The sequence below is a fragment of the Mesocricetus auratus genome, unplaced genomic scaffold (genome assembly GCF_017639785.1).
Source record: "Mesocricetus auratus isolate SY011 unplaced genomic scaffold, BCM_Maur_2.0 Super-Scaffold_100042, whole genome shotgun sequence".
NCBI classification, from domain to species: Eukaryota; Metazoa; Chordata; class Mammalia; order Rodentia; family Cricetidae; genus Mesocricetus; species Mesocricetus auratus.
In genome coordinates, this window is record NW_024429219.1 from 1 (window position 1) to 67615 (window position 67615).

General features: G+C 42.0%; 2 pseudogenes; one reads left to right on the forward strand and one right to left on the reverse strand.

Moving 5' to 3' along the window:
- Positions 1-6722: 6722 nt before the first annotated feature.
- On the reverse strand, positions 6723-18628 carry LOC101839902 (annotated as a pseudogene).
- Positions 17433-21832, forward strand: LOC121135757 (annotated as a pseudogene).
- The last annotated feature ends 45783 nt before the right edge of the window (positions 21833-67615 follow it).

Consider the following 67615-nt stretch of genomic DNA (forward strand, 5'->3'; position numbering starts at 1 on the left):
AGTAACAATTATTGTCAACCGGAAGAGCAAGACACTTGATCTCTTTATTAACTTTAGGAAGAGTTGTGGGGCCACAACATCTTGTGCCCAGACAGCTTCTAGCCAGTCTGTGGAACATCAGTGAGTTTTGCTCTCTTAAGCTGACAAACCTAAAACCCACTTGGGACTGGGTGGAGGGATTCTGTTTCCTGCCAGGAGTTTCCAAGGAAAGACAGGAATGGGCAAACTTTCTAAAGTAATTTCCCCATGACTGCCCAGCCAGACTGTGTTAAGTGTTTGGAGGCTAGAGAGGAGCCTCCTGGAGGGAAGTCACTTTTCCTGTGGCCTCAGAAATTAGTGTTTGGGCAGAAAGGTGAAACACTGACCTCATCAGTGATTTGAAGTCCACACTACCAATCATCCAGAAGGAACCACAGCCTCTCTTAGGGCCATTTACTTCATCCAGTCAGGTTCAGGAGACTATACCTGGATAAGAACTGCCCTGAATCCATAGCCTTGGGTCCTCACTGCAGGAGAGCAAAGGGACATCTCATATCTACGTCTATCACTGCAGGAGAGCAAGGGGACATCTCATAACTTCTTCTATCACTCTCGCCTGAGTTTTGGACACAGAGTCTCACTTGGTTGACTGCACTCTCCAACTGGTTAGATTGGATAGAGGCATCTAGATGAGCTCCAGGGATTTGCCTGCCTCTCTGCCACTTCATCCCTCTAGTGCCAGGGTTATAGATGAACCCATTCATACTAATTTCTTACGTGGGTTCTGAGACTACAAACTCAACTCCTCAGGTGTGACTGTGAGACATCTCCCTAGTGTCTCTATAGTATCTATTGAAACAAAGTCTCACTGAACCTGGTGTTCACCAATTGGCTGGACAGGCTGTCCCATCCCCCATCCCCTAGAGTGTTAATCTTACTTCTTTCCCTTTACTTTCCTTTTTCTATTCACAGTGCTGTACAGGAGGGAAATGGTTTTCATTTTAAAGATGGACATGGATGTCAGGGTACCACTCAGATTGATCTGATCACATAAAGCATTTGCTTTTTGTATTTTAGATAAAGTAATACATGAAAAAATCAGCCAAAGCAACCAAAAGTTATAAGCAGTAAAGACTTTTCATGGACATGACCCCCATGACACTTGCACAGTGGTTTATTCTCATAGCAGAATTTCACGTTTTTCTGACCATGTTTTTAAGATGCTGTGGTAAAGGATATGGGACATAATGGTATAATTAATTTTGTCAGATGAGACTAAGATAATCTACTCAAGGCCAACATATATGATCTTTTCACATTTTTTTTTAGTGTGACCTGCACCTGCTCTTTCCTCCAGTCTCTTCTAGTCCTGAACAATGCCAGGGAGTGCATCTTAGGAGGGGCATGGGGAATCTATCCCAGTTTTCTAGCTCTGAGGTTCAACCAGGGGCAGGAAATACCTGTTGCATACCCACTGATCTTTCCACTAACTACTTAAAAATGAATGGAAGAGCTGATGTCTGTGAGGTGGGTGGGGTAGGTTGATGACTGGCTACCAGGGGGCAGGGAGAGAGCACAGTGCTGTCACAAGAGGGTGGTGGCTTAAAATAAGATATCCCAAATGGGACATAATGCAAGAAGTGTGAACCTGGAAACAGAAAACATGGCAGTCGTTTTACTGGAGGTGAGTGGGTTCCCACTAGAAGAAGCAAAGGAGAGGGAAATGTCTAAGCATTTGAGACATTCTCTAACCTAAAGAAGGCTTGAGAAATGAGAAAACCCCTGATGCTCCAACCCTTGCTTTCTCTACTCTTTCTAATCAGGCTGGATTGTTGAGATAGCATCGGTTTAAGGCACTCACCTAGGGGAAATGACCTGTCACCTGTTGCTTGGTCAAAGTCATCCTATGAGTAGTCCTGCAGTGGAAACCATTGGTCAGCACCAAGGGGCAAAAGACAGTATGCAGGGAGACCCAATCCTATCAGCCTAAGTTGGGGGCACACTGCAGGGGAAGCTGTCGCTGTGCTAGCATTGCTCTTCCATGCAGTGGTGTACAGCCTGGTTTTGCCCATCCTCCAGAGTCTTGGTCCCCTCACAGATGTGTAAAGCAGCATAGGGCTTCCAGGGTACCCAGTTCTTAGCTTAGAAACATCAACACTGTCTCCCTCCACTCCTTTCTGTAGCTGGCCCTAATGCTCCCCTCTACTCTTTAAGACATTCCCCTTGCACTACTCAGTATTGCTATAATGTGATCTGCATCCATTTATCAAACAGCACCTGTATTTCTGTGTGATCAAATCACTGGCCCAGTGGTCCAATCAAGTGGATACAGACTAGCCATCTCTGAAAACCTCTCAGAGGGCAGAAGGACAGATGGTCTTCAAGAACAGGTCTTTGTGTGAAAGTCCAAGCCTAAGATAGAAAATCAGCAATTTTTTTTGAGAACTCTGAGTAGTCTGGGTATCTGTGTGAACCAGATTAGATTTGTTTCTGTGGGACTGGTTACAGAGCAGAGTTCAAGAGACAGGGAGTTGTTGGCCCAAAGGAAACAGCTCCAAGAAATGGGTACATGTGATATAATCATAAAGACAGTCACAAAGTTACCACAGCTTGTTTCCTGGAGCTAAAAGCATCTTCAGTGTGAAAAGACAACGAAGTTACTGGGGTAAATGCTAGGTTGTGACATTTGATATCAAAACTTAAAGGACCCAAAATTTATTTATCTGTGTTTCTTGCTAAGTTGGTCTCTAGACAGTTTCATATGTACAGGGGTATCTAGGAAATCCATTTGGTCCCAAAAAGGGTTTTGTTCCAAAAAGTGTTTTGACCCACCAAAGACCCTAAAATTCTGTAATTAGGCATTCCTTTTGAAGCACATGTTGACTATTCTTGGTTGTCAACTTGGCTACATGTAGAATTAGATAAAACCCAGATTGCTGGTCACACCCATGAGGGATTTTTATTTCTTAATTAAATACTTTAATTTAGATCTTATCTGGATCTTTGAGGTGGGAAGACCTCCATTAATCTTGACCAGACATTCTGCTGGCATCCTATATAAAGGACATGGAAAAAGGAGGCACTCTCTATGTCTGCTAAACCTGTTGCTCACCTAGCAAGTCCATTCTTTTACTGGTATTATAGCCTGCTTCTTCGGGATCGCAGTATATATTGAAAACCAGCTGAGACATCCAGCCTTATGTACTGAAGAACTATAGGAATCTTGGACTTTCCATTGAAAGACAGTTATTGTTGTTCTAGCTGGATTACAGCCTGTAAGTCATTCTAATAAATTCCCTTTTTATCATACACACACACACACACACACACACACACACACACACACACGTGTTGTGTGCAGGTCTTGTTTAGGCACCCATATTGTACTAAGAGAGAGAGATTCAGTGTCCTACAAGGATGAACTTCTCAATAGATTGTGCAAATCCATGTGGTCATCCCTAAACACATGTACATACAGGCCTCACTCGATGGACTCAGCAGGTAGTATTTATGTGTACACGTGGGCACATATGTATAATAATTGAAGGATAAGAGGTCTTGAGACTGAGAGGGAATAAGGAAGACAAGGGAGGCAGTTGAGGTTGTAGAAATGATGGAACTATAGTTGTCATGCTTGAAATTAAAAAAATAAACACAAAAGGTTCCATTGTGCATATATAATCACACTTTTTTTCATTTTCCCATTTTATACCACTTAGGTTGTTCCACAATTGAGCTGTCTTTAACAGTACTCAGTGCTGCCATAGATACTGATGTGTGGTTATCTCTGTGGTGTGTTGACCTGGAGTTTTGGATGAATATGCATGTACATAGCAAGTTGTGTACTTCCACCATACTGTGACATAGTAAACGTTTCCATTCCCAAAGGAAGAACAAGAGGACAGTATGGAAACACTGAACCAAAACTGGGAAATTCAGGCATATTGTCATTCTATATGCTATAGCTGGGTTACATGGCTTATTTTTAGTTTCACAAGTGAATGGCTACAATGGTTTTTTCTTCACTCTGCAGACTGTCTCCACTCAGTTAGTTGCTTCTAATACTGTACAGAGCTTTTGAATTTCATAAAAATCTATCTGTTAATTGTTGGCATCATTTCCAGAGTAAGTAGAGCCCTATCAGAAACTCCTTACCTGGATCTTTTAGTACTTTCTTTACTTTTTCTTTCACCAGTTTCAGTTCTTAAACCAAGGTGATACAGTTTGAATTGATATTTATAGATTGAAAGACAGGGGTATAACTTTATTTTTCTACACACGGACACCCAGCTTTTGCAGCATCTTTGGTTGAAGATGCTATGTTTTCTCTGAATATGTATTTTTTGTACCTATGTCAAAAGTCACATGGTTATACCTGTGTGAGTTTGAGTTGTGGAATATCAGTTGATGTGTTATATTTGTTTAACTGTGAGGCTATATTACACTGCCTGTCTAAAACACCTAATTGGTCTAATGGCCAATAGCTAGGCAGGAGAGGGATGTACTGGCTGCCAGGCAGTGATAACAAATAGAAGGAGAAAAAGAGAAGAGGGAGGCATTTGGAAAAAGGAGGAGAGAGGACAGCCAGGGCCAGCCACCCAGCTACACAGCAAGCCATGAAGTAATAAATAAAGGAAGGTATACAGAATACGGAAAGACAAAAGCCCAGAGCAAAAGGCAGATGGGATAATTTAAGTTAACAAAATCTGGCTAGGGCTGGATAGGTGGTTCAGTAGTTAAGACGACCCAGGTTCAATTCCCAGCACCTATATAGCAGCTAAAGATCTGTCTGTAACTCCAAGATCTAAAACTCTCACACAGCCATTCATGCAGGCAAAGCACCAATGCACATAAAATAAAAATGAAAAAAAGTATAAAAAAAGAATAAAAGAAAAGCTGACTAGAAATAAGCCAAGTTAAGGCCAGATATTCTTAAGAAAGAATAAGTCTCTATGTAATTATTTGGGAGCTGGCTGGTGTATCCTCGAAAGAGTAAAGAAGAAAAAAACACAACAACTACAGGTTTGTGTCTAGGTCCTCTATTCCATTGATCTGTATATCTGATTTTATGCTGATACCATGTTTTTGGTTTTGGTGGGGATATTATAGTTGGTGTTGTTACTATGCCATTCCAATATAATTTCAAATCAGGTTGGTGATACCCCCTAACTGTTGTTCTTTTTCTCAGAATTACTCTATAGCTATCTGGAATCTCTTTCCTTCCATGGGAATGTTAAGATTTTTTTCTATTGCTTTGAAGAATGACACTGAAATTTTGACAGAGATTGTAGTGAATCTATAGGTTGGTTTTGTCAGTATTAACATTTTCACCATATTAACTATTCCAACTCTTGAGTATGATCAATCCTTTCATCTTCTGTTTCCTTCAGTTTCTTTCTCTCTTTTACAATTTTCATTGTAGAGTTCTTTGTTTTTTTTTTTGGATAGCTTAAATCCAAAGCATTTATCTCACTGACCCTGTAGCTGCCTTTCCCACTAGATTGACTGGCCAGAGAGGCCCTGGTGTCCACCTGTCTCCCTTTCCCTCCAGTTCTGTAATTACAGATGTGCACCACTGAACTTGGGTTTGATATGGACACGTGATTGACAAGCACTTTATCCACCACCCCAAATCCATCTTCCCAACCTGATATTCACATTTTTAGAAAAGATTAATTTTATTTTTATTTGTGTGTGTAGATGTGTGTTTGTATGGAACTGTGCACATGTGAGTGCAGTACCTGAGGAGGCCAGAAGAGGGCCTTGGATCACCCAGAGTTAGAATCACAGGCTGTTGTGAATGGCCTGGAATGGATGCTGGGATTCAAACTCTGGTTGTCTAGAACAGCACTGTGTGAACTTAGCCCCTGAGCCTATTTTTCAACTCATTTTCACCATTTTTGTTGTTGGTGTTTGTTTGTTTGTTTTTGTTTTTCAAGACAGGGTTTCTCTGTGTAGCTTTGTAAACCAGGCTGGCCTTGAACTCACAGAGATTGGCCTGCCTCTACCTCCCGAGTGTTGGGATTAAAGTCATGTGCCACCACTGCCTGGCCCTCCTTTTATATATATATATATATATATATATATATATATATATATATATTTTTTTTTTTTTTTTTGGTTTTTACGAGACAGGGTTTCTCTGTATTGTTTTCGAGGCTGTCGGTCCAGCCCAGCCTCGAACTCACAGAGATCCGCCTGCCTCTGCCTCCCGAGTGCTGGGATTAAAGGCGTGCGCCACCACCGCCCGGCTATAATTATTTTTTAATGGCTGAAGAATTTAGGAGAATGATGTTATAGCTTCATAAATGAAAATTATGTGTAATTCAAAATTTAGTGCTCATCAAATTTTATGAACACATAGTCTCTTGATCATAGCTGCTTTTGCCTGCATGTGTTGTTGAGTGGCTATGCTGCCCACTCTACCGATTTCCAAGCCCAAGATACCCACCTTCTGGCCCTTTTCATACTGATCCTAGACATTCTGGTTCCTGTGTTTCTTTACTGCTGACATTGTGTTCCATGGGGTGAGACCCATACTGCTCCTATAACCTCTTCACTCAGTTCCCCACTCATGCCCAAACCTCTTGACTTCATTCTCTTCTATACCTTCAGAACCCCATGCTTCACACACACTGACCTTTTTCTTTCTTGGGGTTACAGAGATGATGGAGACCTTACTTTGATATAGATAGATAGATAGATAGATAGATAGATAGATAGATAGATAGATAATACGTATATGTATATATGAAACAATCTTATTTTACATATCAATCCCAGTTTCCTCTCCCTCCAATCTTCTCATGTCCCCACTAAACCCCTCTCCCTGCTCCCCGCCTCCATCCACATCCCAGGGAAAATATGGGCTTCCATGGGGATCATCAAAATCTGTTACATCATTTGGGGCAGGGCCTAGGCCCTTCCCCATGTATCTAGCCTGAGAGAGTAACCCTCCATGGGTTCTCAAAGTCCATTTATGATTCCACTGTTAGAGGTTCCATAGACTGCCCTGAACTCCTAACTGAAATCCATGTTCAGGGGGCTTGGTTAGGTTCTATGCTGGTTCCCCAGCTGTCAGACTGGGGTCCTTGAACTCCCACTTATTCAGGAGACTTGACTTTCACAGCCTCTTTATTCTCTTGCTTCTATTTTAATTTGCATGTCTTACTTCTAACTTCTTCTAGGTCTCTTGTTAACAAGACAGGCAAGTGAAGAATTGGCATGCTTTTCTTAGTAACCTTGGTTGGACATCTATGACTCTGATCTTGAGCAAGCTGTAACATTTTAAGCTTATGTTCTACTTAGTCTGGTTTGAATCTGCTTTGAGGAAAAAGTGAGATAATCGTGTGTGATTAATCTGAGTCAAAAGGAACAAAGCAGGTTTTTAAGCATCTACAGTCCTCATGGGACAAATAGATCTAGTTATGAAGCATGCCCTAGTATATATTCTATATATCAAAGTATACAGCTAAATTAAAAGTCATCTATCTACACACATATATATGTATCCATAAAATTGAGATGCAATCATGAAATTAACGTATGTACATCACACACACACTATAATGGAGGTACTAGGGAGACATCAAGCTGCTTTAGCAAAAGCAATCAACTTTCCACAGTCAATGGTCCTGCAGGCCTTGTCTGCACAGGATTAACCGTTTCCAGAGTTTCTCTTGTCCTGTCATGTTCTGCTGCAGCTTCAGCCCCAAATAAACACACAGACACAGTATTAGTTATACAACTATTGGCTGATGGCTAGGGCTTTTTATTGGCTAGCTCTCTCTTAATTATTAACCCTAACTACTAATCTATGTATTTATACATGGCCTTATCTTACCAGAGAATGTCTGGAGCATCTGTTCTTCCCTATGTCTGCTTGCAGTCTCTCTCTGCCTACCTTTCCCAGAGTTCCCCTCATATCTAATAATCCTGCCTATCTTCCTGCCTGCACTGGCCAAACAGGGTTTTATATATCAACCAATAAGAAAAGCATACATACAGAAGGACATCCCCCAACAATTAACCTCCATCAGATAACCATTCCTCCAGTGGATTGACATCTGAACACTAGTGTCACCTGCTATAAATCTCAAAGCTGCTGGAAATTTACATATATTATTTAGAAGAAAACTGGTGTGTTTGACTTGAGGGAATCAATGAAAGTGGAACTGAGGTGTCCAGCATGGACAGAGATGGTGAACACTGGGGGAGGGGCTGATGGTGGTAATCCCCTGAAAAGACTCAGTGCCCCTGGCCAATACACAAGTTAATTAAAATGATGATAAATATCAAACCACAGGCAATAAGAAGGGTGGTTGCTGTGATGTTGGATCCCATGCACATGTTGACTCTGCAAAGCACCTTAGCCACCCAGCTGCCCTCGAGCTCCTTCAGGTCCTGCTTCTGCCTCTCCAACTCCTGCTTCACCTTGGCCAGGTAGCACCTGTAGGCTTCCTGGCGCTCACTGCTGTCACTACTAAGGAACACAGAGGCATGAAGGAAGAGGTCATTGCTGTAGAAGGAGCCATTACACTCCTGCTCCAGGCCCCTCACCAGGACCATGAGCTCTGCCAGCTGTCCCTGCTGCTCTTCCCCAGAAGCCCTGTTATTAAAGGCACAGTACCTCCTCCCACACTCCTGGACCAGGCTGTGCAGGCTGTGGTTGTCAGTGTGGGTCACAAACTCATGCAAGGTCTCATTTGCCAGGTCTTCCTTATGGGTGAAGAGGACGATCATGTGCCTCATGACTCCCGCCCCAAAGGTCTCCTTCACCCTCCTCATGGCAGTGGTATCCTGGGCTGTGAAGCATCCCGGCTGGGTTACGTACATGGGGTCCTGGCACACACAGCAGGTAGCAGTCTCCAATGTCCTTTTCTTGGTTCTGGGCCTTTGACTCAAAGATGGGTGGCGTGTCTACCACTAGGAAACTCCTTCCCTTCCATGTGCCCATCTCTGCCTGGCTGGTCCTGGTCACTGACTGGGCTCCAAGTCTGGACTCGAACGCTTGTCAGCAGAGGATGCTGTTCCCTGTGGCACTTTTCCCACAGCCAGATTTGCCCACCAGGAGTATCCTCAACTGGTAGGCTTCCCGGTTCCCTGTGGATGAGAGAAAGTTTGTGCGTCAGTTATCAATTCTTCAGACTGTTATTTCGTGGTCCATGAAGATATCTCCTCATTCCCAGAAAATGGGTGTCACTCAAATGTTCCCAACTGTTTGCCTATAATTTTAGGTGGTTCTTGTCTTTTACTAAGTCCCTGTTGGGAACCCATCCTAGAACACACAGACACGGGGTGGGATTGCCACTGGAGGGAGAGGCTCTGTTCCATCTGGACCACAACAATTATGTCATTTCTGAAGAGAAGTTCCCTGTTCTCGCCCCTGGAGAATGCTCAGGGCAGATCCCGGGTAAACTGTTTGTGAAATAAGTGTGAGTTTAGAAGACGGCAGAGATGAGAAGTCATGAATGACAAAATAGAGTCACAGCTTTTACCCACAGTGTTCCAGACACACTGTGTAAATGTGCTCAGCATATGTCCCCCAGAGGTTATTTCTGGTGGAAGAGCTGCAGCCACTCACACTAAGAGCCAGCTGGGTAGCCTAGGATGCAAAGTGGGCACTGGGAAATGAGATGAGTGATGGTGCCAGTTAAGTCTGGGAAATGATATGGAGTGGGCTGCTGAAAAAGGGTGGAAGAGAAGATGGTTAGGATCACTTAGAGGTAGACATACTAGAAAGGCCATCTATTTGCCAGGTGTGCTGGAGGAACCCCAGGAAGCCAAGAGCTCAAATCTCCAGCATAGAAGGACTGAGGATATGGTACTGGCTTGTGAGTCCAAATGAATACTAAGTGCACTATAGACTCCTAAGAATCTGTCATTTGGGGGAAGCTGAGGGTAGTGGAGTGTCCATCCAGCAGGTGTGAGCTCAGGGCTCAATTCTCAGGATCACAGAAAAAAAATCTATTAAAATCTGTTTTACTCCTTTTAATCTGTGTCTCCCTTGGTGTTCTGGGATGTTTTGTAAGAAATAGTAACTTTAGGGGTTCTTTCCTTTTTTCTTTCTTTTTTTTTTGTACAGTTGAGAAGAGATAATGGGAGAAAGAGAAACTATGTCACTGTTGAGTTCCAGGCCCTTTGAACTCTTGTTGCATGTTGGAGTCACATTTCCCCTCATTGTGTGGAGTAGAGTGTCATAATGGAGTATGTGTTTGTGTGTGTGCATGCGCGCCTGCATTCATGTAAGCATGTGTGTGTTTGCAAGCATGTGTGTGTGTCTCTGTGTGCGTGTGTGCACAGGTGGGGTACACACATGTGGGCACATGTGTCTGCATATGTACATTTGTCTACATGAAAACAACAGAGGCTTGGACACAAGAGATTAGGAGACATGGGGAACAAACAGCAGTGGCCTGTTTGTTCTTGATCTTAACTGGTTGTCTGACCCTATTTTGGCCCAAAACAGGTGGGATAAGGAACAGTGACTCACATTCTTAATTAATTTAGGACCTTGGAGTTTTCTTGTCTTTGGCTATAGTTCCATATGTGCACTTCTTAAGGCCTTCCATTCTTTTCTGGAAGCAAAACAGGAAAGGAAGTAAAGTCAGGTCTGGTGGGAACTGGTAATACACTTTGACTCAGGTAATTCAGGATAACTCTCCTGGCATGACCATTTCCATAGCTAACTCTCCCACCTATGTTTTACTTTCAAACACCTAAGTAACTGGATGGAGTGAGGCAGAGTCATCCCAGTACAGTGTGCCATTGACTTTCCTCGCTCATGGGAAAGCAGAGGTTTTACTACAGGTGAACTGATAATCTCCACCAAGATAGAAGTATAAATATGGGAAGCATTCTTCTATGAGCAAGAACTGGACTTTAAAAACTGAACCAAAGTAGATGTGAACCTTCCAGGATAGAGGAAATAATTGCTGGGCTGTAAATAAAATTGGTTTGTTCAAAGCACCAGGCAGTTCCAGCATGGGGAAATGTTCTTGAGGAAAACAGGCAAATAAAACATGCTCTCCCTGGGTGGATGGAATGGAGGATGGCAACTCCTCAAGAACTGAGAGGAAGGAGGACAGGAGGACTGACACGCCTTCCTCCCCACACCTGGAGGAGTGGGAAAGAGACAGTGATACCATGATGGAAAGAGTCAACACTCATGACAAGATACAATTCCCATGGAAGATTTGACCAAGCATCTTCCCTGCTTGGGTTTGAGGTTCTGCTCTACCAGATAATCATGGTTTTTATTATTTTAGTACATTCAACCAGAGACTGGAGCAACCGTGGCATAAATATCCTGTTCAAAGTGGTGTAATGCTGTGTCACTGGTTTGGCTGTGATGAAAAGGGCAGCATTCTGTAGGGAGGGCTTAGCCTGTGACTCTAGTCATCCCTTCGTGAATGCTTAGCTCATGTTAGAAGGTGGTTTTTAAAAGCTTATCATTTTAGAACATATTTGGACTTTCATTTGTACATAAAAAATGTAGAATTAAAAAAGATAAATCATAAAAATAAATTTAAAAAACATAGAGTGAAAACAAGTAGCTACCATTTGCAATGAGGAAACATAAATGATTTGCTGTTCTACTATAGTTTCACCACCAGATTAAAAATTAAAACAATACAGATGTAATTCATGATTGTTGATTTTTTTTTCTCTCAATCTCCTGTCTCATTCTCCATTCTAGCCTTCACAGCAATAAGTATTTTGTTGTTTTTGTGTCTGAGTATTTGCATATGCATTTAGATATTTAGAAAATTCTCAGTCCTGTTTTTACATGTTAAATTTCTACATAAATGTCATGTTGCAACAGCTAGTTTTTTTTTTATTCAGGGACATCCAAGTTGTTCTGTAATCATTTCTTTTTACAACAAAGAGTAAGATAATCCTCATAGGTACCTCTTGGCACTCCTGTTCATCACTGGTACACTTTTTCTGCTAAGCTATATATGGCCAGGTTTAACTCTTGAGTGGGTCCAGTCAGCTCTTGCTTACCCCAGTATCCCAGGAGAACCTCCAAATCACCATAAATGGTACACTGAATTTTTTATCACACTTAAGAACATAGGGCTGGCCATTTTGAATTTAAGACATGGCATGGTTTGTGTGCTACTTATAGTGCTTCTGTTATTTTGTCTTTCACAATTATATTTTGCAAAGAAAATGGCTTTTCTTGGACTTCTTTGTAAGAACCCATCAATTCTTTTCACATATCAGAATGTCTATAGGCACCTCCTCTCCCCTCCTCTATCCCCTCTCTCTTTCTCTTTCCTGTTCTGCTTGTCCGCCTCCTCATCCCCCTCTTCTTCCCTGCCCCGTTTTTTTTCTCCCCCTTATTCCCTTGCACCCAGAGAAGAGCAGCCCTCTCAAAGTCATCTCTTATGTACTGTTCTTGTCACTGTAAGCTACATCCTGGTTCTTAGGAAATTCATCAAGTCATGGAGTACTGTTTGCACTAATTGTTCAAGATCTGAATGTGAAGGATACAGTGTCAGTTTCAATGAACCTGAACTTCCCCACTGTGACTCTCCTCTGCAGACACTCATCATGTTCAGGATTTTTCCATGACCTTTTTTTCTTGTGTTCCCTATGCTGTTATTTACAGGCCACTTTAAAGTCACATGACCTGCCCACAGTCACACATTTGCGTTACAGCTAACTCTCCCCAATGGCTCCTTTTGTCTGTGTTATCTCTTAGATTTCTCAGCCAGTGTGGAGTTGGGGGAGATCATTCCTAACAAATTAATAAGCCTCCCTTCCTGGAACCCTATGTGTGATGCTGCTATCCCATGCTTTGGACATAAACTAGTATTGACTGCTGGAAGTCTCTCCAAAACCAACACAGAATTGCACTTCTATATCTAAGTTCATGTTTCCACAAAATACCACCATGTCCTCTCAAAAGAACTTCTCAAAGATAAGACCATATGGGGTGTCTGTTCTATTTTGAAGGATTTCAGTTAGAGTCTGACTTGATTCTTACTGTGTCACTTGAATGTGTGCAATGTGGCTGCCACAACCAAACTCAGCAACATTAACAGGGAAGGTTGTGAATCAGTTTCTGAAAAATCAGACAGACTACAGGATGCACATGTCCCACTCAGGGATAAGAAAAAATGCCCAAATGCCCAGAGGTGAGACAGACAGCATGAGATACAGACACTCACATGAATCACAGACCAGACAGGAGAAGAGACTGACAACAGCCTAGGAAAAGACAGGGGAGGGGAGGGACTTGTGATGGACAAGAAGAGATGTGGCTGTCAGTCTGCAGAGCACACAGCAGTGGACATATTGAGAATGAACATATATTTCTTCTCCATAAAGGAAAATTCTGCTAATTTTCCACAGTGTAGATGCAGAGGCCATGGGAGACGGGCAGGCAGTGTGTGAGTGGCAGCAAATGATAAGGGTCAGGTGTCACTCATGGAAAAGGCAGAAGCAAATACACAAAATGAACATTCTTGTCCTAAACCAGACAAGCTGATTTATCACATTTTATTTCACCAAGCAGTGAGAATGCAGGGAGTTACTTTATGAGAGATAGTCTTTTTGTCTTCCTGATTCTTAAGCAGCAGGCAAATCAAGAACTGCCCGAGCTTGGCTTTGAGGCCCAAAACACCAGTAAAACGCTGAGGATGCTCGCCTGCATCTGCAATCCCAGCAATACACACAGTGAAGGAAGCAGTCAGTGGAGACAGAAGAATGGGTCAGAAGATATCAGGCCAGCTAGCACATGGTGTAGCAGAAACAAGAAACAAGAGGCTGTTTGCACCAAGTGTAATGGTAGACATTGCTTCAGAAATTTGTCCTATGACATCCACGAGTGTCCTTGGCACCAGTGTGTGCCTGTACTCTCTCACACAGCTGAAAATAAACACAAACATTTTCAGTGATATCCGTTCCACCCATCCGGTCCTCCCTGTTCCTGTACTGGAGTCACAGGGCAGGTTAGTGATCAAGAGTCTAGGAAATGGCACCCTCTCCTGTAAGGTTCAGCTGCCAATGAGGGTTCACGTAAGTCTTGATCTCAAGGATGTTGATTTACCACAGTATTGGGGTGTGTTATGGAAGAGGTATGGGCTACCTTAACTGTGAAGAACAGAGTGGTTTTCAGACAGGGTAATAAGGTGGAGTTCACTGACTGGTCTTCTAGAGAAGGACTGGATCATGAGGGAGGTAACATAGAAATTCTACTCTGGCCTGTAGAGCCTTAATATCCCATCCTGATGTCCTTGACATGAGGCCCGTCTGGTCTGTGTGGATTTTGATGGGTCTGGGGTAAAATGGAGAGGTGTGCCTCACCTGCTGGGGAACTTGGGAAAGCCTGTGGACACTGGGACAGTTTCCCATCTGTCAAAGACAAGAGCATTCAATTAGCTTTGTTAACCTCAGGGTTTCAGAAGACAAGGGAAATGGGTTGGAAAGCCCCAGCATTCTCATGGGCCTCAGGATGATAGCATGTCAATGTCAGGGATCTGTCCCACCATATGCTGCCCAGGGGATCCAATGTGCTAGAGCTCTTATGAGGGCCCACAGGGATGATGAAAATGTCTAAAGGAAGCTTTAGTTAGACAAATTTTATTTTTTATGTCAGAATACATACAGTTAAAAATGAGACTCATCACCTTCGAGCCTTTGCAAAGCTGATGCCATGTTTCCTGTACTGTGAGCTCTGAGCAGAGTTCTAAGTATTCAACTTTTAAATTATTTCCTTTATAGTTAATACATCTAAGACCAGGGCTATCTGCTATCCTGGTACCCAATGACCATCTTTCTGTAGACCAGCAGAAAGATCAGGGAGGCCACATCCAGGAAGATAGTTATGCCCCTCCAGCCATTCCTGTAGGATTTCTGCCATTCCCATAGCCCAGGTAGCAGCCTTGTGTTGAGGAATAATCCTATGATATAAGGAGAATCACAGGGGTTAAGGGTTTGTTAATTAACTGTAGCAAATCAAAACAGCCAGTTCCACTCCATAGGCTGAGGGAAGTATTAAGAAACTGATGAATATCTGGATCATGAATCCCTCCTGTACCATTAGATGAGCCATCAATAAAATAAGTAGCTGCCTGTGGAACGTGAGGAGGTTAGACAATTTTGTAATCACAAATTCAGTTCATGTGAGAAAAACTCATAGTTTTCCAGCTGGATAATGGTTTCCTATCTTCCACAGAGATCTGGAAATGGAATTTGGAAATCCATAGAGTTCGGTAACACTCTTAAAACTGTTAGTTAAGGATACTACTACACAGCAAGTATCAAACCCATGTAATTGTTGACATCCAGTCCTCCCCTGATTTACTAATTGAGCAAGAGGAGTAAGGTAAGAAAACAGTATTTTATGGCCCTTATGGTGTACATTAATCCCTTCCAAAGTTTATCCTTGTGTGATGTAATACCTGTAGGAGACAATTTAGTGGGGAAAATAAGGGAGTTCAAAGGAAGTGAAAGATCCACACACTACACAGATGCCTCTTTTAGTCTAGATTCTTTTCTTGCTTCACAAGGTAATCTGAGAGGACTATCCAAAGCCGTCCCTCCTTCTAGAGTTTAAATAGATTGCTTATATTGAAAATAGCAAGCCCAGCTCATGAGCCCATGGTGGATTTAGGAGCCAAATTTCCTTTCCCTGCTAGGCCCAGGCTTGCCTAGGTTAGAAATTTAGTTTTTTCATGGGTTCTCTTCAGGAAGTGAAGAGAATTCAAGATCAGATTGATTATCAAATTGCTCACCCCATGCTTCAGGGTCAGTTTTAGTCACTGGTGGAGTGTGATTAAAGGAGGCTCCTGTAAAGGAGCTGAGGCAGTTGCCAGCAGCATAGACAATGGAGGCCATGGTTTTACTTTTGATTTTACCTTGACGGGGAAAAATCTCCCTTTACAAAAAACACAAACACAGAAAGATTTTAAAGTTTGGTCATCTAGTTGATATTCATTTAAGGAATTATCTATCTCTTCCTCATGATTGATATCCTCTGTGTCATCCTTAAGCACTTGGATAACAGTCCAAATTAAAATTCAGTCCAAAATTGAACAAGGTATTTCCTCCATGTCTGTGTGCGTTTTCAATATTCTTTCAGATTCTGTCCCATTCTTCTTCATCTAAAGTCCCTTCTTCTGGAAACCAAATACTATAATCACAAACAAATTACAAGAAATTTAATAGTTGTGATGTTAGTATGTGTTCTCCTTCTTTCATTAAAAAAAGATGCACAAGTTAAACAAAAAGCAAAGCCATCCATGGTTTCTGCCGCTGTATTCTCACTGACCTCCTTCTGAGTGGGTTCATCACCACTTATCTCATAGACAACTCCAGGTCCAAGTTTCAGGCACCATTTGTCATATATCTAGACCTAGGAGACAGGAGCAAATAAATTAGGTGGGGTAGAGGGTGGTTTTATTTCTATTGTTTTAGAAACCTCCAGATTTAATTCCAAGGTGTTTGTACCACTTTCTGGCCACAAACGGAATATAAGGGTTCCATTTCCCCCATAACCACACTAGCATTTGATGTCATTTTGTATTCCTGATAGCCATTCTGACTAGGATTATAATACTCTTTAAGTAAAAGAAAGTGCATGGCACTTGGCTTTTGTGGTTGTGGGGACAGTTTGAGGGTGCTCTTGAGAAGCAGTCATATTTGTATGGAAGCCTGAATAAGCAGCATGCATGGCCAGTAGTGTAAAGAGAAGCTTTTTTCTTGAGAGAAACCTTCCCGCCAGCCTGGTTCTAGAGCCGCATCAGTCCCAAATAAACACACAGGAGACTATATTAATTATGAAGCTGATGGCCTTGCTTGTTTCTTACTGGCTAGCTCTGACTTAAGTAATTACCCCATAATTGTTAATCTAAATATGTCTCTTACCGGAGAAGTTTCCGGGCTTCCTACCCCATGGCGTTACATCTCGACTCTCTGTGTTTCTCCTTCCCAGAGTCCTTCTGGACTCCTAGTCCCACATATCTAGATTCCTATTGGCCAGCAGTGTTTTATTGACATATACACAGGACTTCCTCCACACAGTAGGGTGAGGAGCTCTGTCCTATGTGTAGAGTGTGAGGGCAAGGAGGTGTGAGGGAGCAGGATTCAAAGCCTGACTCAGGTTGACCTCAACCATGAACCCTCTGTAGCTGATCTATGCCTGTCAAGTTTTCAGAGACTGCTGGGATGTTATCTTCTCTCACCTTTTCAACAGCCTGGGATATTCTACCCTATGTGCTCTGGAAGACAGAAAGGAACATTTTTGTCCAAAGTGACATAGCAAGGACTCATTTTTTTTGTTTTCTAGTTCTCTCCAGAAATGATTTTATTCTTCTTTATAGTCAAATAAGACATACACACACACACACACACACACACACACACACACACACACACTATTTTTGAGGGTGAGTGTTCTCATTTGTGTAAATGTGCATAGGTGCTTGCAGATAAGTGTGAACATGTTTGTGTATTGTGTAAATGTGGAGGACAGAGGACAACCTTGTGTATCACCTTAGGCACCATGCACTGTTTTTTTGGTTTTACGAGACAGGGTTTCTCTGTATTGTTTTGAGGCTGTCGGTCCAGCCCAGCCTCAAACTCACAGAGATCCGCTTGCCTCTGCCTCCCGAGTATTGAGATTAAAGGTGTGCGCCACCACCGCCCAGCACCATGCACTTTTTTTAATGAGACAAGATCCAGTCTTGGCCTGGAACTCACCCTGTAGACAAGACTACCTGTGCTCTAGGGATCTTCCTGACTCTGCTCCCATAGTGCTGGGATTCCAAGAGTACACCACCATGCTTGGATTTTTAATTTTTTCATGGGTTCTGGACATTGAGCTAGAACCCTCATTCTTTCAAGGCAAGTTGTTTAGCATCTGAGATGTCACACTAGACCCCTTATCACATTTTCTTTTTAATTGTTGATGGTTTCCAGGCTAATTATTTTATTGTAAATAATGCAACAATAAACACAAATGGTCAAAAATTTATTTTGTGTGTTAATTGGAAAGTTAATGCAAAAATAATATCCTCTCCTCTGTGAAGAACAACAGTTCTTACAGCCTCCTCCCATAGACAACTACTCCCCAGACTCCTATAAACATAGATAATTTGTCCTGTTCTGAACTTCAGATAATGAGCCATACAGATGTCAGTTTTGTGTCTGGCTTCTTCCATTAAGCATGCTTTTGAGTTTCACACATGTTAAAAAAATATACTCACATATTTTATTATGTGAGTATTAGGCTAAGGGGCATTTTATAATCAGATTGTCACAGCCCTTGCCTTAGTCCATGACCTCATACTATAATACTCACTTTTGAAGAATGAGTTCCAGTAGAAGTTCAATTTAGCATAGTCATTCTTCTGGAAAACCTAGGCTTCCTGTATTCCTTCTAGTTCTTTCCTTCTTCCCATGGTTTCTACTTGGGTGTCTGGGTTCTGCCTGAGAATAGAGGCCTGCTCAATCAGAGGGATGGGGCTTTCTAGAGCAGTTCACATCTGTATCCAACTGCAGGAGGAGACCCTGGATCCATTTTTATTTTTCTTGTCTCACATGTCCAAAGAAGAGACAGCCTCAGATTCCAGGACCACATCAGGATGTAGAGATGCCGGAACTGAGGGTCCTCCTCATGGGGAAGTGTGGTGTTGGGAAAAGTGCAGCAGGGAACAGCATTCTGGGGAAGCGGCCCTTTAAGACTCAGTACAGTGAGCAGCAGGTCACCAAGGTCTTTTCATCCCGCAGCAGGATCTGGAATGGGAAGAAAGTTCTGGTCATTGATTCTCCAGAGATCTCATCGTGGAAGCCTGATGCATCTGAAGTCAAGGAGCACGTCTCTCTGGGCCCCCATGCCTTCCTGCTGGTGACACCACTGAACTCTTTGATAAAGAGTGATGACAATATGTTCAACCCTGTCAAAAATATTTTTGGAGAAAAATTCACCAAGTTCCCAATTATTCTCTTTACCAGGAAAGAAGATTTAGAGGATCAGGCTCTAGATGAATTTATAAGTAAAAACAGCAATCTCCAGGAGCTCGTCTTGAAATTTGAAAAAAGATATACTGCTTTCAACTATCGGGTGATTGTGGAGGAGGAGTGGAGGCAGGTGAACAAACTCCTGGGCCAAGTTGAGAGCATGGTGCAGTGCAACGGCAACAAGCCTTGTATTTTCAGGGAGAAAGGTAAGGCTAAGCATAGGAAATGGCTTTGTATCCAGAGCTTGGGATGTAAGGCATGATCTAGAACTCTCTGAAGGAAGGGCAGAGGGTGAGCAAAGGACCATGTTGGGGATGTAGCTCAGTACAGTGTTTACCCAGCATGCACTAGGGTATCTGATCCCCAGCAGGTCATCAGCTGGGCGTGGTGGTATTTTCCTGTAGTCCCAACACTTGGGAAGTAGAGTCAGGAGGACCAGAAGTTCAAGTTTATTGGCTAAGTAGTGAGTTCAAGGCCAACCTGGTTTAAATAAGACCCTGTCTCAAAAACCATACTTTGGTCTCTTCTTTAAATTTTCCTAAAGTTGTGTGTTTTTTAATGTATACTCTCATGGCTGGTTTTTAATTCCTTCCTGACCCCTATCCCACCTCTCCACCATGGAGACCTCTCCCAGTCTTCTTGCTGTTTCAGTCTGCTGTTGCTTCTGTTCACTTGTTGGCTTTTCTGTTCTCTTACCTCAGAACTTTCTCTGGATTATTTATTCTTCCCTGATCTGGATATGGGAAACAATAAGAATGTGTAAGTAGAGTTTAGAAGATGATTTACTTGCTTAACTAGCATGAAAATCTGAGTTTGGTCCCCAGAACTCATGTCAAAAAAGCCAGGCATGGTGGATCTCTAAGACTTGCTGGCCAGCTTTTCTTACTAATCATGTTCCAGGTTAGTGAGAGACTCTGTCTCTAAAACCAGGGGTAGACTGTGGCTGAGGAATGACAGTAGTGCTTGTCCTCTGGCCTCTCTGTGCATATAGAGGAGCATGCCTCTTAGCAGGAGATGAGAACGGTCCTGATGGAAACAGGGCTTCAAATGGCAGAAAGGTTGGATCAGATTTCAGAGAGACTTGGCAACTGAGTCTTTCCTAAATACAGAAGTAGGGATTGGAACACATGACATGAGTGCTGGAGCATGCGTGTGTGAGTGTGTGCTTAAATGTGTGTATGTGATGCACGCATGCATATGTTGGTTCAGATCATTGATTTATTTTCACCCTTTAAGCATAGCTATGAGACCGAGTTTAGCATGAGTGGCTCACTAGTTGTCCTGGAAGGGAGACCAAGATGGGCTTTCCTCCCTCTTTGGTTTGAAGTAGACACTAGTGACTTGATAAGGGGTTCGTTCATGATGGAGAACCATTGAGGAGGGACACAGTGCAAAGTAGAAAGGCATCAGGAACACCTGAAAGTAAATATAATCAGATCTTTGCACCTACAAGTACTATTTACATGGAACCTTCTCTTCTATCACTGACACCACAAAGAACAGTATTAGTGGCATTTATTTTAATCAGGAAGTTCCTTTGGCTCATTATTGAAAGACACAGTAAGATTAATCAGGCTTTTAATGAATTTTAGTATGAGATAACCAACACAACTGGTAATATGTTGATAGAAACTGCGATTTCCCCCACCCTGAAAATCTAATTGTATAGAGTAGATTTTCAAATACTTCAAAGACATTTTTGCTATGGGTATTAGGAGTTAACAATAGGGAGACTTAGTTACACTAGGAACAGAAGATAGAAATGAAATGTGTGGACTAGATCCAGCAAAGATAAGAGGCAAAGATAAGGCCACTGTTTCTCATAGGTAACAGTGATTAAGGAGAGGTCCTGGAAAAGGGAGCAGAGTTGATTCAGGGACAGGAGGTATGCTATGTTCATGATGAGCAATGGGCAGAGGATTGTCCAAGTCCCTCTGCTGAGTACATAGACCACATAAACTGGGCAAGCCAGTCTCCTGTGTGGGGTAGACCTGTTGGGTGGTGCCTGGCGAGCTTAGTGATAAAACTAGTGCTGTGAATAACTTGGAAAGATGAGTTCTGCATCATCCCACAGTCATGAGTCCATCCCATTTTTCCTCTGCAACAGAACTCCTAAACATCATACTCCTAGGAAGGATTGGGACTGGAAGAGTGCAACTGGAAACACGATCTTGGGGAAACCTGCCTTCCTGTCTCAACTAGGAGCTCAGCCCATCACCAGTAGAAGCCAGAGTGACAGGATGACAGTGGACGGGCAGGATATTGTGGTTGTGGACACTCCATCATTCAGCCAGATGCCTGGTATTCAAAAGGATCCTTCCAGGTTAAAGGAGGAGGTCAAATACTGCTTGTCTCTCTGTGAAGAAGGAATGAAGGTTTTTGTTCTGGTGCTTCAGCTGGGGCAGTTCACCCAAGATGATGAGGCAGCAGTGGAGCAACTGGAGGCCATGTTTCAAGAAAAAATTATGAGATATATGATTGTGCTGTTTACACGGAAGGAAGATCTAGGGGATGGAGACCTTGGTGATTATACTAGAAACACAAAGAACAAAGCCCTTAAAAGCATAATTAAAAAGTGCAAGGAGCCAGTTTGTGCTTTTAATAACAAAGAAACTGGTCAAAACTGGGAGGCCCAGGTGAAAGAGCTGTTGAAAATAGCCAATAGTCTCAGAAAATACTATGATGAGCATTCACACTCATGGGTGGATTTTGGCCATCCATTCAAAACAATAGGCCAACAAATTGCTAGGATGTTTAAACAATGAACTCAAGTGAGTAATTAAAAGGTCTGGGACACAGGGATGCCATCAGACAGAGGTGGGTGGGATGATGGAATGGCATGACTGGTGGGATCATTCCCTTCAAAGAAAGTTCATGATTTTGAAGGTCAATCCTAATCCTAACCCTAACCCTAAACCCTAAACCCTAACCCTCTAACCCTAACCCTCTAACCCTAAACCCTAAACCTAACCCTAACCCCTAACCCCTAATCCTAACCCTAACCTCTAACCCCTAACCCTCTAACCCTCTAACCCCTAACCCTCTAACCCTAACCCCTAACCCTAACCCTCTAACCCTAACCCTAAACCCTAAAGCTAACCCTAAACCCTAACCCTAACCCTGAATCTGTAACCCTAACCCCTCACCCTCACCCCTACTCCTAACCCTGAATCCCTAACCTGAACCTGAACTCAAACCCTAAACCCCCTAACCCTGACCCCTAACCTGAACCCGAATCCAATCCCAACCCTAACCCCCTAACCATGACCCTGACCCTAACCACCCTGACCCTTACCCTGACCCCGTCGCAGACCCCGACCCCAACCCCGACCTCGACCCCAACCCACTTTGTGTTTACTTACCTTTTTGGGATCATATCTCTTTCTCAATACTGAGATCTTCAAAGAGGTCACTGCAGAGGAATGTTTCAGGGCATTCTACTTGTCTTGTAACCTTTCTGGTTGTGTCTTCTGTTTACATACTCACAATTCACATATTTCCCTCCTTCACTGTCTTGGCATGTCTTCTATGAAGAAAAATATAATCAAATTACAAAAATCAAAAATAGTCAAATTCACATGCAGCAGCACAAGCTCCTCTTTGTATTGATTTTATTTGGGGTGTCAGGTGGAACAAGTTCTACAATGGCTGCTTTTACACTAGCATTAATTGGGGAAGACAGCACAGATGAACATACGAACTCTGTGTTACTTCATCAAATGTACCTGAGCAGAGGACAGGGAAGGGAAGGACATGAGGAGGGGGGGGAAAGAAGGCAGAGGACAAGGGGCCAGAGAGGGAAACGACCCAGGGAAGCTTAGGAGGAAACGACAGAAGGAAGTAGGGGACGGAAGAGGCAGGGGGAAAGGAGACAGGAGGAGTGAAGGATTAATGCCAGTTACAGGTGCGGGGACGGCAGGAATTTGAGAATAAGATAAGGCAAATTATTCAAAAAACATACCAGCTTCAAATGCCAGTTAGCCAGCACATTAAGAGTTGCATGGCAAAGCCAACTTCATCTTCCAAATTAGTTTAATACTACAAACTTACAAAAAAAAGAATGCTGCAGAACCCCTGAGGAACAAGAACAGCCTGGGTGTGGGTGGAGGACCTCTGAGGCCCCTTTACCCCTGGGTGCATCTGTGGTAAAGTACACATGTCCTTGGTTCAGCCCAGGAATACATGAACTAGCAAATAAACTTCAGTATGTGGATTTGCCACATATACAGGACATTTTAATACCTCATACAAAACTTTCAAAATCTGAAACTACAATGCTGTGATCTCTGCCAACATAATTGAATGAAATAGATGAAACAGATTCTTTTCATTGAAACCAAGGTCTAAAATATTGAGAGGGATAAAGACAGGGTCAAGCAGTTAAGACAAATCCCTTCCCAGAATCAAGGTGAGTTTTTTAACAACATTCTATAATTTCTGTTAGAAATAAATACATGAAGACTAAAGGATTTACCATTCTAAGAACATGCACATATCTAAAGACACACTGGATAACAAAATAAAAATTAACAAAAATCATTAAACATTTCCAATCCTATAACCCAGATGTTGAGGCTGATAAAAGCTTACCTACAGTTTTTCTGTATCATGATCTGCTTCATATAACAAAAAGCGAGCATGTAGGTCTGAAGTCAGAGAAATCAATACTTCCCAGTTGGTGGTATCATTTGAGATGATTAAGGAAATGATGCCCTGCTGGAGGTAATATGTCACTGGGGGTATGGTTTTATAATTGACATCTGCATACCATTTCCAGTTCCCACTGTCTGGTTCATTCTGCAGGTTGAGGATGTGAGATCTTAGCATCCTGCTATATCTGCCATATCTGACACCTGTTGCCTTGCTGTTTTCATGGTGATCCTGTATGACTCTGGAACCAAGAGTCAGATTAAATTCTTTCATGAGGTGATGTAGACATTATGCTATATCACAACAGAAGAGGCACAAATAAACATCCATAAAGTTCTATATCTGAATTAGTGATTTCCTGTCATTGAAGAGGAAATCTAAAAGGGTTACTTGTTAAGAGAAGCTTTTTCTTTGAGAGAAGCCTTCCCGCCAGCCTGGTTCTAGAGCCCCATCAGTCCCAAATAAACACACATGAGGCTATATTAATTATGAAGCTGTTGGCCTTGTTTGTTTCTTACTGGCTAGCTCTGACTTAACTAACTACCCCATAATTGTTAATCTAAGTATTTCTCTTACCGGAGAATAGTTCCGGGCTTCCTACCCCATGGTGGTACATCTTGACTCTCCGTGTTCCTCCTTCCCAGAGTCCTCCTGGACTCCTAGTCCCACCTATCTAGATTCCTATTGGCTCAACAGTGCTTTATTGACATAATCACAGGACTTCCTCCACAGTTACTTTATCATTTAAATTTGTAGGATTTTTTCCATATGAGTTTAAAGTGCAAACAAAATAAAGACGGGCATTATACTGCTTAAACAGATAGTTGACACTGTGAAACTATTTTCTCTGGAATGCTCGTGTACCTAAAACGTGTTGGCTAAAGATCTTACAAAATCGTTTATAGCCAGACTTTCTTCTGTACAAGTTTTTTCGGATTCTCAAAGACTATTGTGATAAGAACAGGCTTTAACACAATGATTGAACACTAAAAGTTTTACTCTTGAATACCACCACAAAGTGTAAAACCTTACCACACTGACTACATTTATAGTTTCTCTGCAGCATGATTTTTTTCTCATAATTTCAAAGACTACAATGGTGTACAAAGGCTTTACCACATTACTTTCATAGAATTCCTCTCCATTACGTGTTGTTTTATACATTAAGAGAATACTGTGATGTGAAAGGCTTTACCACTTTGACTACATTCATAGGGTTTCTGTCCTGTATGTGTTACTTTATGTGTTTGGAGATTACTGTCCTGTGTAAAGCCTTTAGCACATTGATTACATTCATAGTGGTTTTCACCAGTAAGGGTAATGTTAAGAATTTGGATATAACTCTGTTGTAAAAAGGCTTTCCCACATTCATTCCATTCATAAGTTTTCTCTACATTATGGATTCTTTCATGCCTTTTAAGATGATTATGATAGCCGGGAGGTGGTGACGCACGCCTTTAATCCCAGCACTCGGGAGGCAGAGGCAGGAGGATCTCTGTGAGTTCGAGGCCGGGCTGGACCGATAGCCTCCAAAACAATACAGAGAAACTCTGTCTGTAAAAACCAAATATAAATATATATATATATAATACTCATATAGCATCTTTTGTATATATGAGATTTTTTCACATGTTTGAAGAGAACAGAAAAAACTCATATATTTTGCTATAGTATGAGTCATACTACATTTGTAAAGTGAACCAGGACAAACAAAAGTATATACATATTCCTAGTATGATAAGGCTTTTCTGAAGTGTGAGTTTGTTGATATAGTTCCAATGAAGCTGGAAAAGCAATTACTTATAACTTGCATCACATTCAACAAATATACTCAAAGGGGGGGCTGCTACATATCTTCTAATTGTTCTGAGAGAGAGAGAGAAAGGGAGAGAGCTTTGTTGCTTTTTTAGATATCCCTATGTTCTTATGGTTTGTATCAAGAGTGACATATAATATACTTAATAAAGGAAGAGTAACAAATAAAAGGTGTCCACATTACATTCACACCATTTAACTTTCTATTCCTCGTAGACATATGGTATAGATAATAAGTTTCTGCACAACAGCCACCCTTGTCTCTTGAGTCCTCCTCTCACTAAAATTAGCAAAGTCAAAAGTATGTGAATAACACAAGCTTTACTATGAACTATTTGCTTATTAGAGGATTTTGGACATGTATTTTTGACTTATTCAATGAGCATACCTTATGTAACATGAGTGTTATGAAACTAAATGGATTGGAAGGTACACAACATAGCTATCATGAGGCTATGGTTAAAATGGTGATACCTATTAAGGCATGGTTTCCTTGTCTGTTCTCTTAAATTTATGCCTTGTGAACACAATTCACCTACTTGACACTGAGGTATATAGTTTTTTGAGAATTTAATAATCATCAATGCACTTTAATTATACTTACTTTATTTAAAACTTCCAGACACCTTGAAATTTGTTCTGAGGCATATTTGTATTAGCTTGTACATTAAAATTACCTTCTGTGTAGCATAAAATATAGTACCAGAAAATATATGATATATTATTGGAAATTGTGCAACATTTAAGTTATTGCTTTCAGTGAACCTTATAAACATGCCTGATTCATTCACATCATCCTTGCTCAGTTTCAAATGTAAGTACAGAAGAGCATCAATAACCAAGAGACAGTTGCCCCCTTATTTTAAAATGGGAAGGAAAATTCATAGTCTTACCTATAGCAGTGAGGTTCCTATAGTCTCCACCATCACATCTTTATGGAGATTCTTCTGGGAAGGATCCAGCAAAGCCCACTCTTCCTGAATGAAGTCAAAATGAACATCAACACAGTTCACTGTTCTAAAATATACCATAAATGTATGAAAAGAAAATTATACTGACAATACAGCTAATGTAACAATCACCAAGTCACTTAAAAAGAAAAATGAATAGGAGGGTCACCTCTGTTATTTCTGAATTCCTTAAATGGGATATCACCATGTTAAAGTAATGTCTGTTAGTAGACATACCTGTGGTACCCGATGAATCAAGACTTGCAGTTGGCATCGTGGTTTTGGAAGCCTCATTCAAGTTGTTCTGAGCATATGGTAATCAACTGGCTAAAGTATAAATACTGAGAAAAGTAAAATGCCCTGACCATAGGGAAAGCACTGCAGTCCACTGAGGCTGGAGACCCCAGCAGCTATGAAAGACTAAGTTCATTATTAAAAGTGTATCAGAGTCTTCTTTCCACAGAGCCAAATGAACTCACATCCCAGCCTCAACATCCTCAACAAACTACTATCACACCATATGGCATAAATCATGATTCCTGGTGCTTTATGTTTATCATTTGTTTGTTCATAATGGTAACAAAAATAAGAAGGCTTAGAAGAAACATTAGATGCTAATTATTAAGATTATTGGACTCTGAGTTCTTTTCATTAATAAAATAAGAAAAACCTCTACCATGGCCAAGAACCACATTCTCCTACTTGACACTGGCCAAGTTAGGATGATGCTATGCAATGATTGGCTTAGCTCAGTGTCCTACAGCTCCAACCCTACACCATTAACAACATTTTTGTTTGGGATTGATTGTATTTCCTTTTTTTTTTTTTTCTGAATGTGTTTTCAACTTGTTACATACAAAACATGGAGAAAATATAAATATCCTGTCATCTGTATTGTCACAATTATTTTGCTTAATAATTGTATGTTTTAGTCCCTGAGATTTATTTTCCATCATTTATTTATTAGTAATTTTAATATATAGTGTATGATTTCTCCTTTTCTTGTTGGGGCCCAAAGTTGAAGATTGCTATGCAACTGTTAATAATTCTTATATGTGGTCCCCATTGGCACTGTGTATTGCCTCAAGGGGGTCTTCCTCTAATAAAATTTCCTGTAAGCTCTGTCTACAGGGAGTGTTTGTCCCTTACCTGCTGTGGTTTGTACCCACCAGGCAAGGTACCTCTCGCACAGTATTATAACTTTGATACCTTTTCATTCTGTTCATTAATTTTACTAATTTTTTTCATTTATTTTATATACTGAACAGTTTCCCCTCCCTCCTCTTCTCCCACTCCCTCCCCTCACCTCCCATGTAGCCCCATCCACTCCTCCTCCACCCACTTAAAGAAAGGGGCCGGCCTCTCATAGGAGTCAACAAACCATAGCATCAAGTTGAGGCAGGACCAAGTTCCTTCCCCTGCATCAAAGCTGGAGGAGGCAAACCATCATGATTTGTGATCCCACTTCGTGGAGCCCCACAAGCAGACCAAGATACACAATTTTCACACATGCAGAGGGCCTACTTCAGTCCTATGCCTAGCTCTCAGTCCAGGGTCCATGAGTTCCCATGAGCTCTGGTGAGCTGTCTCCATGGGTTCCCCTGTTGTGACCTTGATGCTCCTGGGTACTCCTCCATGTCTTCAGCTGGACTCCCAGAGCTCAACCCAGTGCTTAGCTGTGGATCTCTGCATCTGCTTTCATCAGTTATTGGATGAAGGCTCTCTGATGACAACTAGTCACCGATCTGATTATAGGGGATGGCCATTTCAGGGTACATATCCACTATTATTAGGAATCTTAGCTGGGGTAATCCTTGTGGATTCCTGGGTGTTTCCCTAGCAACAGGTTCCTCCCTATCCCCAAAATGCCCCCATCTAGATATACCTTTAATTACTCTGCCATTCCTTCCACCACCAACCAAGCAAACAAGACACTACTTGTTGCCATCTTACCCACCCACCCCAACTGCCCCCAGTTTACCCAGAAATTCTCTTCTACTACACCCAGCATAACAAAGAGTGAGAAAAAGAATTTTCCCATCAAATAGAACTAAGAAGCAAGCCAGTGTAGCTACCTAAATATCTAACAAAATAGGCTTCAAACTAAAACTAATTTAAAGAACATTTCATATTCAAAGAAGAAATCGATCAAAATGAAGTCTCAATTGTTAACATTTATGCACCAAATAAACACATCAAACTCCATATATTTATAGCAGGAAACTTCAACATCCCACTGTCACCAGTGGACAGGTCTGCTATATAGAAATTTCAGAGAAATAAGCAAAATAATAGATGCTATGACCTAAAGATACTTAACGGATATTTACAGAAAAGTTCACCCCAAAACAAAAGAATATACCTTCTTCTCAGCACATCATGGGATCTTCTCTAAAATTATCCACTTGGTCACAAAGCAAATCTGAAAAGATAGAAAAAAATTGGAATAACCCCACCAATCTTACCAGATCACAACACAACTCTCAAATGAATTACCAATGGGTTAGGGAAGAAATAAAAATAGAAATTAAAGACTTCCTAAAATTCAATGAAAATGAATCCATGGCATATCCAAACTTAGGGAACACCATGAAAGCAGTGCTAAGAAGAAAGTTCATAGCACTAAGTGCTTACATAAAGAATTTGGAGAAATCTCACACGAGTGACTTAACAGCACACCTAAAAGCTCTAGAAAATAAGAAACAAGCTCACATCCAGGAGGAGTAGACAGCAGGAAATAATCAAATTCCAGGCTGAAATCAGTAAAATAGAAATAAATAACAATACCAAGAATCAGTGATATCAACAAGATATCCAAACCAACTAAAAGGCAGAGAGAAGATATAGAAATTAACAAAATTAGAAATAAGAAGGGGGATAAAACAACAGACACTGAAGAAATCCAGACAATCTTTAGGTCATGTTTCAAAAACCTGTACTCCCCAAAATTGGAAAATCTAAAAGAAATGGACAATTATCTTGATAGGTAGCACATACCAAAATTAAACCTATAATCCCTAAAGAAATAGCAGTCATTAAAATTCTCAAAAAAAAAAAAAAAAGCCCAGGGCTGAATGGTTTCAATGCAATGTAGAATTATACCAAAATTTGTTTTACACAATAGAAACAGAAGGAACATTGCCAAATTCTTTTTAGGAGGCTGCAGTTACCATGATACACAAACCACACAAAGACTCAACTGGGAAAGAGAATTACACACCTATCTTCCTCATGAACATTGTTAAAAAAAATACTCAATAAAATACTGGCAAACCAAATCCAAGAGCACATGAAAAAAATCATCCACCCTGATAAAGTAGGTTTCATCGCAGAGATGCATGGATGGTTCAACATATGAAAATCTGTCATAGAAACAAACTGAAAGAAAAAAAAAACATGATCATCTCATTAGATGTCAAAAAAAGACATCTTTTTTTAGACATGTAAAAACAGCTTAATCGTGAACCCCACTACACCCAAGGCTGTATCTGATAACCAGACCTCAGTGGTATCGCTCACTCTAGATCCACAGACAAGGTCTTAGAGCCACATGACATCCACTGGACAGTATATAAACAAAGACCAAAGCTCTACTATAGACATGTGAAGAGACATCACCTTGATCAACCCTAGGGATACAGCATCTCCCCCAGGATAATGACCCATGAATCAGAGACTTCTGTTAGAGACTGAACCTGAACATCAGCTAAAATACATTGCACAGATGAGCAGCCCTGGTGGGATAGGCTTAAGACTATATTTGGGAATTCAGAGTGTGAACCTTGTGTGATGACCCTTGGCATACTAAAATGTAATACTAACTAGGCATATCTACCTTCTTACTCACAAAAGTCAGGAACACTTTTCTATGAGTGATGATTGCCTTGAGTATACATCAGGATGAGGAAAGGAAAACTTTTCAAAATAAATGCAAGAGAACAGATTTCCAAAGAACCAATATATGATTTCTATTATACACCTAAAAAAACTTGTTTTGCTCTAATTACTTTGAGTCAAAAGAAATTTTGAAAACTAATTTGTCTATTTTTTTATGTGTATGTTTGTATGTTGGAGCGAAAGTCTTCCATTTGTGTACAGGTGACACACCAGAAAAGAATCTATCAGATCCCCTGAAACTAGAGTAGCAGGTAGTTATGAGTCTCTTAATTTGGGTTCTGGAATCTGAACTCAGGTCATCACCAAGAAGAATATGTGCTGAGTCACCTGCCAAGCCCACTAATACTTTTTATCCACAACACTAAAAGTCTCACAGATTAACAACACGTAAATAAAGTATATAAATGATCCTAGGGAACATGATGCACCAATATTAAGATGTTGTTTATGGTCAATTTGCACCATACATTGAATATAATCCAAAACAATGCCAAACAATTTATAAAAGGACAGCTGATACCAAAGCTGCATGCAAAGTTGAAACACTCAGAATACTCAATGCAAACACATATATATATATACACAACAGCACACACATTGATACAATATGACTTCTATATTTAACAGGGAACCTACAATACTCAAGAATGTGTACAATATTTGTAAAAGAATAGAGGATTGCTGCATCTGCTGCATAGCCTGTATCAGAGAATGTGGCCAGGGTGTCGGTATTGATGACACAGAGATCAGTCTGTTGCCTTAAGAAAACTTTATGCTCCCCAAGAAGGCTCAAGAGAACTTCCCAAGAAATGTTTCCCTGCAGAAAAGCTTCTGCCACACACACCTTTTCTCCTCCTGGCTGGTGGTTATATCCCTGACACCAGAGTCAGCAGCAGGGGGCAGGAAGAGGCAGCTAGCCATTGGAAAGATCAAAGTTAGGGTGTTTACAGTAAACATGTTTTCAGTAAACATTGTCTCACAGCTGCCTGCTCCCAGGCTGATGGGGAAGTGGGTCTCCAAGGTCTGTTGTTCCCACAGAGGATGGAGAGAAAAAGCCAAGAACAAAAGCAGGAAAATCACCTTTTAACCAAAATACCAAAGGAAACTCAGCCAAACACAGCTACCTATGATTCTATGTGTACAGAAATTAAATAAACACAGATTTCACAACTCCAACAAAATTAATTAAAAGTGACCCTTAAACTGTTAATTTTCTAATCCTCCAGCTACTGATATTTCTTGCAGAGAGGCCCCATGCTCTACGGCCCTCCCAGCAAATGTAGGTGATCTCTTCCAGAGCCTTCTATGGCCCTATAGCATCTACTGCCCCTTGTGGTTTCAGGCAAACCCAGCCTCAATGATGTCCAATCAAATAATAATGTGAAAAATAATTTACTGTTTCCTGCCACATGGATGATGTTACAAGATGTGGCATCTTCCCTATTCACCTGCAAAATACTATACTACCTGAAATACCTCTACAGCTCAGAAACTCCTTTTGTGCCCTGGAACTGAACTTCACTGAAACACAGCATGGTGACTATCAGTAGCAGAAAGTTGAAAGCATTCTAATCCTGTATTTCTAAAGGATGATGCCCATACACTCCTTTCTATCAGTTTTTAAACTATCTGTAACATTTGTAAGACAAACCAAAAAGTGGAATGTAATATCCAGAACTTCGAGAAACCAGACTTTGTTTTCCAATCAGTCTTCCCACTGCACAACAAAAGCAATGCCTGTGTGTGCACATGGACAGTTATATTACTGGCTCATAGTCTTCCCATGCCAGGATGGTAGAACCTCCTTCTCCCAAGGGAATCCACACTCAACAAAGCTCAGAGGCCTAGGTCCACTGCCTAGGTCAACACAGGGACCAACAGAACCTCAATCTGGCTCATGGTCCATCCCAGTCCAAGCAGTCATGATTCTGATAGCTTAGCCAAACTGCTTTTCCTGATCTGGATACAGTGGCCCACACACTCACCATGGCATGCCTTGGGTCTACTGTGGTTCCACAGCAGAACATGAGGAGAATCCTGGAAAGAACCTGTAAGCTACCTCTCACTGGTGCTCCTGATGGCTAAGCCTTCCAAAAGTTTCTCATTAGTTAGTACAACATTGCTGAGCTTCAGGACATTAGCAGTTACCCTACTAGGTGAGCAGAAATCAAGTGACTCAAGCCACAGAAGCCCTCCTAGCTTTGCCCTCCACACTACAGTCAGAGAGGTTACTTATCTGGGAAATTCATAGTTCAGTAAAATCCTCCACTCTCCCAGAGCACTTCCCGTTCCTCTTACAAGGCACAGGGTCCTATGTGTGCACATTCAACTAGATAATCAATGTCCAGCATAGCCAACCCTTTGCTTCAAAGCTGGGAGATTCTGCAACCAAACACATTCAAACAACCTCTGTTGTTAACCAAAAAGAGGTCATGGATGAGAACACAAGGAAGGGGCTATGGGAGGCCTTGGAGGCAGAAAAGAAACAGTAGAAATAATGTAATTATAATCCCAAAAAATTATGTTAAAAAGTTGAAACAGGAGTTATGGTTATGTGCTCCAGAGACTAAGGATTTGTATTAGAGCAAAACAAGTACTATTCACACTATTTCTCTCAGGGTTATCATTTTAAACCTGGAAAATACAGTTATGTTAGGCAGGGCAGCACCTTTTTATCCAGTTCTTCTATTTAGGGGTTGAAATGGTGTAACTACAGTAATTTGTTGTCATGAAAAGTTCTGTTTTTTATCTATATTCTTGATTGCCTGATCCGTGAAAATGAGAAATGAACAGTCATGACATTTATGGAACACCTAAATGATTACCTGACTACACATAGCTAAAGCCAACCACTGTCATGGCAGGAAATCTTTCTTCCTTCTTCTTGTCCCTCCCTTTTTGTGCTGTGACTACACCTACTTTACAGTTGGTGAGTGAATGAAATTCTCACAGTTTATCAGTTCATTTGTAAATTCACAATAAAATCTAGAAAACTTGGAGGATATTCATTTACTGTTTATTTTTTCTTCCCAGACACTGGTGAAGGCCCAGCCTGGAAGGAGTTGCATGACTGTCTTTCCAGCACTGGACAGCAGAAGTAAGATTAGGTGTTCAAAGCAATTATCAATAACATCTTGTAAAGCAAGCCTGAGCTATAGGAGACATTGATCAAAACCAGTGGTTCTCAACCTTTCTAATTCTGTGACCCTTTAATACATTTCCTCATGATGTGGTGACCCCTAACAATAAAATTATTTTCAATGCTACTTAATAACTATTATTTTTCTGGTATTACTTATAATATAAATACCTGTGTTTTCCGGTGATCTTAGGTCACTCCTGTGATAGGGTCATTTGATTCCCCCAAAGGGAGCTGTGACCTCACAGGTTAAGAAGCACTTCTCTAAACTGATACATATAAATAGATAAAGAAATGAATAAGTGGCACTTAAGAAAAAAATGGAATGAAATTCTTAAAGCAGAAAACAATGAAAAAAATTTAAAAAGGGATTATGGCAGTAATGCATTTAAAGAAAATGAAAATTTTAAAATGTTATCAATAATTTACTTTTTTAAAGAGATTTTAAAAAATTGAAAGAAAACGTACCTATACTGACTTTGAAACAGAGTAGGTATTTTCCTGGTAGGGATAATGACACTAATAAGACATTGCGTGACTTTGTCACGTGTAACATGAGTGCTGTAAGCTGAAGCATGGAGTTACAGCCAATAGCCTGTGTCTCAAAACTCTGAGTTGACTTAACTATGTCAACCAGAATTGTACATATCTGCATAAGAGAGTTGGCTAATTGAAAATTGAATATTTAGTAGTTCAAGCTATCCTCACTAAACTGTACACCCACCAATTCTGCCTGTCTTCATTCACATAGAAGGAATTAATACAAGCAGGGAAATTATACAGAAAGTCACTCACCCTGCCCCATCAGGCCCTTTTTTATAATGGAGAACACTGCAGCTCACTGCCTTAAACTCCACTCTCTGATATAGTTATTGTCTAGACTGTTTCTCCCTGCAATGTACACAGTGCACTGTTCCTCCTTTTCTGTCTGAAGGGAGAAGTCATGTTCCACACACAATTCCTTTTCCTGTTACTGCAATGGACAGTCAACTATGTTACTCAAACTGGTAATTTTAGAACTCTGTGATGTTATAGACTTGTAATCCAAGAATTTAGGGTGTTTAGTCAGGAGGATAACAAGAGCAATGCCCTGTGTGACCTCAGACAGGGTTCAAGTCCACATCAATTAATATAGGAGACTTTGTCTCGAAACTAATTTTCAAAAAGACTGGAGAAGCCACTGTTCTAGAATTATTATAAGTTTATTGCACACTGGGACTTAACATTGGTTGTGACCCTATAATGTCCTCTTGTGCAGCATGTTAGAGGCCTTTGATGGGGAGGTGGTCCTTTTGGCTGGTTGTAAGTCAGGGTTGTCTCTTTTGTTATGGGACTATAAAGGTTACTTAATCCTGGTAAACAAACATTACATCTAAAAAATACTAATCTCTAACAGGTGTGGTTAGCATACTTATCTTTAGGGTACTTGGGATACAACACTCCCTTACATAAATTCTGCTTTGTGTGACTTAATACCTTCTAAGAATTGGTAAATCCTTAAACTATCAAGTCTATTACCCTGAATTCTACTCTTCTGCATTACAGGTTAGCAATGGAGATTGTAGCACTAATTATAATTGGTCTTAATAATAAAAACCTAGAGTCAGATATAGGGGTTAATGGTGAAAGATCAGGGAAGCAGAGCAGTCAACCCCTAGTTCTTAACTCTACTGAATCCTCAGATCAAAAGAGCAATCCTGTCCCTATGAATCTTCAGATTGAAGACAATGATCTACTGTCTCCTCTAGCATTATATTCCTCTCTCCACCTAGCAGTATTACTCCTGTCTCCATCTTCCAAGTACTGGAATTAAAGGTTTGAACCAACATCACCTGGTTCTGTTTCTCTTTTAGACTAGAAAATCTGGTATAGCCCAGGGTAGCCTTGAACTCACAGAGATTCACCTGCCTCTGCATCCCAAGTGCTGGGATTAAAGGTGTGTGCCACCTTGGCTTGGCAGGCTTTATTTGTTAAAGTAAAAATAAAATACTACCACACTTGGAGATACGGTTTACAAGCTCCAAAAAATTAACTTCATCTGGATCCTAAACCTAAATGTTAAATGTTAAAAGTACAGAACTTCTGGAAGATACTAGAGAGATTAGTACTCTCCGACTTTAGCAGATGTGTGACGATATGAGCACCACAGAGATATCAATAACTAGGGCATTTCTTTTTGTTTTTTGTTTGTTTGTTTGTTTTTGTTTTACGAGACAGGGTTTCTCTGTATTGTTTTGGAGGCTGTCAGTCCAGCCCGGCCTCGAACTCACAGAGATCCGCCTGCCTCTGCCTCCCGAGTGCTGGGATTAAAGGCGTGCGCCACCACCGCCCGGCACTAGGGCATTTCTAAACACAGTTTCTCCCAATCCTCTGCCCGGAAGTGAAGTTAATCAGAGGCTGCCAGCCCAGCTCACGGAGTTGCACGGATCACACAGGACCACGCTGGACCAAGAAGGACCAGGCAAGAATATGGTGAACTCTGTGTCTGGCCTCTGGCTCCCACCCAGCCTAGAGAAGCCAACTATGCTGGCTTCCAAGCCTCAGTCAGACACTCCACCTACTCTGAGGACAGTAGCCCCTGACTCATCATGGCCAGCCACTCTCCTCACATGGAGGAAGCAGTCCCTCACTCACTTTGGTCCACCGCTCCTCTCAGTTTGTGAAGAGTAGCACCTCACTCACCATAGTGCAGCTGCTGAGATGACCAATGTTCTCCCCAGAACCAAAGGCACAGGACAGAAGACAAATTCTAACTTCCTGAGGCAAAGAGCTGAGCAGAAAACCTGGCTCCAGGAAGAACCCGCCCATCTTACTGGCGGGTCCGCTAGAGGCTCTGATTAGCTAGTGAGGCCTGAGTGACAGGACCAGGTGAGCGGAAGAGGCACAGCATAATGGTTTAACAAGAGCAATGAATTCCTGGGTGGCCCCAGGGGAACAGAAAACCAGAAGCCAAGAGGTGAATCCAGAGGTGGGGATTTTAATGCCCTCCAGGGGTGAAGCCGCAAAGGGCAGACTTTTTAAGGGTGGAGTCTGGACTGAGATGACTCCAGGGGAGGGCCTACCCTTGTCACCTGGAGGGCGGTGTTTGGAACGGGTCTACCAAACATTCCAACTTCTTTGTATATAGAAACCTGTAGGGCTTCCACCTAAACAATGCAAACTCCTCGGGTATAGGGGCGTCGGTTTAAGTCTGGCTTCCTCCGGCTGACCCGAGACGAATGTGTGCCTGTTGGGGGCGGGGAGGGGGGGGAGTCAGGAGTTGGTGGGCTCACATTCAACAGGAGGTATGGGTGGAGAAGTAATCAGTTAACTGCCATTCTGTACACCTCAGGTATCTTCCTTGAGGAGTGAGAGAAGGCAAGTTGGGTTACGCTTCCACCAAAACATGGAGGTGCAGGTAGAAAGAGGCTTGTGTGAGTCCAGATGGTGTTTGGTAGCACCTTTCCAAACCCCGTCCTCAGGATGCCAAGGCGAGCACTCCCGCCAATCCCCGGCCAGGGCCATACCACGGCCTGCCCAGGACAAACACTCTGAGAGGGTGGCTGCGAACTACAGGTTCCAGAAAGCATCTGGGTAGAGCCCGGGTGGTGTTGCTAAGTGATGGTGCCTAAACCACACTCGGGATGGCTACAGGTGCTAGCACTGGCCGGTGTTCACAAATGGAGCCAAAAATCTGACAATTTATCGTGTGCTGAGGATTCAGTTTAGAACATGTGAACCCACCTAAAGTTCCCATGCACAGCCGAAGAGCATTACACATAGGCAGGAGAATCAAAGCGCCCCCAGGTGCACCTGCCCCCAAACATTTTTCCCCTCACCCCCACCCAGAGCTACCTCTCCCGCTGGATTAAAATGAGACTAGGAAATGAGGGGGGCTTTGCTCCAGACCCAGCACAGAATTCCTGTTCCTCCCTGGACTCCTTGACCTTGCCATTTCATCAGATTCAATGGAGTCCAGCCCTCCAGCTCAGAGAGAGGTGTTTCCCCTGTGTTGTGGTTTCTGATCTATTTTCTTGCTTCCTTCTGCAAGCCACCCAGTCTCTCCTGCCCTAAAAAGCAAACTCTTCTGGAGGTGCCTCCACCTCCAATGCCTTTCCACCAGTTCTTTCTGGGATACACTTCCAGCCACTGCTATGAAGTCCTCCTTGATTGAGGAGCGAGCTGCTAACGCCAGTGATGGGTTTCAGCTCTCATCTTTCTCATTGTTAGCAATAGGAGCACCAACTGACGGCCTCTCGAGTGATACAATGTCTGCACCCTCTTCCACCACAGCAGCTACTGCTGTAAGTTTGGAAATAAAGTTCATACCTACTTTGCAAGCACTTTGGTGCTTGCTTTGGGGTTATTTGGAAAGAGTAATTGCTAGTTTTCGTTATTCTAGATGCAATAGCTTATTAGCCTATAATTAACCAAGTAGACGTGACTGAATTTAAGCATTGGAAGCTAAGCTAAAGTGGATTTATGAAGCTCACATATATGTGGTGCAACATATTTCTCTTATTTATTGTCAAAATGCAATTGAGAATAAAGGGAGGATGTGGGGTTTCAACTCTTTGCCTCACTGAAATCCAAATTACTGCTTACCCTAATTTTTAAATTTCTTTAGTTCTTGTGATGATGCCATGGCTGGTCTGGAACTGCTGGGTATAAGGTACCCTACTTTACTGTCTCAGCCTCTGGGGTAACTGGGATTGATGGATCACGGTGACAGGTCCCCCATTACCCAATTTTAAAGCAGTAGAGAAAGAATACTTGTATATGCTGTTTAAGTAGTGATTGATTTTTCACAACATTTTAGAGATTTTCCCTATATATTGTTGTGTATGTATCTTACATCTGCTTTTCTGGCTGTTCAAAGATACCCTTGCAACTTTTTTTTGGCAGCCCAAAAATATTCCCCAAAGTGAAATATTTTTAAAATCTCTTAGGTTATTGCTTGCTAAGCTTTAGAGACTGAGTGTAGATATAAAAAATGATAAGGTTTTAATTTGCTCTGTTTGGTATGTAGATTTTGTGAAAGTCTGTGGGCTCCCCCTTTCCTTACACAAGACTTCATGTAGTGCACACTCATCTTGAGCTCTCTATGCAGCACAAGAGGACCTTGCAGGCTTGATTATCCTGCCTCTACCTCCTAAGTGCTGGGTGACAAGTGTGCCTCTTATTTTGTTGGGTTTTTGAGAAATGTCTTACTGTGTTGCCCAGGCTGTCCTCAAACTCTGGCTACCTCCATTCTTTATCCTCCTGAGTCCTGAAGTTACAGGTCATCCAATCTTGAGCTACTAGACCCTACTAATAGCCAAGTTTTTAATCAAGGTGTCACAGAGGAAGTATGGCAGTGACCTCCAGTCTAGCCAAAGACACTTAACTGTTGCACTCTGGAGCTTTACTGTAGCTACTTAATTTGGGGATTTCTTGTTAATCAATAGTAAAGCAAATACACTTAAAAAGGAATTTAGCCAGACACTGGTGGTTCAAGCCTTTGATTTCAGCACTGTGGAGACAGATGCAGGTAGATCTCTGAGTTGGAGGACAGCAAATGCTACAAAGAGAAACCCTGTCTCGAAATTTATATATTTATTTTAAATTATGTGTATATATGTACATGCATATGCAAGTGCCCGTGGAGATCAGGAGAAAATATCATCTTTAGGAGCTGTATATACACATGGTTGAGAGCCATCATGTTTAGGAGGCAGAAATAGAACTCCAGTCCTCTGGAAGAACAAGAAGTGCTCTTAAATCGAGGTATTGTGCTAGCCTAACAAATGCACTGTTAACAGTTATTCTGCAGATGATGATGATGATGATAATGATGATGATTGTTATTGTTTTTCTTTGCTGCAGCTTTGGGCAGTGAAACACGATCCACCAAACTCAACAAACCCACATGGAGTTCATTGGGAAAGGGAACAAAGTGTGGTTGTTAACCAATCATGAGCAAAAATGGAAAGACAGTGAACAGACAGAAGGTGCTTGCTCATAAATGGAAAAGGAAAGGGAGTGGTTTAGAATGATGCTCAGCAGTTTGGGATCTTGAAACTGGAGTCATGGAGCTGCCTTTGGCCCTTTTCCAGCCACTTAAAGCATGTACAACACAGCCATGCAAACTTTGACAGCCTTTGAGCTGTCAGCGAGGAGCAATCACCTGTCAAAGACAGATCCTGGGGTGAGGGAAGGTCACCTGGAGAAGATCAGATAAGATTTATCCCAGGACTGGGAGGGAACCCGAGGATTAGAGGCCCCTAGACCAGGAAAGACTCCCTAAGGAGAAGGCACAGGCCCTGGAGAGGACTGGTATGGAGTGACAGGGGGGGTGCTCAGGAGAAACCACGTGGGTGAGAGAAGGAGAGGAGGCGTCAGGAGCAGAAACAAGGCCAGGTTGCCCAGGACCTGGGTAGAGGGAGAAACCAGGAGATCAGTACTACCTTTTATTTCCTTTGCTATCATGAGGGATATTGGTCTGAAATTCTCTTTCTTAGTTGTGTCTTTGTGTGGCTTGGGGATGAAGGTTATTGAAGCCTCGTAGAAAGAGTTTGGCAAAGACCCTTCTGCTTCTATTGCATGGAATACTTTGAGAAGAATTGGTATAAGCTGTTCTTTGCATTTCTGGTAGAATTCTGCACTGAAGCCATCTGAACCTGGGCTTTATTTGGTTGGGAGACTTTTGATGACTGCTTCTATTTCCATAGGGGTTATAGGTATATTTAAATTGCTTATCTGTTCTTGATTTAATTTTGGCAAGTGATAGCTATCCAGGAAGTCGTCCATTTCCTTTAAATTTTCAAATTTTGTGGAGTACAGGTTTTCAAAGTATGACCTGATGATTCTTTGGATGTCCTCAGAGTCTGTTGTTATGTCCCCCTTTTCATTTCTGATTTTGTTAATTTGCATGTTCACTCTCTGCTGTTTGGTAAGTTTGGACAAAGGTTTGTCTATCTTGTTGATTTTCTCAAAGAACCAACTCTTCCTTGCATTAATTCTTTGTATTGTTTTCCTAGTTTCTGTTTTATTGATTTCAGCCCTCAATTTGATTATTTTCTGGTGTCTACTCCTCCTGGGGGAGTTTGCTTCTTTGGGTTCTAGAGCTTTCAGCTGTGCTGTTAATTCTCTACTATAACTATTCTCCAGTTTATTCATGTGGGCACTTAGTGCTACAAACTTCCCCCGTAGCACGGCTTTCAAAGTATCCCATAGGTTTGGGTCTGTTGTGTCTTCATTCTCATTGAATTCTAGGAAGTCTTTAATTTTTTTAAATTTCTTCTTTGACCCGGGAATGGTGCAGTTGTTCATTATTCAATTTCCATGTGTTTGTAGGGTTTCTGCAATTTGTGTTGTTGTTGAATTCTAATTTTAACGCATGGTAGTCTGATAAGATGCATGGAGTCATTCCAATTTTTTGCAGCTGCTGAGGTTTGATATATTGCCAAGTATGTGGTTGATTTTTGCGAAGGGTCCATGTGGTGGTGAGAAGAAGGTATATTCTTTTTCATGTGGGTGAAATGTTCTATAGATGTCTGTTAATCCCAGTTGGGTCATTACTTTTGTTAGAATCTCTGCTTCTTTGTTGAGTTTCTGTCTAGTATTCCTGTATAGTGGTGAGAGTGGGGTGTTGAAATCTCCCACTATAAATGTGTGGGGCTTTATATGTGATTTAAGTTTTAGAAATGTTTCTTTTATGAACGTGGATGCCTTTGTGTTCAGAATAGAAACTTCATCTTGGTGGATTTCACCTGTGATGAGTATGTAATGACCTCCTTCATCTCTTTTGCTTGATTTTATTTTAACGTCTAATTTTTTAGATATTATATTGCTACCCCTGCTTGTTTCTTGGGTCCATTTGATTTGTCTTTGAGGGTGAGGTGTGTTTCTTGTATGCAGCAGAAGGATGGGTTCTGTCTTCTAATCCATTCTGTTAGCCTGTGTCTTTTTATGGATGAGTTAAGGCCCTTAATATTGAGGGATATTAGTGACCATTGATTGCTCATTCTTCTTTGATTTGGAATAATTGTTGTTGTTGGAGTTATGTGTGGAATTCCACCCCTTTGTTCTTTTGGCTCTTAGTAAAGTGGAATTAATTAATGCCTATGTTTTTCTGGTTGTAGCTAACTTCCTTGGGTTGGAGTTTTCCTTCCAGATCTTTCTGTAGGGCTGGGTTAGTGGATACGTGTAGAGAGAAGCCTTTTTCTTGTCTGTTGCTTTGGTTTTTCCCCACCAGTCACCTGGGCTCTGCCACGTTGTAGTCCCCAAATAACACACAAGATGCTGTATTAATTATGAAGCTGTTGGCCTTGCTTGTTTCTTACTGGCTAGCTCTGACTTAAGTATTTATCCCATAATTGTTAATCTACGTATTTCTCTTACCAGACAAAAGTTCCAGACGTCTTACTTCTCTGGTGGGCTACATCATGACTCCCTGTGTTTCTCCTACCCAGAGTCCTCCTGGACTCCTAGTCCCACCTATCTTGCTTCCCTATTGGCCAACAGTGCTTTATTGACATATACATAGAACTTCCCCAACAGATACGTATTGCTTGAATCCAGTTTTGTCTTGGAATATCTTGTTTTCTCCATCTATAGTGACTGAGAGCTTTGCTGGGTATAGTAGTCTCAGCTGGCATCCATGGTCTCTTAGTGTTGATAAGATATCTATCCAGGACCTTCTGGCTTTCAGAGTTTCCATGGAGAAGTCAGGTATAATTCTGATAGGTTTGCCTTTATATGTTACTTGGCCTTTTTCCTTAGCTGCTCTTATTATTCTTTCTTTATTCTGTATATTTGGGGTGTTGATTATTATGTGGCGAGTGGACTTTTTTGTGATCCACTCTATTTGGTGTTCTGTAAGCTTCTTGTACCTTCATTGGCATGTCTTTCTTTAGGTTGGGAAAGTTTTCTTCTATGATTTTGTTGAATATGTTTTCTGCTCCTTTGAGGTGGTTTTCTTCACCTTCTTCTATACCTATTATTCTTAGGTTTGGTCTTTTCATGGTGTCCCATATTTCCTGGATGTTTTGTGGTAAGGATTTGTTGGACTTAAGATTTTCTTTGGTTGATGAAGCCATTTCTCCTAGTGTATCTTCAGCACCTGAGATTCTCTCTTCCCTCTCTTGTATTCTGTTGGTAATGCTTGTATTGGTAGTACCTGACTGTTTGCCCAGCTTTTCTATTCCCAGCCTTTCTTCAGATTGTGTTTTTTTATTATTGTCTCTATTTCAGTTTTCAACCCTTGCACTGTTTGAATTGTTTCTTGCAATTTTCAGTTTATCTTTTGGTCCATTTATTGCATTTTATGAATTTTTTGGTTTGTTTCTTCTTCCATTTCTTGCATTTTTTGGTTTGTTTTTTCACCTTTTCTATGAGGGATTTTCCAATATACTCTTTTAGGGCCTCTGTCATTTTCATAAAGTTGTTTTTAAGGTCATTCTCTTCTGCTTCATTTGCATTGGAATGTTAGAGTCTTGCTGGTGTAGAGTCTCTAGAATCTGGCAGTGTCATATTTGTTTTTCTGTTGCTGAGTGTGTTTTTGTATTGTCTCTTTCCCATCTCTTCTTCTGGTAGGTGCAGAAAGAGCCCCTTACTGGTCTGGTGGTTAGGGGACCAGAGTTCCCTTTCAGTGGGTGCTAGCAAGTCCAATACTCTGGTAGCTCTTCTATTCCTTGTCCTAGTTCTGGTCCCATAGGTGGAGAAGAAGACCAGGAATCTGGGGTGCTTAGCCTCCCACCTGGTCCCCTGGTCCCTTTGGTGGAAGAGAAGACCTGCGATCTGGGGTGCTTGGCTCCCACCAGGATGGGAAGCTCTGTGGCCATCCCCAGTCACTGGAAGGCATCCTGGGATGCAGGGGCCTTGTTTACCTGGATCTGCTGGTTTCCTGGTCTCATTGGTGGAGGAGAAGACCTGGGATCTGGGGTGCTTGGCTCCTGCCAGGGTGGAAAGCTCTTTTACATCCTTTTAGTATGAGCTTGATATCAAGTAATAGGAAAGAACTCATGGAAGAGAAAAGCCAATTCATGTAAACAATTTGGTAACAACTTCATACCTGTATTTAGTTTCAATAAAAAATTGTTTCATGTGAAGGTGGGTTGTTAATGAGTTCATGCGACCCAAGATAAATGATTAATGAGTGTTTTACTGAGGAACAACTTACACAGACAATAATAAAGAATTGCTGTGGTGTTCCTGCTCAGGAAGATATGGTCTTTGCCCTTCTGAATGCAATTTGCAACCCAAGAGAGACAGAGAGAGAGAAACAGAGAGAGAACCTACCCATTGCTTTTCCACCTTTGGGATAGGTATACAGAACTAAAGGCACAGTATGGGAGACTCGAGAAGATCCCTCCCATCTGACTGGCAGGTCCACTAGAGGCTCTGATTGGCTGGTGAGGCCTGAGGGATAGGACCAGATGAACAGAGGACATACAGCACAGTGGTATAATCTGAGCAAAGTATTCCTGTGTGGCCCCAGGGGAACAGAAAACCAGAATCCAAGAGGTGAATCCTGAGGTGGGGGCTTTTACCACCCCACCACCCACTCTCCCCAATCCTCTGTGCATGGGCTTTTTAGGGGCAGATTCTGGACTGAGGTGATTACAGGTGAAGACCCATCATTGGCATCTTGAGGGCTGGGTTTGGAATGGGCAACCAAACATTCCAACCTCTCTGCATAGATATAGAAGCTGCTAGGTCTTCCACCTAAACAATCTTGACTCCCTGAGTAGAGGGGATTTCCATTTAATTTTGGCTTCTTCCAGCTGGAAAGGGATGGTGTGGGAAGGGATGAGTCAGGACTAGGGGCTCATATTCAGTAGGAGGTAAGGGTGGAGAATTATTCCCTTAACTGACATCCTGTAGACTTCAGGCATGGGTTCCTTGAGGAGGCAGAGAATGCAGGTTGGGTTAACCATCTGCCATAACAGGAGAGAGGCTGCTGCAAGTCCAGGTGGTGTTTGGTAGCACTGATCCAATCCCAGCCCTCAGGGTGCCAAGGGCAGGCCCTCCCCTGGAGTCACCTCAGTTCATACTCAGCAATTAAAAATCCAGGCATTGGCCCCCAGAGAAGGGGAAAGGGAAAAGAGCTACTGAACAAATTGCAAGCACGGGGAGGGGGGGGGAGAATGAGTTAGGAGAATGAGGTGGGGAGAAGAGGATGAGGGAGGAGGGAGAAGAGGACATGAGGGAGCAGGAAGATTGAGGCAGGGGAAGAATAGAGAAAGAGAGCAAGAAAAGAGAGACCATAATAGAGGGAGCCATTATAGGTTTAAAGAGAAATATTGCACTACGGAAATGTCCAGAGATCCACAAGTATGACCCTAACTAACAATCTAAGCAATAGTGAAGAGGCTACCTTAAATGCCCTTCCCCGATAATGATATTGATGCCATCCTAGAGCCTTCATCTAGTAGCTGATGGAAGCAGAAGCAGAATCCACAGTTAAACACTGAGCTGAACTCCCAGAATCCAGTTGCAGAGAGGGAGGAGTGATGTACCTCTCTCTGTGTCCACTCTCAGTTGTCTGTCTAGAAATGTGCTCAGTCTATCACTTCTATGCCTCTGTCTGAGTCCACAGAGAGTTATCTGTCATAAACATGCTCAGATTATACCTTATATCTCTCTGTCTGTCTCCACTCAGAGTTGTCTGTCTAGAAACATGATCTCTCTATCCCTTTTATACCTCTGTCTGTGTCCATTCAGACTTGTCTGTCAAGAAATTTGCTCAGTCTATAGCTTCTATGCCTCTCTCTGTGTCCACACAGAGTTGTATTTCATAAAAGTGCTCAGTCTATACCTTCTATTCCTATGTCTGTTCTACACGGTGTTGTCTGTCTAGAACCATGCTCATTCTATCCCTTCTATGCCTCTGTCTGTGTCCACACAGAGTTGCCTGTCTAAAACGTGCTCAGTCTATAACTTTTATGCATCTGATTGTTTCCACACAGAGTTGTCTGTCTAGAAACTTGCTCAGTCTATCCCTTCTATGCTTCTGTCTGTGTACACATAGAGTTTTCTTTCTAGAAATGTGCTCAGTCTATCCCTTCTGTGTGTCCTGTCTCACCACACAGAGTCATCTGTCAACAAGATGCTCATTCTATCCCTTCTATCTCTGTCCACTCAGATTTGTCTGTCTAGCAACATGCTCATTCTATCACTTCTATGTCTCTCTGTGTTCACACAATGTTGTGTGTCTAGAAACGTGCTCAGTCTACTCCTTCTATGCCTCTGTGTGTCCACACAGAGTTGTCTTTCTAGAAACAAGCACAGTCTATAACTTTTATAACTTTGTCTGCATCCACACAGGGTTGTCTGTCTAGTAACTTGCTAGGCTATACCTTACATCCCTTGTGACCACACAGATTTCTCTGTCTAGAAACGTGTTCAGTCTAAGCCTTCTATGCCTCTGAATTTGTCTACACAAATTTGTCTGTCTAGAACCTTGCTCAGTCTATCCATTCTATGCAACTGATTGTTTCCCCACAGAGATGTATGTCTTGAAACATGCTCTGTCTATCCCTTTTATGCCTCTGTCTGTGTACACACAGAGTTTTCTGTCTAGAAACATGCTTAGTCTATCCGTTCTATCTTTCTGTCTATGTCAACTCATAGTTGTTTAGCTAGAAAAGAGCTCAATCTATCCCTTCTATGCCTCTGTCTATGAACACACAGAGTAGTCTGTCTAGAAACGTGTTCAGCCTAACCCTTCTATGCGTGTCTCTGTCTACACAGAGTTGTCTGTCCAGAAACATACTAAGTCTATCCCTTTCATGCCTCTGTTTCTGTCTATACAGATTTGTGTGTCTAGAAACATGCTCAGTCAATCCCTTCTATGCCTCAATCTGTGTTCATACTTACATGTCTGTTTAGAAATGTGCTCAGTCTATCCATTCTATCTGTCTGTCTCTATCCATTCAGAGTTGTCTGTCTAGATTTGTGCACAGTCTATCCCTTCTATACCTCTCTCTGTATCCACACATAGTTGTCTGTCTAGAAACGTGCTCAGTCAATCCCAACTATGCCTCTGTGTATCCACACAAAGGTGTCTGTCTAGAAATAAGCTCAGTCTATCACTTTTATGACATTGTCTGCATCCACACAGAGTTGTCTGCCTAGTAACTTGCTAGCCTATCCCTTACATCCCTTGTGACCACACAGATTTTCTGTCTAGAAATGTGTTCAGTCTAACCCTTCTATGCCTCTGACTTTGTCTACACAAATTTGTCTGTCTAGAAACTTATTCATTCTTTCACTTCTATGCCTCTGTAAGTGTCCACATAGAATTGTCTGTCCAGAAACCTGCTCATTCTATCCCTTGTGTCCCCCTCTCTGTGTCCACTCACAGTTGTCTGTCTAGAAACGTGCTCAGTCTATCACTTATTTGCCTCTGTCTGTGTCCACAGATTTTATCTGTCATAAATCTGCTCAGATTATCCCTTCTATCTCTCTGTCTGGCTCCACTCAGAGTTGTATGTCTAGAAACAGACTCTCTCTATCCCTTCTATACCACTGTCTGTGTCCACACAGAGTTGTCTTTCAAGAAAATTACTCAGTGTATCCCTTATATGTCTAGATATGTGCACAGTCTATCCCTTCTATACTTCTCTCTGTATCCACACATAGTTGTCTGTCTAGAAACATGCTTAGTCTATCCCTTCTATGCCTCTGTCTGTGTCCACACAGAGTTTCCTGTCTAGAAAGTTGCTCAGTCTATACCTTCTATGCCTCAGTCTGTGTCCACCCACAGTTGTCTCTCTAGAAACATGCTCAGTCTATCCCTTCTATCCCTCTGTCTGTGTCAACACAGAGTTGACTTTTGAAAAACGTGGTCAGTCTATCGCTTCTTTGCCTCTGTCTGTATCCTCACATAGTTTTCTGTCTAGAAAGTTGCTCAGTCTGTCCCTTCTATGCCTCTATCTTTGTCCATACAAAGTTGTCTGGCAAGAAATGTGCTCAGTCTATCCCAATTATCCCACTCTGAGTCCACTAAAACTTGTCTGTCTAGAAACTTGCTCAGTCTATCCCTACTATGCCTCTTTGTGTCCACACACAGTTGTCTGTCTAGGAATGTGTTCATTCTATCCCTTCGACCTCTCTATCTGTGTCAACTCAGAGTTGTCTGTCTAGATACCTACTCACTCTATCACTTCTATGACTCTGTCTGTGTAAACACACAGTTTTCTGTCTAGAAACGTTCTCAATCTACCCCTTCTATGCATCTGTCTCTATCCTCACATAGTTTTCTGTCTAGAAAGTTGCTCAGTTTATCCCTTCTATGCCTCTGTCTGTGTCCACACAGAGTTGTCTGGCTAGAAACATGCTCATTCTACACTTCTATCACTCTGTCTTTGTCCACTCAGAGTTGTCTGTCTAGAAACGTGCCCAGTTTATCCCTTCTATCCCTCTGTTTCTACAGAGTTATTTTTCTAGAAACCTGCTCAATCTACACCATCTGTGCCTCTGTGTGTATCGATACAGACTATTCTGTCTAGAAAGGTGCTCAGTCTATACCTTCTATACCTCAGTCTGTGTAAACACAGAGTTGTCTATCTAGAAACGTGCTCAGTCTATCTCTTCTATCCCTCTTCCTGTGTCCACACGTCTGTCTAGAAATATGCTCAATCTATCGCATTTATTCCTCTGTGTGTGTTCACAGAGAATTGCCTGTCAAGAAACGTGCTAGTCTATTCCTTCTATCCCTCTGTCTGCGTCCACACAGAGTTGTCTGTCTAGAAATTTGCTCATTCTACCCTTCTATGTCTCTGTCTTTGTCCACTCAGAGTTGTCTGTCTAGAAACATGCTAAGTTATCCCTTCTATGCCTCTATGTCCACACAGAGTTTTCTGTCTAGTAAGTTGCTCAGTCTATCAGTTCTATGCCTCAGTCTGTGTCCACACACAGTTGTCTCTCTAGAAATGTGCTCAGTCTATCCCATCTATCCCTCTGCCTGTGTCCACACATGTCTGTCTAGATATGTGCTCAGTCTATCCCTTCTATGCCTCTGTGTCCACAAAGAGTAGTCTGTCTAGAAAAGAGCAAAGTCTATCTCTTCTGTGCCTCAGTCTGTGACCACACAGAGTTGTATGTCTAGAAACGAGCTTAATCTGTTCCTTCTATCCCTCTGTTTGTGTTCAATCAGAGTTGTCTGTCTAGCAACGTGCTCATTCTATCCTTTCTATGAGTCTGTCTGTGTCCACACTGAGCTGGCTGTCTAGAAATATGCTCAGTCTGTCTCTTCTATCCCTCTGTGTCCACACAGAGTTATCTGTCTAGAAACGTGATCAATCTACTCCATCTGTGCCCTTGTCTGTGTCCTCACAAAGTTTTCTGTCTAGAAATGTGCTCCGTCTATCCCTTCTATCCCTCTGTGTATACAAAGTTATCTGTCTAGAAACATGATCAATCTACCCCATCTATACCTCTGTCTGTGTACATTCAGTGTTGTCTGTATAGAAGTTGCTAAGTGTATCCCTTCTATACTTCTGTCTTTCTCCACACAGAGAATTCTGTCTAAAAAGTAGCTCATTCTATCCCTTCTATCCCTCTGTATGTGTCCACAAAGAGTTGACTTTTGAGAAATGTGCTCAGTCTATCCATTATATCACAATGTTTGTGTCCACACAGAGTTTTCTGTCTAGAAACGTTCTCAATCTACCCCTTCTATGCATCTGTCTGTATCCTCACATAGTTTTCTGTCTAAAAAGTTGCTCAGCCTATCCCTTCTATGCCTCTGTCAGTGTCCACACAGAGTTATCTAGCTAGAAACATGCTCAGTCTGTCCCTATTATCCCACTCTGGGTCCACTAAAAGTTGTCTGTCTAGAAACGTGCTCAGTCTATCCCCACTATGTCTCTTTGTGTCCACACACAGTTGTCTGTCTAGAAATGTGCTCATTCTATCACTTCGACCTCTCTGTCTGTGTCAACTCAGAGTTGTCTGTCTAGGAACCTACTCACTCTATCCCTTGTATTACTCTGTCTGTGTCCACACAGAGTTGTCTGTCTATAAAGGTGCTCATTCTATCCCTTCTATCCCTCTTTGTCCTAACAGAGTTTTTTGTCTAGAAACGTACTCAATCTACACCAACTATGCCTCTGTCTGTGTGCATTCATAGTTGTCTGTCTAGAAAGTTGTTCAGTCTATCCCTTCTATGCCTCAGTCTGTGCTCACAAAGAATTGTCTGTCTAGAAACATGCTCAGTCTATCCCTACTATCCCACTATCTGTGTACACTCAAAGTTGTCTGTCTAGAAATGTGCTCACACTATACCTTCTATGTCTCTGTATGTGTTCACACAGAGTTGTCTGTCTATAAAGGTGCTCACTCAGTCCCTTCTATCTCTCTGTGTCCACACATACTTGACTGTCTAGAAACATCCTCAGTCTATCACTTCTATGCCTCTGTCTGTATCCACACAGAGTTATCTCTCTAGAAATGTGCTCAGGCTATCCCTTCTATGCCTCTCTGTGTATCCACACAGATTTTTCTGTCTGGAAACGTGCTAAGACTTTCCCATTTATGCCTCGTTCTGTGTCCACACAGGGTAGTCTGTCTAGAAACGATCTCAGTCTATCAGTCTATGTCTCTGTCTGTGTCCACACATATTTGTCTCTCTATAAACGTGATAAGTCTTTCCCTTCCATGTCTCTGTATGTATCTACACTGAGTTGTCTGTCTAGAAATGTGCTCAGTCTATTACTTCTAGATCTGTCTGTGTCCACACAGAGTTGTCAATCTAGAAACTTGCTAAGTCTATTGCTTCTATCCCTCTGTATCCACACAGGTTTGTCTGTCTAGACACTTGTTCAGTCTATCACTTCTATTCTTCTGTCAGTGTCCACATAGATTTGTCTGTCTAGAAACCTGTTCATTCTATCCCTTCTGTCTTTCTGTGTCCTCTCACAGTAGATATCTGTACAGGTTATAACGTCTATGCCTCTCTCTATGTCCACACAGAGTTGTCTGTCAAGAAACTATTTCAGTATGTCCCTTCTATGCTTCTGTCTCTGCCTACCCATAGTTGTTTGAGTAGAAACATGTTAAGACAATCCCTTCTATGCCTCAGTCTGAGTCCTCACAAAGTTGTCTGTCTAGAAACGTGCTCAAACTATAACAGAGTTTTCTGTCTAGACACAGGCTCAGTCTATCCTTTCTATGGGTCTGTCTGTTTCCAGCCACAGATGTCTATCTAGAAACCTGATCAGTCTCTGCCTTTTGTACCTCTGTTTGTGTCCACACAGAGTCAACTGTTAGAAATTTGCTCAGTCTACTCCTTCTATGACTCTGTCTGTGTCCACACAGAGTTGTCTGTCTAGAAACAGGTTCAATCTATCCCTACTATCCCTCTGTCTGTGTCCACTCAAAGTTGTCTGTCTAGAAACCTGCTCAGTCTTTACCTTCTGTGCCATTGTGTGTGTCCATACAGATTTGTCTGTCTACAAGCATGCTCAGTCTATCCCTTCTATCCCTCTGTGTCCACACAGAGTTGTTTCTCTAGAAACATGATAAATCTACACCATCTATGCCTCTGTCTGTATTCATACAGAGTATTCTGTCTAGAAAGGTGCTCAGTCTATTCCTTCTATGCCTCTGTCTAAAAATGTGCTAATTCTATACTCCTATCCCTCTGTCTGCGTCCACACAGAGTTGTCTTTCTAGAAACTTGCTAAGTCTATCCTTTCTATGCATCAGTCTGTGTTCATATAGAATTGTGTGTCTAGAAACATGCTCATTCTATTCCTTCTATCTCTCTGTCTGTGTCCATTCAGAGTGGTCCGTCTAGAAACATGCTCAGTCTATCCCTTCTATGCCTGTGTCTATGTCCACAAATAGTTGTCTTTCTAGAAACTTGCTCAGTTTACACTTCTATTGTTCAGTCTGTGTCAACACAGAGTTGTTTTTCTAGAAACTTGCTCAGTCTATCACTTCTATGCCTCTGTCAGTGTCCAACAGTGTTGTCTGTCTAGAAATATTCTCAGTGTACACTTCTATGCCTCTGTCTGTGTCCACAGAATGTTGTCTATCTAAAAGCTGTTCAGTCTATCCCTTCTATGCTTCTGTCTGTGTCCACAAAGTGTTGTCTGTCTGGAAACATGCTTAGTCTATCCCTTCTATCACTCTGTGTCCACACAGAGTTGTCTGTCTAGAAATGTGCTCAATGTACCCAATCTATGCCTTTGTTTGTATACATTAAGAGTTGTCTGTCTAGCCGGGCAGTGGTGGCCCACACCTTTAATCCCAGCACTTGGGAGGCAGAGGCAGGTGGATCTCTGTGAGTTCGAGGCTGGGCTGGACCGACAGCCTCCAAAACAATACAGAGAAACCCTGTCTCATAAAACCAAAAAAAAGAGTTGTCTGTCTAGAAATTTGCTCAGTCTAACCCTTCTATGCCTGTGTCTGTGTCCACACAGAGTTTACTGTCAAGAAACTTGCTCAGTTTACACTTCTATTCCTTAGTCTGTGTCCACAGAGAGTTGTTTGTTTAGAAATTTGCTCAGTTTTCAATTCTATGCCTCTGTCTGTGTCCACAGAGAGTTGTCTGTCTAGAAACGTGCTCAGTCTATCCCTCTATGCCTCTGAATGTGTCCACACAGAGTTGTCTGTTTAGAAACATGCTTAATCTACACCATTTTTGCCTCTGTCTATGTACATTCAGAGTTTTCTGTCTAGAAAGTTGCTCCATCTATCCCTTCTATGCCTCTGTCTGTGTACATTAAGAGTTGTCTGTCCTGAAAGTTGCTCAGTCTATCCCTTCTATGCCTCAGTCTGTGTCCACACAGAGTTGTCTGCCTAGAAATGTGCTCAGTCTACTACTTCAATGCTTCTGTCTGTGTCCACACAGAGTTGTCTTTCTAAAAACATACTCATTCCATCCCTCCACCCTCTGTCTTCTTCCACACAGAGTTTTCTGTCTAGAAATGTGCTCATTCTATACCTTCTATCTCTCTGTCTATGTCCACTCAGAGTTGTGTGTCTAGAAATGTGCGCAGTCTATCACTTCTATGCCTCTGTGTCCACATATGGTTGTCTGTCTAGAAACATGCTCAGACTATCCCTTCTATCCTTCTGTGCCACAGAGAGTTGTGTGTGTAGAAACGTGCTCAGGCTATTACTATTAGCCCTCTGTCTGTGTCCACTCAAAATTGTCTGTCTAGAAACATGCTCTGTTTACACTCCTATCCCTCTGTCTGTGTCTACATAGTGTTGTCTGTCTAAAAGGTTCTCAGTCTATCCCTTCTTTGCCTCTGTCTGTGTCCACACAGATTTGCCTGTCTAGAATCATGCTCATTCTATCCCTTCTATGCCTCTATCTGTGTCCACACAGAGTTGTCTGTCTAGAAATGTGCTCAATCTAACCCATGTATGCCTGTCTTTGTACATTCAGAGTTGTCTGTCTAGAAACGTGCTAATTCTATCCCATCTATCTCTCTGTCTGTGTCCACTCAGAGTTGTCTGTCTACAAACATGCTCAGTCTATCCTTACTATGATTCTGTGTCCTCACTGAGTTTTCTGTCTAGAAATGTGCTCAATCTACCCTATCTATGCCTCTGTCTGTGTACATTCAGAGTTGTCTGTCTTGAAAGTTGTTCAGTCTATCCTTCTATGCCTCTGTCTGTGTTCTCACAGAGTCGTCTTTCTAAAAACAAGCTCAGTCTACCCCTTCTATCCCTCTGTTTGTGTCCACCCAATGTTGTTTGAGTAGAAACATGCTATGTCTATCACTTCTAAGACAGTCTGAGTCCTCACAGATTTGTCTGTCTACAAACGTGCTGAGATTATCCCTACTAGCCCTCTCTGTCTCCAGCCACAGGATTCTGTCTAGAAACATGCTCAGTCTCTCACTTTTTTACCTCTGTCTGTGTCCAAACAGAGTTGTCTTTCTAGAATGTTGCTCAGTCTATAAGTTCTATGCCACAGTCTGTGACCACACATTGTTGACTGTCTATAAACTTGCTCAGTCTATCACTTCTATGACTCTGTGTGTCTCTACACAGTGTTGTCTGTCTACAAACGTGCTCAGTCTATCCCTTCTATGCCACAGTCTGTGTCCACACAGTGTTGTCTCTCTATAAACTTGCTCAGTCTATCACTTCTATGACTCTGTGTGTCTCCAAACAGTGTTGTCTGTCTACACTGGTGCTCAGTCTATCCCTTCTATTCCTCTCTGTCCACACAGAGTTTTCTTTCTAGAAACGTGCTCAATTTACCCCATCTATGCCTTTGTCTGTATACATACAGAGCTGTCTGTCAAGAAACATGGTCAGTATATCACTTCTATGGCTCTGTCTGTGTCCACACAGAGTTGTGGATCTATAAATGTGCTCATTATATCACTTCTATCCCTCTGTGTCCCCGCAGAGATGTCTGTACAGAAATGTTCTCAATCTACCCCTTCTAAGCCTCTGTCTGTGTCCACACAGATTTGTCTGTCTAGCATCAGGCCAATTCTATCCTTTCTATGCCTCATTTGGTGTTCACACAGCATTGTCTGTCTAGAAAAGTGCCCAGTCTATCCCTTCTATGCATCTGTGTGTCCACACAGAGTTGTAAGTCTAGAAATATGCTCTGTCTATCACTTCTATCCCTCTGTGTCTCCTCAGAGTTGTCTGTCTAGAAATGTTCTAAATCTAACCCACCTATGCCTCTGTCTCTATCCTCACATAGTTGTCTCTCTAGAAAGTTGATCAGTCTATCCGGTCTATGCTTCTGTCTGTGTCCGCACAGAGTTGTCTGTCTAGAAACGTGCTCATTCTACTACTTTAATACTTCTGTCTGTGTCCACACAGAGTTGTTGTTTGAGAAATGTCCTCAGTTTATTCCTTTTATAACAATATCTGTGTCCACACAAAGTTGTCTGTCTAGAAACATGCTCAGTCTAGTCCTTCTGTGAATCTGTCTGTGACCACACAGAGTCATCTGTCTAGAAACTTGCTCAGTCTACTCCTTCTATGACTCTGTCTGTGTCCAAGCAGAGTTATCTGTCTGGAAACGGGCTCAAACTATCCCTACTATAGATAAGTCTGTGTCCACCCACAGTTGACTGTCTATAAACCTGCTCAGTCTATCCCTTCTATGCCTCTGTCTGTGTCGTCACAGAGTTGTCTGCCTATAAACGTGCACACTCTATCCCTTCTATCTCTCTCTCTGTATCCATAGAGAGTTTTCTGTCTATAAATGTGCTCAGTCTATCCCTTCTATGCTTCTGTCTGTGTCCACACAGAGTTGTCTGTCTAGAAACATGCTCATTCTAGCCCTTCAATCTCTATGTCTATGTCCATTCAGAGTTGTCTGTCTAGAAACATGCTCCATCTATCCCTTCTATGCCTCTGTCTATGTCCACATAGAGTTGTCTGCCTAGAAACGTGCTCAGACTATCACTTCTATCCCTTTGTGCCACACAGAGTTGTCTGTATAGAAACGTGCTCAGTGTATCCCTTCTATCTCTGTGTGTCCACACAGAGTTGTATGTCCAGACATAGGCTCCATCTAACCCATCTTTGCCTCTGTCTGTGTACATTCAGAGTTGTCTGTCTAGAAAGTTGCTCAGTCTATCCATTCTATACCTCAGTCTGTTTCCACACAGAGTTATTTTTCTAGAAACGTGATCAATCTACACCATCTCTGCCACTGTCTGTATCCATACAGAGTATTCTATCTAGAAAGGTGCTCAGTTTATGCCTTCTATGCCTCTGTCTGTTTCCACACAGGGTTGTCTGTCTAAAAACGTGCTAATTCTATCCCTTCTATCCCTCTGTCTGCATCCACACAGAGTTTTTAGTCTAGAAATTTGCTAAGTTTATACTTCTATGCCTCTGTCTGTGTCCACAAAAGTTCTCTGTCTGGAAATGTTCTCAGTCTATCCCTTCTATCACTCTGTGTTCAGACAGAGTTGTCTGTCTAGAAACGTGACCTATCTACCCCATCTATGCCTTTGTCTGTATACATTCAGAGTTGTCTGTCTAGAAAGTTGCTCAGTCTATACCTTCTATGCCTTCGTCAGTGTCCACACAGTGTTGTCTGTCTAGAAACGTGCTCAGGCTATTCCTACTAGCCCTCTGTCTGTGATTAATTAAATTTGTCTGTCTAGAAATATGCTCAGTCTATTACTTCCATTCCTTTGTCTGCATCGACACAGAGTTGTCAGTCTAGAAACCTGCTGAGTTTATCCCTACTATCCCTCTCTGTGTCCAGCCACACTTGTGTATCTAGAAACATGCTCAGTCTCTCCCTTTTGTACCTGTGTCTGTGTCCACACTGAGTTGTCTTTCTAGAATGTTTCTCAGTCTATCCCTTCTATTCCACAGTCTGAGTCCACACAGTGTTGTCTTTCTATAAACTTGCTCAGTCTATCACTTCTATGACTGTGTGTCTCTATACAGTGTGGTCTGTCTGCAAACGTGCTCAGTCTATCCCTTCTACACCTCTCTGTCCACAAAGAGTTGTCTTTCTAGAAATGTGCTCAATCTAATCCATTTATGCCTTTGTCTGTATACATACAGTGTTGTCAGTCAAGAAACGTGCTCAGTATATCACTTCTATGGCTCTGTCTGTGTCCGCACAGTGTTGGGGGTCTATAAATGTGCTCATTATATCCCTGCTATCCCTCTGTGTCCCGTAGAGTTGTCTGTAAAGAAATGTTCTCAATCTATAACATCTAGGCCTCTGTCTGTATCCTCACAAAGTTGTCTGTCTAGAAAGTTTCTCGGTGTATCCATTCTATACCTCTGTGTCCCCCAGAGTTGTCTGTCTAGAAATGTTCTCAATTTACCCTATCTATGCCTCTGTCTGTGTACATTCAGTGTTTTCTGTCCTGAAAGTTGCTCAGTCTATCCCTCCTATGCCTCTGTCTGTGTCCACACAGATTTGTCTGTTTAGCATAGGGCTAAGTCTATCCTTTCTATGCCTCAGTCTGTGTTCATACAGAGTTGTCGGTCTAGAAACGTGCTCAGACTATAACTACTATCCCTCTCTGTGTCCACTCAAAGTTGTCCGTCTAGAAATGTGCCCAGTCTATCCCTTCTATGCCTCTGTGTGTCCACACAGAGTTGTCCATCTAGAAATATTCTCAGTCTATCCCTTCTATCCCTCTGTTTTCCCCCAGAGTAGTCTGTCTAGAAATGTTCTAAATCTACCCCATCTATGTCTCTGTCTCTATCCTCACATAGTTGTCTGTCTAGAAAGATGCTAAGTCTATCCCTTCAATGCTTCTGTCTATGTCCACACAGAGTTGTTGTTTGAGAAACGTCCTCAGTTTATTCCTTTTATAACAATATCTGTGTCCACACAGAGTTGTCTCTCTAGAAACATGTTCAGTCTACCTCTTCTGTGAATCTGTCTGTGACCACACAGAGTCATCTGTCTAGAAACTTGTTCAGTCTACTCCTTCTATTACACTGTCTGTGTCCAAGCAGAGTTGTCTGTCTAGAAACGGGCTCAAACTATCCCTACTATGGCTAAGTCTGTGTCCACCCACAGTTGACTGTCTAGTAACCTGCTCAGTCTGTATCTTCTGTGCCTCTGTCTGTGTCCATACAGAGTTGTCTGTCTGGAAACTTGCTCAATCTATTCCCTCTATCCCTCTGTGTCCACACAGAGTTTTTTTTATATAGAAACGTGCTCAATCTACACCATCTATGCCTCTGTCTGTGTCCATACAGAGTTTTCTATCTAAAAATATGCTAATTCTATCCCTCAACCCTCTGTATTCTTCCACACAGAGTTTTCTGTCTAGTAACATGCTAAGCCTATCCCTTCTTTGCATCAGTCTGTGTTCACAAAGAATTGTCTGTCTAGAATTGTGCTCAGTCTATCCCTACTATCCCTGTGTAGTGTCCACTCAAAGTTGTTTAGAAATGTGGTTAGTCTATCCCTACTATCCCTGTGTAGTGTCCACTCAAAGTTGTTTGTTTAGAAATGTGCTCAGTCTATCCATTCTATGCATCTGTCTGTGTCCACTCAGAGTTGTCTCTCTAGAAATGAGCACAGTCTATCCCTTCTATTCCTCTGTCTGTGTCCACATAGAGGTGTCTATCTAGAAATGGGCTCAGTCTAACACTTCTATGCCTCTGTCTTTGTCCACACAGTGTTTTCTGACTAGAAAGTTGCTCAATCTATTCCTTCTATGCCTCAGTCAGTGTCCACACATGGTTGTCTCTCTAGAAATATGCTCAGTCTATTATTTCTGTGCCTCTGTCTGCATCCACATAGAGTTGTCTGTCTAGAAACTTGCTCAGTTTACACTTCTATACCTCTGTCTGTGTATACAGGGTTGTCTGTCTAAAAGGTGCTTAGTCTATACCTTCTTTACCTCTGTCTGTATCCACACAGAATTGTCTGCAAAGAATCGTGCTAACTCTATGCCTTCTGTCTCTCCGTCTGTATCCATACAGAGCTGTCTGTCTAGAAATATGCTCAGTCTTTACCTTCTATGCCACTGTCTGTCCACACAGTATTGTCTGTCTAAAAACATGCTTAGTCTATCATTTCTATCCCTCTGTCTGTGTCCACCCATAGTTATTTGACTAGAAACATGCTAAGTATATCCCTTCTATGCCTCAGTCTGTGTCCTCACAGAGTTGTCTGTCTAGAAACGTATTCAGTCTATCCCTTCTATGCCTCTATGTGTCCATACATAGGTGTCTCTCTAGGAACATGCTCAGTCTATATCTTCTATACCTCTGTGCCCACACAGTGTTGTCTGTCTAGAAACGTGTTCAATCTACCCCATGTATGCCTCTGTCTGTATCCATTCAGAGTTTTCTGTCTAGAAATTTGCTCAGTCTATCCCTTCTATGCCTCTGTCCGTGTTCACACAGACTTGTCTATCTAAAAACTTGCTCAGTCTATTCCTTCTATACCTCTGTGTCCACACAGTGTTGTCTGTCTAGAAAGGTGCTCAATCTACCCCATCTATGCTTCTGTCTGTATACATTCAGAGTTGTCTGTCTAGAAAGGTGCTCACTCTATCCCTTCTATGCCTCTGTGTGTCCACACAGAGGTGTCTGTTTAGAAATGTGCTAAGTCTATCACTTCTATGCTTCTGTCTGTGTCCACTAAATGTTGTCTGTCTAGAAAGTTGCTCAGTCTATCCCTTCTATGCCTCAGTCTGTGTCCACACAGAGTTGTCTGTCTAAAAGTGTGTTCAGTCTATCCCTTCTATCCCTCTGTCTCTGTCCACACAGTGTAGTCTGGCTAGAAATGGGATTAGTCTATGCCTACTATTGCTCTGTCTGTGTCCACCAACAGCTGTCTGTCTAGTAACCTGCTCAGTGTTTACCTTCTGTGCCTGTCTGTGTCCCAGGAAAAGTGCTCAGTCTATCACTTCTATGCCTCTGTCTATGTCCACAAACAGGTTTCTGTCTATAAACATCCTCAGTCTATCGCCTCTAACCCTCTGTGTACCCCCGACTTGTCTGTCTAGAAATGTGCCCAATCTACCCCATCTATGCCTCTGTCTGTATACATTTAGAGTAGTCTTACTAGAAATTTGCTCATTCGATCCCTTCTATACCTCTGTCTGTGTCCACACAGTGTTGTCTGTCTAAAAACGTGCTCAGTCTATCACTCCTATCACTCTGACTGTGTCCACATAGAGTTGTTTGTCTAGAAATGTGCTAAGTCTATTTCTTCTATCACTCTGTCTGTATCCACAAATCAGTATAGAAATATGTTCAGTCTATCCCTTCTATGACTCTGTCTGTGTCCACACAGAGTTATCTGTCTAGAAACATGCTAAGTCTCTCCCTTCTATGACTCAGTCTGTATCCTCAGAGACATCTGTCTAAAAACTTGCTGATCTAGCCCATATATGCCTCTTGTGTCCACTCAAAGTTATCTGTCTAGAAACGTGCTCACTCAATCATTTTTATCTCTGTGTCTGTATCCATACATAGTTGTCTGTCAAGAAACATACTCAGTCTATCCCATCTATGTCATTGTCTGGTTCCACACAGAGATGTCTGCCTAGAAATGAGCTCAGGCTATCCCTTCTATGCCTCTGTCTGTGTCCACACAGAGCTGTAATTCTAGAAAGATGCTCAGTCTATTCCTTCTATGCCTCTGTCTGTGTCCACACAGAATTGTCTGTCTAGAAACTGCTCAGTCTATCCGTTCTATCCCTCTGTCTGTGTCCACATAGAGTTGACTGTCTAGAAACGTTCTCATTCTATCCCTTCTAATTCTCTGTCTGTGTCCAATCAGAGATTTCTATTTGGTAAGGTACTCAGTCTATCCCTTCTAACCCTCTGTCTCCACACAGAGTTGTCTGTCTATCTACACCATATATGCCTCTGTCTGTATACATTCAGAGTTGTTTGTCTACAAATTTGCTCAGTCTATCCCTTCTCTGCCTCAGTCAGTGTCCACACAGAGTTTTCTGTCTAGAAATGTGCTCAGTTTATCCTTTCTATCCCTCTATCTGTTTCCACACATGTCTGTCTAGAAATATGCTCAGTCTATCCCTCTATGACTCTATCTGTGTCCACACAGTGTTGTCTGTCTAGAAACATGCTCAGTCCATCACTTTTATGCCTCTGTGTCTGTCCACACAGAGTTGTCTGTCTAAAAATGTGCTCAGTCTATACCTACTATGCCTCTGTTTGTGTCCACACAGATTTGTGTGTCTAGAAATGTTCTCATTTTATCCATTCTATCTCTCTGTCTGTGTCCACTCAGAGTTTTCTGTCTAGTAAGGTGCTCAGTCTTTCCCTTCTACATCTCTGTGTCTACACAGAGTTATCTGTCTAGAAACGTGCTCAATCTACCCCATCTATGACTCAGTTTGTGAACATTCTGAGTTTTCTGTCTAGAAATTTTCTGAGTCTATTCCTTCTATGCCTCAGTCTGTGTCCTCACAGAGTAGTCTGTCTAGAAACGTGCTCAGTCTATCCCTTCTATACCTCTGTCTGCATCCACACAGATTTGTCTGTCTAGAAACGGTCTCATTCTATCCCTTCTATGACTCTGTCTGTGTACACTCAGAGTTTTCTATCTAGTAAGATGCTCATTCTATCCCTTCTATGCCTCTGTGTGTCCATACAGAGGTGTCTGTCTAGAAATGTGCTAAGTCTATCCCTTCTATGCCTCAGTCTGTGTCCACACAGAGTTGTCTGTCTAGAAACTGTTCAGTCTATCCCTTCTATACCTCTGTCTGTGTCAACAAGTCTGTCTAGATACATGCTAAGTCTATCCCTTTTAAGCATCTGTGTCTGTCCACACAGGGTTGTCTGTCTAGAAACGTTCTCATTCTATCCCTTATATGACTCTATCTGCGTCAACTCAGAGTTGTCTGTCTAAAAACATGCTGAGTATATTCCTTCTATCTCTCTGTGTCCACACAGAGATGTCTGTTAAGAAACGTGCTCAATCTAAGCCATCTATGACTCAGTCTGTATACATTCAGAGTTTTCTCTGTGGAAATTTGCTCAGTCTATCCCTTCTATGCCTCTGTCTGTATCCTCATAGAGTTGTCTGTTTAGAAACATGCTCAGTCTATCCCTTCTATGCATCTGTGTGTCCACACAGAGGTGTCTGATTAGAAATGTGCTCAGTCTATCACTTCTATGCCTCTGTCTGTGTATACACAGAGTTGTCTGTCTAGAAACATCCTCAGGCTATCCCTTCTATGCCTCTGTCTATGTCCACATAGAGTTGTATGTCATAAAATTGCTCCATCTCTACCTTCTATCTCTTTGTCTGTGTCCACTCAAAGTTGTCTGTCTAGAAACGTGCTCAGTCTATTGCTTCAATCCCTCTGTGTATCCAAACAGAGGTGTCTGTCTAGAAATGTGTTAAGTCTATCCCTTCTGTGCCGCAGTTTGTGAACACAGAGTTTTCTGTCTTGATACGTGCTCAGTCTAACCCTTCTATGAATCTGTCTGTGTCCACACAGAGGTGTCTGTCTAGAATTGTGCTCAGTCTATCCCTTCTTTGCCTCAGTCTGTGTCCACACATATTTGTCTCTATAGAAATGTACTCAGTCTATTACTTCTGTCACTCTGTCGGTTTCCACACAAGTCTGTCAAGATATATGCTCAGTCTATCTCTTCTATGCCTCAGTCTGAGTCCACAAATAGTTGTCTGTCTAGAAACTTGCTCTGTTTATCCCTACTCTGCCTCTGTCTGTGTCCCCTCAAAGTTGACTCTCTAGAAACGTGCTCTGTCTATCCATTCTTTGCCTCTGTCTGTGTCCACACAGATTGTCTGCCTAGAAACTTGCACACTCTATCCCTTCTATCACTCTTTCTGTATCCATACAGAGATTTCTGTCTTGAAATTGCTCAGTCTATCCCTTCTATGCATCTGTCTGTGTCCACACAGAGCTGTCTGTCTAAAAACGTGCTCAGTTTATCAGTGCTATCACGCTATCTGTGTCCACACAGAGTTTTTTTTGCCTAGAAAGGTGTGAAGTCTATCCCTTCTATCACTCTGTCTGTGTCCACAAATCTCAGTCTAGAAATATACTCAGTCTAACCGTTCTATGACTCTGTCTGTGTTCAACAGAGTTGTCTGTCTAGAAAGTTGCTCAGTCTATCCCTTCATTGCCTCAGTCTGTGTCCTCACAGAGGTTTCTGTCTAAAAATGTGCTCAGTCTATCCCTTCTATCCCTGTGTCTGTGTCCACACATTTCTGTCTAGAAATATGCTTAGTCTATCCCTCTATGCCTCTGTCTGTTTCCACACTGAGCTGTCTGTCTAAAAACGTGCTCAGTTTATCAGTTCTATCATGCTCTCTGCTTCCACGCAGAGTTGTCTGTCTAGAAACATGCTCAACCTACAACATATATGCCTTGGTCTGTATATATTCAGAGTAGTCTGTCTAAAAATTGGTTTGTTCTATCACTTCTATGCCTCTGTCTGTGTCCACACAGAGTAGTCTGTCTAAAATAATGTTCACTTTATCAGTTCTATCATGCTATCTGCGTGCACACAGAGTTGTTTATCTAGAAACGTGCTAAGTCTATCCCTTCTATCACTCTGTGTCCACAAATCTCAGTTTAGAAATATACTCAGTCTACCCCTTCTATGACTCTGTGTTCAACAGAGTAGTCTGTCTAGAAAGTTGCTCAGTCTATTTCTTCTCTGCCTCAGTCAGTGTCCACACAGAGGTTTCTGTTTAGAAATGTGCTCAGTCTATCCCTTCTATCCCTCTATGTGTTCACACACAGTTGTCTGTCTAAAAATGTGCTCAGTCTATCCCTTCTAGGCCTCTGTCTGTGTCCACATATAGTTGTCTCTCTAGAAATGTGCTCAGTCTATCCCTTCTATCCCTCTGTGTCCACAGAAAGTTGTCTTTCTAGAAACATGCACAATTTACACCATGTATGTCTCTGTCTGTGTCAATACAGAGTTGTCTGTCTAGAATCGTGCTCATGTATCTCTTCGATATCTCTGTCTATGTCTACTCAGAGTTGTCTGTCTAGGAACCTACTCAGTCTATCCTTCTATGATTCTGTCTGTGTTCACACAGTGTTCTCTGTCTAGAAACATGCTCATTCTATCCCTTCTATCCCTCTGTGTCCTCACAGAGTTTTTTGTCTAGAAATGTGCTCGATCTACACCAACTATGCCTCTGTCTGTGTGCATTCAGAGGTGTCTGTCTAGAAAGTTGCTCAGTCTATCCTTTCTATGCCTCAGTCTGTGTTCACAAAGAATTGTCTGTCTAGAAATGTGCTCAGTCTATCCCTACTATCCCTCTGTCTGTGTCCACTCAAAGTTTTCTGTCTAGAAATGTGCTCACACTATACCTTCTATGCGTCTGTATGTGTTCACATAGAGTTGTCTGGCTACAAACGTGCTCACTCTGTCCCTACTTACTCTCTGTTTGTGCCCATACATAGTTGTCTGTCTAGAAACATGCTGAGTTTATCACTTCTATGCCCCTTTCTGCATCCACACAGAGTTTTCTCTCTAGAAATGTGTTCAATCAATCCCTTCTATGCCTCTCTGTGTGTCCACACAGATTTTTCTGTCTGGAAACATGCTAAGTCTTTCCCTTCTATGCCTCTGTCTGTTTCCACACAGTGCTGTCTGTCTAGAAACATTCTCAGTCTAACCCTCTATGCCTCTGTCTATGTCAACACAGATTTGTCTCTCTAGAAATGTGATAAGACTTTCCCTTCCAAGTCTCTGTATGTGTCTACACTGAGTTGTCTGTCTAGAAATGTGCTCAGTCTATTACTTCTATGCCACTGTCTGTGTCCACACAGTGTTGTCTATCTAGAAACTGGCTAAGTCTATGCCTTCAATCCCTCTGTATCCACACAGGTTTGTCTGTTTAGAAACTTGTTCAGTCTAACACATCTATGCTTCTGTCAGTTTTCACATAGACTCGGCTGTCTAGAAACCTGCTCAATCTATCCCTTCTGTCCTCTGTGTCCCCTCACAGTTGTCTGTCTAGAAATGTGCTCAGTCTATAAATTCTATGCCTATGTCTGGGTCCACAGACAGTTGTCTGTCAAGAAACTATCTCAGTCTGTCCCTTCTATCCCTCTGTCTGTGTCCACTCAGAGTTGTCTGTCTAGAAACTTTCTCACTATATCCATGTATACCTCTATCTGTGTCCAATCAGGGTTGACTGTCTAGAAATTTTCTCAGCCTATCCCTTCTATGCCTCTGTCTCTGTACACAGAGTTGTCTGTCAAGAAAATCACTCAGTCTATACCTTCTATGCCTCTGTCTGTCCATACACAGGGTTGCCTGTCTAGAAATCTGTGTAGTCTATCCCTACTATGCCCCTGTCTGTGTCCACACAGAGTTGGCTGTCTCAAAATGTGCTCTCTCTATCCCTTCTACACTGCTGTCTGTGTCCATACAGTGTTGTCTGTCTAGAAAATTCCTCAGTCTATCACTTCTATGCCTCTGTCTATGTCCACACAGAGTTGTATGTCATAAAAGTGCTCTGTCATTCTCTTCTATCTCTCTGTCTGTGTCCACTCAAAGTTGCCTGTCTAGAAACGTGCACAGTCTATCCCTTATATGCCTAGGTCTGTGTCCACAAATGTTGTCTGTCTAGAAACGTTCTCAGTCTGTCCCTTCTATGCCTCTGTCTGTGTCCACACAGATTTGTTTCTCTAGAAATGTAATAAGACTTTCCGTTCCAAGTCTCTGTATGTGTCTACACTGAGTTGTGTGTCTAGAAATGTGCTCAGTCTATTACTTCTATGCCTCTGTCTGTGTCCACACTGTGTTGTCTGTCTAGAAACATGCTCAGTCTATTCCTTCTATGCCTCTGTCTGAGTCCATATTATGTTGTCTGTCTAGAAACTTGTTTAGTCTATCCCTTCTATCCCTCTGTCTGCATCCACACTGAGTTGTCTGTCTAGAAACATGGTCTGTTTATAACTTCTATGCCTCTGTCCGTGTGCACACAGAGTTGTCTGTCTATAAACGTGCTCACTCTGTCCCTTCTTACTCTGTTTGTGGCCATACATAGTTGTCTATCTAGAAACCTGCTGAGTCTATCACTTCTATGAACCTTTCTGCATCCACACAGAGTTTTCTCTCTAGAAATGTGATCAGTCAATCCCTTCCATGCCTCTCTATGTGTCCACACAGATTTTTCTTTCTGGAAACGTGTTAAATCTTTCCCTTCTATGCCTCTGTCTGTTTCTACACAGTGTTTTCTGTCTAGAAATGTTCTCAGTCTATCCTTCTATGCCTCTGTCTGTGTCCACACAGATTTGTCTCTCTAGAAACATGATAAGACTTTCCCTTCCAAGTCTCTGTATGTGTCTACACTGAGTTGTCCTTCTAGAAACATGCTCATTCTGTTACTTCTATGCCTCTGTCTGTGTCCACACAGAGTTGCCTATCTAGAAACTGGCTAAGTCTATTCCTTCTATCCCTCTGTATCGACACAGGTTTGTCTGTCTAGAAACTTGTTCAGTCTATCACATCTATGCTTCTGTCAGTGTCCACATAGATTTGTCTGTCTAGAAACCTGCTCATTCTATCCCTTCTGTCCCCTGTGTCCTCTCACAGTTGTCTCTCTACAAATGTGCTCAGTCTGTAACTTCTATGCCTCTGTCTGTGTCCACAGAATGTTGTCTGTCAAGAAACTATCTCCGTCTGTCCCTTTTATGCCTATGTCTGTGTCCACAGAGAGTTGTCTGTAAAGAAACTACCTCGTCTATCCCTTCTATGCCTGTGCCTGTGTCCACACTGAGTTGTCTGTCTACAAACTTGCTCAGTCTATCCCTTCAATGCCTCTCCCTGTGGCCACTCAGAGTTGTCTCTCTAGAAACATGCTCTGTATATCCCTTCTATGCTCTTGTCTGTGTCCACACAGAGTTGCCTCTCTTTATATGTGCTCTCTCTATATCCTTTCTATATCTCTGTCTGTGTCCATTCAGAGTTATCTGTTTAGAAATTTACCTAATCTATCCCTTCTATGCATCTGTGTCCACACAGAGTTGTCTGTCAAGAATCTTACTCAGTCTATCCCTTCTATCCCTCTGTCTGTTTCCACACAGTGTCGTTTGCTTAGAAACATTCTCAGTCTATTCTTCTATGCCTCTGTCTTTGTCCACACAATTTGTCTCTCTAGAAACATAATAAAACTTTCCCTTCCAAGTCTCTGTATGTGTCTACACTGGGTTGTCTTTCTAGAAACACCCTCGGTCTATTACTTCTATACCTCTGTCTGTGTCCACACACAGTTGTCTATCTAGAAAATGGCTAAGTCTATTGCTTCTATCCCTCTGTATCCACACATGTTTGTCTGTCTAGAAACTTGCTCAGTCTATCACTTCCATGCCTCTGTCAGTGTCCACATAGAGTTGTCTGTCTAGATACCTGCTCATCCTATCCCTTTTATCACTCTGTGTCCTCTCAAAGTAGTCTGTCTAGAAATGTACTCAATTTATATCTTATATGCCTCTGTCTGTGTCCACAGAGAGTTGTCTGTCAAGTAACTCTCTGAGTCTGTCCCTTCTTTGCCTCTCTGTGTCCACTCAGAATTGTCTGTCTAGAAACGTTCTCTCTATATCCCTTCTATACCTCTGTCTGTGTCCAATCAAGTTGACTGTCTACAATATTGCTCAGCCTATCCCTTGTGTCTCACTGTCTGTGTCCACTCAGAGTTGCCTGGATAGAAACACGATCAGTCTATTCCTTCTATCTCTCTGTCTGAGTCCACTCATAGTTGTCAGTCTAGAAACATGCTCAGTCTATCCCTTCTATGTCTTTCTGTTTGTCTGCACAGAGTTGTCTGTCTAGAAATGAGCTCTGTGTTTCCCTTCTGTCACTCTGTCTGTGTCCACACAGAGTTGTCTGTCTAGAAACGTGCACACTCTATACTTTCTATGCCTCTGTATATTTCCAAACAGAATTGTCTGTCTGGAAACGTGCTCAGTCTATACCTTGTATGCATCTGTCTGAGTCCACACATAGTTGTCTGTCTAGAAACATGTTCAGTCTATACCTTCTATGCCTCTCTGTGAGTCCACACAGTGTAGTCTCTACAGAAACATGCTAAGTCTTTCCCTTCTATGCCCATGTCTGTGTCCACACAGAGCTGTCTGTCTTGAAATGTGCCCTCTCTATCCCGTCTATACCTCTGTGTCCATTCAGAGTTATCTGTCTAGAAATTTACTCAGTCTATCCCTTCTATGCATCTGTCTGTGTCCACACAGACTTCTCTATCTAGAAACAAGTGTAGTCTATAATTTCTATGCCTCTGTCTTTGTCCACACAGATTTGTCTATCTAGAAACATGATAAGACTTTCCCTTCCAAGTCTCTGTATGTGTCTACACTGACTTGTCTGTCTAGAAACATGCTCAGTCTATTACTTCTATGCCTCTGTCTGTCTCCACACAGAGTTGTCTATCTAGAAAATGGCTAAGTCTATTCCTTCTATCCCTCTGTATCCACACATGTTTGTCTGTCTAGAAACTTGTTCAGTCTATCACTTCTATGCCTCGGTCAGTGTCCATATAGAGTTGTCTGTCTAGAAACCTGCTCATTCTATCGCTTTTATCACTCTCTGTCCTCTCACAGTTGTCTGTTTAGAAATGTACTCAGTTTATATCTTCTATGCCTCTGTCTGTGTCCCCAGAGAGTTGTCTGTCAAGTAACTCTCTGAGTCTGTCCCTTCTTTGCCTCTGTCTGTGTCGACTCAGAGTTGTCTGTCTAGAAACGTTCTCTCTATATCCTTTCTATACCTCTGTCTGTGTCCAATCATAGTTGACTCTCTAGAAATTTGATCAGTCTATCCCTGGTGTCTCACTGTC